This window comes from Varanus komodoensis, unplaced genomic scaffold, assembly GCF_004798865.1.
Source record: "Varanus komodoensis strain SLA01 unplaced genomic scaffold, ASM479886v1 scaffold32, whole genome shotgun sequence".
Classification (NCBI taxonomy): Eukaryota; Metazoa; Chordata; class Lepidosauria; order Squamata; family Varanidae; genus Varanus; species Varanus komodoensis.
In genome coordinates this window covers 427,975-480,760 of record NW_025335798.1, presented here as the reverse complement: position 1 = coordinate 480,760, position 52,786 = coordinate 427,975, and the positions used below count along the sequence as shown (strand labels likewise).

Sequence of the window (52,786 nt, the reverse complement as noted above, 5' to 3'; positions counted from 1 at the left end):
TTCTGACACGTGTTTACTGAGTCGCCTTGGCAAGCGCCTTCTGACTTATGCCTGAGCTCTGAAACAGGAAGTTAGTACAGGAGTCCTGCGAGGACAAATGCCTGGTAAGAACAAGGCAAAATACATGGTCGTGAACTACCATCACAGGTCAGAAAAGTGGCTGAAGAAACCAACGACAATATAAAATATAAGGGCAGTAGGAAGGAACAGAGCGGAGTTCAAAGGGGTACTGTAGGCTGTAGTTTCATCTGGAAGCAGACCTGGGGTTGTTGCAAGATGGCAGCAGGATGCCTGATGGCTGGTTTATGGAACCTCTTCCCAAATTACCACCAAAAGCACTGCTGGCTAAAACTGAAGCCAAAGATCTTAACACTGAAAAAAGCAGTCTTAGAAGGTGTCCTGTCACAGGAATGAGAAAGCACAGACATCCCACACCTTCCAGATGCGGAAAACTTGTACTTTGTGGAACCTGGCAAAAAAGGAAGCTATTGCTGCTTCTCTGACCAATCCCCAGAAAGACCACCATGACTTTCTTCATCAGAAAGGGGATGTTTTGTGGGGTATGCAGGCTGGAACGGGCCACAGCTTGTCTCTATGAGAGACAGAAGCCTGTTTCTTCCTGTTCCTGGTAGCACTCACATGAACATCATGAAAACAGCATTAGGTACTGTTCAGACAGACATGTGTTAATGCCGTACAATTCATATGCATTTTAAGGAACGGATGATATAATGCCCTGGGAGATCCCATTCAGTGATGTCATGTGGAGATATCCCAGAATTCCTTCTAGCTCTACTTCCTAGAATGTAATTAGGCCATAATTCCTGCACTTGTCAGAGGCACCCTGTGAAGGGGGAAATGTAGGTTCTACTTCTCCTTGTTCTACACAGAGGTACAGAATAGGGGTTATGGTACTAAAAAGGCATCACCATATCTACTTCTTCATTTTAACTCCTTTTCAGTATAGGAGTTAGGGAGCACTAAGCACGTAGTTGGCTTATTAACTGAATTGTTAGCATGAATGTGGCCTCAGCAAAGCTGAGGAGACAGAACACTGCCTGAGGGAAAGGAGCCCTGGGAAGCAAACAGAACTGATAGCTGGCTGTGAGGTCCAAGGTGGCAGCAATTCAACAGATTCAAGGAGACATTTAATGCAGATAGGTTACACCTTAAAGCATGCTCAAGCATGTCTTCCAGTTCTGTTATGGGTTTCCACTTTAAGTGATCCTAAGAATGTACTTAATCCCTTGGTGAGTGTGGGAACAGAAAACCAGAGATGGCATTTATTCCAAATTCATTAGTGTTTTGGAATAAACCCCACAGCTCAAGTACAATATACAACAGGAATAGGCACTCGAAGGAGGAGGAGGAGGAGGAGGAGGAGGAGGAGGAGGAGGAGGAAATAATCCCCCACAAGATGAGCTTTCTAACCCACACTGAACTGTAGGACTGCTGGCATCCAAAAGATCTTGAACAATGGAAGTTCCAGCAGGGGGACAAAAATATAGTAGACGGTAAGCAGACCTTCCTTCAACAACCGAACATATGAGGAGTGTTGCAGGTGGAAAAACACTCCTGCAAATGACTCAGGGTATGGTGAGGTTATTTTGTGGAGGAGAGAAAAGAAAACACAGAGAGAAGAAAAAGACTTTGAGCAAGACGGAATTGAATGGTTAGAAGGGGCCAGAAGGCCATCAGATCCAACCCTCTGCTCACTGCAGGACACCAAGTTAAACCATCCCATTCAGATGGTTTCTTAGCATATGATGGCTATGATGGCCTGATTGCTGCAAAACCTACACTTGTTAGGAAGAAACTCTTCATGCAGTTGTCATTGTACGAAGCATGTCCAACCCCATTTTGGATGATGGCAGAGGAGTTTCTATTATTTTAGACCTCCAGAAGAAAGGTACCCATGCAAAAATGAACTATTATCTTGGAGTTGGTCTCTGCAAATGTTGGACCTAATAACTAAAGGTGAATGAGGCAACTTTAAATAATGTAGCCCATTTTGTCTGCTGCAGTTTCCAAATAGGCACAGCTACTCCTCTGGATTTTTAACTTTTTGAAGGCACATGTGCCCTCCGCCCACATCAAGAATTGCTCTGTACCAGGCTGCAAAATGTTGAGAAGTATAGGGTGATTAACTGCAAAATCCATTGTGACCCAAAGGAGACAAATTGTCTGAGGCTCTCAAACAAAGTTGTTTGGCACAGTTACAATGTCTGATTCCCAACTCATGTTCCTCATTCAGCCTTCGGGGCCCAACTCCTTGTCCACAGTTGGTTTCAGAGATGGGCAGTTCATGGACTGAGATCTAGAAACACGCCTCCGTTTCACCACATTCCACAGACTGCCAGCAGGGTATATTCTAAAGGATCATGGATTGAAGGATCATGCCTATAGACTGAAGGGCAACCATCTTATGAACTCTTCCACAAACATTTTTCAAACCTTATGTGAATTTTCCCAAGCTGCCAACATGTCTTGCCACACACATTATGTAATATTGGCTCTAGCTTTGGTAGTCACCCATATCTGCTTTTTGGGATACCCCTTTTTTCAAGAGTTGTCTCTTGCTCTATTAGATTTGTAGTCCTATTAGTAAAACAAAGGTCACACATTTTTTCACAAATCCATGGAATATAATGGATCTTTTATATCCAGAACTTCCCAGGTGTCCTTTGTAAAAATAGAAATAAAAAGGGCAAATAAATAAATAAATCAGACAGCCCTAGCTTCAATGTTTTCTCTGCTGAAAAAGCCAACTGGAAAGTTTTTCAATTAGAAGCATCTCCACTTTAGGTCAAGAAGTAAAAGCTCAGAAGTCAGGATACGCCTTCACTACCCCCACCCTATGCTTCCAAAAGCCCATTTCGGCTAATTTTGCATTCCCTTGCAGCAGGCTCAAAAACACAGCATGAATGAAGGAGTAGGAAGCTGCGTGCCCCAAAAGCTCCATACATTTTATGAACACGTAAATTTGTGTCTAGACAAAAAGAAAAGCAATGCTTTGTGCAGGACTCTGTCTCTTGCAAATATATAAACTGAGCTGCTCCTACTTACCATAGATTTATTTATTCTGTAAACAAATTAAATCTCAGCTCACTTCAGCCAAACCTAAGGGATGTAAATCTTCATTCACACTTACAAATAAATAGGAATGTGAGACAGTTAAAAAGAAATAGTTGTTTTAAATGAACAATAGAAAGTCCATGGTGAATTCATGGGTTTAAACATTTTATAATATTTTAAAGGTTGTGTGGTTTTAATTCAGATTGCATTTGCAATGAATTCTGAATGTTACCTTTTGGAGGCAACAAGGCGCTTTTTGGAAAGAAGAAAAAAAAAGCGCTAAAATTAGTTGTGTCTGTGAGTGCCTTTGTTTTTACACAAAGCATTACGCGAAAGCCTGCAAGGGGAAAAAAGGAATACATTTCCCCCCCTTCCTCCCTAAAGTTCAAAGCCTCATAATAGTTTTTCCATGTAAATAACGAGTCAGGTTTTAACAATGAAAAAACATATATATTCACAAACGCAATTAATTTTGGATGAAGTGATTATATTTCCTTCTACAACACACAACCTTTTTCTTCCTTGCTTTTCTCGTTTGTCAAGTATGTAAATATTTAGCAATGCGAATAAACAGGGTTTGGGTTTTTTTTCCACTTTTACCATATACCTGACATGCCTGCTTTAATAACATTGGATAGTTTATTTTAAATGTGAAGTTTATTTCCAAAGTCCTCATCTAGTTAGAAAGATTCCCATCAGCAAAGTCGGTCCTAATCAAAGAAGAGTAATTGAAAACAAACAATTTCTTAGCTATTGAAATTCAGAGAGAAGTGAGTTTTTTCAGTCAGATAACTTTTTAAACAGCATAGTACAAAAGAAAAAAGAAAAGCCAAATGCATTTTGATGCTGCTCAGAACCCCAGCAAAAAGAAACTTACACAGATCCCAAGGCACAACTCTTCAAAAAAAGGATTTACTGGGAAGAAACACCTAAACTAAAGCAGTTCTTGTTGCAATGAAGGTTGGATGGGTCAAAACCAACTACCCTGCTAATAAGTTAAGTGAAGTGTTACATGTGCCAGGACTGCACAACTGAGGCCTGCCCAAAATGTGATTGCTTGATCACAGGTATACATATCCCAATCCTCTAGAATACAGCAGGTCTTACTTGGGCATAACAATGTATACTGAGGGGACACAAATGTGTACATCCAAGTGGATAATCAGAATTATGGGGGGGGGGTGAGCTATGCCACAATTGCAAGGATTGTGTGAATGATGCAGTAATGATTTTCATAAAGCAGTGTGCATCTGTTAAACTCAGTGGTGAAGTTAGTTCATCTTCCATACAAAATACATTTGCAGAACAGAATGGTGATAGTTCTTTTAAGGAATCCTTCCTGTCCATCAAACCTGATTCTCTTCTGATCCCCGCAAACAACCGCCTGAATGCTTTTCAGCCTTCCATATTTCCTTATCAAAGACCCCTTTCCAGTAAGTTCATCCAGCATCAAGGACCTTGCCCCCAATGGTGGAGAGCAAGCAGAGTGCTGAGTCACAAGCCTCGTGTCAAAATTGGACTGGGAAGCCTTTTGCTGATTAATGGATTCTAAGCAGAACCCATAGATAATATCACACACACAAAGGGCAGAAGGGAAGTCGAAGACCAAGATGAATGAGAGACAAATGTGCATGATCTGGAAGCGGGGAGGAGGAAGAAACAAAGAACCCCCACCCCACCAGTGCCCTTGACTGGCTGCTGACTGAACTATTGGCACTCACTCCCACATCAGCCTTTCATGACATCTGTCGCCTGGCGGGTTAGTCACCTGCCGATGACTAAAGGCCACTCCAATTGTGAGAATGGGACAAGCATCCGACAACAACCCACCAGCGAGCCATTGTGTTTTGTTCCCCGCAAAAGGGCAGCGGGGAGGCAGCGGCGCCCCAAGTGCCTGGCCCTTGGCCTGGGGTGTGATGCAGAAACCCTCCATGGTCCAGTCGGAAAGTCTGGGCCAAGGGAGTCTTAAGCCAGGAAAATGGAACCAGTCCATGATACATGAGGAAAGGCGAAAGGAGTGGAGAAAGAGAATGGGTCAGTTTCTTCTCTCTATCCCCACCCCTTTCTCCCCCCACTTTCCCCCCGCCACCTCCCTTCCCAAATCTGGCATTTCAGCCTGAGACAGGTTGGTTTCACGCACTCACCTCGCCCTGTCTCTTTGCAGGGGAGAGGAGCCAGTCTGCGGGACCTCTCCTCCCACAAGGCCCCCCACACGCGCGCTCCCACCCTCTGGGACTGGGCTCTGCTTTGTGGTTAAAGCTTTACACGTCAGAAAGGAGGAGGGGGGTCAGAGGAGAAGAAGGTTTCACAAATATCTTCACCAAATTAAAACACACACACGCGCACATTAAAGAAAAAAAAAACAAAAACAAAAAACCAAACCCACAACCAAACCCTAGTGAGTGGGATTGGCAAATGGGATTATTAATCCTGGCCCAGAATAAAGGAGGCAGCAGTCTCCATGCAGACCCCTCGGCGAAAGGAAGTATTCAGTCACACACCTACCTTCAAGGGCTGCACCGGACTGGGGCTTGAACCAGATGGAGTTCAGAGCAGGTAGGAGCCCTTGGTCCTTCTCTCCAGCCTTCCCTTTTCCAGAGGGAAGCCGGCCCACCTCTCTCTCTCCTCCTCGCTCAGAACCCCAACCGAGCCCTCGCAAGCACACTTCATTTCTCACTACATTTGCTGGAAGCCCCCCCCCCCCTAAAAATGCCATTAGCAAAACTTGGCAGCATGCGGGCAGCGGGGTGGGGAGGGAGGGTATGGTGGGCTGGCATTTCCTCTGGATCGTTCATCCCCCCCCCCCCAAGTCCTCTTCCCCTTCCTTCTTGACTTTGAGAAAAGCCCTCTTGCCAGATCCTTTACCTTGCTTTCCCCCCTCCCCACCTCAAAGTTTCAAGAGCTGTAGTGGGGTGTGCTGGGGTGGGTGGCAAATGGGGTGGGGGGGTCGGGGCAGCGAAATGAATGGGACTGCGCTTGTATACAATTGCATCAAATACATTCTTGAAAGCAACCTGGTTCTGCTTAACACTTGAATTTAAAAAAAAAAGGCAGCCGCTTCGAGAGAGGGTGTATGCACTTTTTCTTTTCTTTTTTTTATATTCTTACATTCCTGGACACCAATCAAAAGAGCAAATCACGGGAGGTGGAAGAGAGGAGAGAGAGAGAGAGAGAGAGAGAGAGAGAGAGAGAGAGAGAGAGAGAGCGTGGTGAAAACTTTGCGCACATACAAAAAAAAGTACAGACAGCTTTTCCCACCTAACACCCAGCAAACACAAACCAAAACAAATAGAGAAAGGGGGGAAAACGGGGAAAAGGAACAGAACGGAACCCGGGGCAGAGCCAGCCGGGGAGAAAGGCAGTTTTTCGCTCCGCGCCGGGATCTGCAGCGATCATTGGGAACAAAACCGTTTGTCTGCTAACCCGCAGCGTCGCCCCCAGCCCACACTCTGAGTCTACTATGCTATGTGTTGCTGGGGGGGGTTCAGGTAAGGGCTCGCATCTCATTCAGTTTTGCGAGGGGGGATGGGGCAGGGGGTCTTGCCGTGCGCCTCGTCTTTTTTTCCAAACCGCTGCTGATTCTAATTTGATTTGATTAAAACGTCTGTCTGGCTTTGGGACTGATTTAAGACTTTCCCTCTGCCCCCCCACCTCTTTTTCATGCATGTTTGTGATTACGGGAGTTGGGGCGAGGGGGAGAAAGACGCTGCTTAGCGAGGGAACAACATCCAAAACTGACAGAGGAAAATCCAAGTCACCAGCATTTTAGACAAGGGCTAAAAAGGTTTCCCACCCCTCACCCCAGCCCAAGGTTTGAGTTAAGTGCTGTCCCAACATAGAAGGAAAGTTTAGTTACCAAAATTAAAGGACAGTTTGTTTGCTTTAAAACAAAGAACAGGAGAAGGGAAAGAAAAAACCACCCTGAAACAAGGTTTTTTGCCAAAATGAGGAAATGTCCTTCTTTGGGGCGGATGGAAGTACGGGGGAGGAAAAAACCTAGGAAGTGCCTGGACCTTCCTCAATAATCTGAGCATTTGTTTGGCCTTTTGCATTGTTTTGTTAATTCTTTAAAAGTTTTAACATTTGTAGACTATTTAATAAGACTTTTCTTCCTGCTACTTTCAGAAAATGGGGGGGGGGGTGATTACTTGGATTGAGAATGCTTTTTCCTGAAGGGTGTAATTTTTATAAGCAATGGGGGTTTTGTGTTTTGCAGACAACACCCCAGGCTTTCTGGGAGAGGGCTTGTGTTTAAAATAAAATAAAAATGTAAAAACAAGCCTTAAAAGGTCAAAAGTGGTTTGTTTCCTGGACTGGCTCTTTTGACAATCACGCCGTTTGGGAAGAGGGGAGTCTCTTGCTCCCACAGAGTCAGCTATTTAAAAAGACAGAACAAACAAACAAAGGAAAAAACAAAACAAAAACAAAACAAAAATGTTTGGGATCTTTTACTCTGTATACTGGAGAAGGCAGAGCAGGGAAAGTGGAGGGGGATATGCAGGAAAACATGAGGCCAGGGAGACCAACCCTATTCATCCCTTTAGGAGCAGACAGGAATATGCAAAACTTGCTCTTTCATGTCTCAAATGAACAAGAGCCCAAATTTTCCCTGCTGGATCTGGTAGGGAAAGATGCTGTCTATTGGTTTGGGTTTCTTTAGAGCCAACCAGTTCTGCTCCTCCACTCAGGCAGTTGGAGAAAGTGAGAGGAAAAGAAAGAATAGGGACAGAACTGATCAATGCACACAGTTCCATCTCCCCCATCCAGCAGCTGCAGCTAGCAGCTTGCAATGAGGCTTTGTTTGTTTGTTTGTTGGTTGGTTGGTTGGTTTGTTTCCCCTCCAGAACAGCCCACATTAGAAATGCTCCCCAACAACACACCGGGGGTGTTGGCCTCTGGTATGCCACCTGTAGGCTACTTTCACTTTAAAGAAGAAAGCATCTCACTTTGCTGGGTACAATGTAGGGACACAGCAAAGAAGAGATGTTGTGCAGGAAAAGCTGTGTGGAGAGTATCACAGAAGAATATGGGTGAAAAGAGAGAGGGGTATACCAGGAAATGGTGTGCTCTCCATAAACAACATCCTTTCTTTACTTGTGTGCACAAACACAATGTAATTATTAGTGCATGCAAAAACAACCAGGCTACTTTATGCATGTGCGCATGCTTACCTGTGGCTGTGCAGACAAACAAGGGACCCCCTAGATGAGTGACACCGTTGGGCTTTTGCAATTCATTCCACAGTGCCGTGCCACAACACTCAGCCAGTGCTGATGAGCGACACGCAACGTACTGTGTAGAAAGGAGCCCTTCCTCCTGAGACAACTAAGAGTCCCACCTGCAAATGCCCCCATAGTATACTATGGGTCTACTCTTCTATGTGTTGGCTGGAGTTCTGTAAAAGGCCTATTCTAAGATGCTTGGGCTGGAGGCTTCCTGTTAGGGAGAGAATAAAGAGAGAGGGGACTATTGCAGGGAGATGGCCAAGGCATGGTACTGAGCCACATACATATGATCTGGTTCAGAAATACACATGTTCCTTATGTTGAAAAGAGCCACTTGTGTATGCACAGACACACATGCATCTCCTTCCCATACAGATGCTCCTCATTAAGCTTGCTGCTCAGAGGTGTTAGGGTGGGGATCCTTTACTGTTGGCTTATTTTCCATGTCCATCTGTCCACCAATTTGGCAAAAAGGCTGGGAGCCCCAACAAGTTCTGTTTTGGATGGGCCTTGTTCCTGATGCTGATCCAGAAAGGTCATTTCCATGAAGAGGGGATGCCCTTCTCAGAGACCAAAGTGCTTTCTTGTATTGGCTAGTAGTAGCCTGGTGGAATGCCTTGGCGTGCGTGCTTGAAAATGTGACCGTATGGCTGTGCTGATAAGTGGTAGCCTCTGGTTGAGGTCTGACCACGCTCAGAACAAAAGCGCAGAAAGAATGAGTTGTCCTAAGTGAGTAGGACAGAAATCTGCACAAGATCAGACCTTGTTCAGGATGGTGGCATCCTTCTTCTTGTGACCCTATTCGAGTCTCCATGTGGTTATTTATAACATGCAAGGAGGCCAGACCTAAACCATTGGTATTAGGATGGGCAGGTGCATGACAGGATGGGCACTGATTCACACTGTCTGTCCTGTGCTGGCCGGTACACCAGTTCTACAGTTTTGTGAAGAAGCGTATGTTCTAACACACTTCTTGCTTAATGGCTAACAGGAAGGGTGCCGGGACTGCCTGGAAATTAGACCCTGAGCCATCTGAGGGGACTGTGTGTGCCATCAGAGGCATGCTCCTCCTGAGGATTGTTTCACTGGCTTCACAGCAGAGCTGCAGCACTGCCGGGCCAGTTGGAGCCTCAGCTATCCAGCCTGCTGCATGAATGCAAATGTTAATCACAGCAGCCTGGTGTGTGGCTGCTGTGAAAAAGGCACGATCCAGGTGAGGCATAATTGGGGAAGAAACTAAAATAAAATCGCCAAGCTGCCTTTATACAAATATGTGGGGTGACCACTACTCAGAGTAACTGCACCTAAAACAGGATATTGCAGCACTGGTAAAAGTGTAGAAAAGGGCAACTGAAATGATCGTGCAGCTGGAGCAATCCTGCTATGATAAAAGGCTAGCACTTTGGGGGCTTTTTAGCTTAGAGAAAAGGCTAGTTAGGGGGGACATAACAGAGGTGCACAAAATCATGCACAATGTGGAGAAATGCATAGAAAATATTTTTTTCTTTCTCTAATAATATTAGAATCTGGATTCAACCCGTGGAAGGGCAGGATAGATAAAAGGATGTCCTCCTTCACATAGCACATTGTTAAATTATGGAATTGACTTCCATCAGATGTAGCAATAGCTACCAAAAGGGGGATTGGACGATTCATGGAGGCAGGGTTACCAATAGCTACTAGTCCTGATGCTAATATGCTGCTTCCAGTATCAGAGGCAGTATGCCTGTGCACCCCAGTTGCTGGGGAACAGGGATGGGATGGTGCTGTTGCACTCACACCTAGCTTTTGGTTGCCCTGCGAGCAGCTGATTGGCCACTATATGAACACAATGCCAGGCTAGATGAACTGTGCTCCAGTGTGGCGCATCTGGTCCAGTGTGGCGCATCTTGTGCTTTATGCCACTAGGGATGCCCCACATCTAGGACCTATCTAGGGGACCTGGATCCTTGAGAGAAACAAAACCCTGGTTGGGGAAGCAGCTGGACCTATCCAGTAAACTCCCTACCCCCTGCTTTCTTTTTTCACTGGCTTCCCACCCATGATAAGATGTGTTCAAGGCAGTTCCTCAGTCTGACAGGTAGACCGCCTGCTGCCCAACCCCTTGTGCTCGCACACATCTGTGCACGCACAAACACACACACACACAGACTCTTTTCCACGTGCATGCCCTTTCCCTACAGATGCTCCTCATTAAGCTTGCTGCTGGTTTAGGTTTGCTGATCCTAAGCCTGCAGCCAGGAAATTAAAGAGGGGAACAGGAAAAGTTACAGGAATGGTTTGAAGGTGCCGCACTGTTGCAACAAGACAGCCATGCACTGGTGTAGAAGGGGAGTGACACAAATGAGGCTCAAACAGGACATTTTGAGAGAGACTTCAGTTCCAGGGGCACACGTACCAACATCCATTTCCCACATGCCTGGTCCAGCACTACAGCTCAGGAATGGTCAGTTTTTGTCTTCCTGGGGACCATTCTTCTCTCTGGGTGGTGGTCTGGAAACCCATCAAAGTACATTTTGATGCACAACCCATCCTCCCCACAGGTGGCCAGGCTTCAGACTAGTCTCTGTGCAACTATCAGCCAGGGCACTGCACACAAAACCCAAAAGGAAGAAAGAACATTTAACGTATGGAATAGCTCATGTATCTTGCAACGTTTGAAAACAAATTTCCTCTGCTTACATATGATGCTCTGGGCAAAATGTGTACCACATGGTTAACATTTGGTACGGCTGCCAGGGGCCCGATAAAACTGTTTCATGGGCCAGGTCTGAAACACAAGTGGGAGCACCCTGGAAAGGAGCAAGCACCTCCTCCCTTTCCCCCCACCCTCCACCCCAGGCCACCCACATGCTTTCTGGGAGAAGCCAGCATAGAAACTGCATTGATCCCATGCATGTTGCTGGCAGTTGCTTAGAAAAGCAGGTGACCAATACAACTGAAAAGCTCCCATGGGCTTTGCATGCAGGGGAATGGTGCATCCAGCCCCTGAAATGACAACCATCTACACACTCCCTTATAGGCTATGTGAACCGAAGACTTTCTAGACAATGGGAAAATAGGGCAAATTCAACATTCATCTTAGAGAAACTGCAGCCTCCCCCTCCTAGACTCCTCCAGCCAGAAACTCTGCCCTCAGTATTATTTCCACCAGTAAGGTCAAAAGCAGGCTGAGGTGTTGTTGCTGTTGAAATAACCTCCCCTGCCCTGCTACTACCTATTGCAAAAAACTTTGCACAGAAGCACACTCCCGTGACTTATGTTCAAATCGTGAGGACCAGCTGAATTTGCCTGTGGAGTTCTCCTCCAGCTGTCCTGCATATGGCAAGATCACAGAAGTAAGGAAACAGGCAGGTGTTATGCTGCTACTTTTTCCTAGGCCATCTATACCTTCTTTGGATACCTTTCTTTGAAACTGTGCATGCTGTAGCTGTAGTCTGGGTGTTGAAAGCACAGAAGTGCATAATCAGAGCAGCCACAGGTAGCTGAGGACAAGGGCTGCTGCCAGCTGAGGGGTGTAGTTGGTCAACAGGCTTCCTCAGAAAGTTACACAACTTGGGTGCGAACCCAAGGGGCCAAGCATGGTGCTGCTCAGGTCCCTCCAGAGTTCTTTAGAAGGCTCCACCTCCCTTTCCCTGACCACTGATCTTTTGATTTATTTATTTATTTATTTATCGATTTATATCCTGCCTTTTTCCTGCAAAGGACTCAAGGCAGCTTACATCATTCTCCTCCTCCATCTTATCCCCACAACAACAACCCTGTGAGGTAGGTTGGGCTGAGAGTCTGTGACTGGCCCAAAGTCACCCAGTTGGCTCCATGGCTGAGCGGGGACTAGAACCCAGATCGTCTGAGTCCCAGTCCCATGCTCTTAACCACTACACCACCCTGGCTCTCTACACCACACTGGCTCTCAATTTTTCAGCTTTCATGCTATTTTCCCTGAATCTAAAAAACTGAATTGCCTCTACCGAGGCTTTGTGACTGGCCATGAGAAATTGAAATTAAACACATTGGAAATTTGGCCCCATTCCCTTGGTCCCACCGCATTTTGCTTTGAGTCCCACTCACCCTGTGGGAAGGTGGTCCCCTGAAAACATCTCTAAAATGGAATTTAGCCTTTAGCCGAAGAGGTTCTGCATCCCTGGTATAAAATCTTGCATTTTCAAAAGAACCAAAGGGCTAGGGGAGCTAAGGTGCAATCTAGGAAGGAACAGGGGGATGTCTGGTATGGGTGACTTCAGGGTGAAGCTAAACGGATCCTGTAAAGGTTTCTAAGTGGGAGTGAAGCAGATCCACCAAAATAAGGGAAAGGAATTGGAATGATGGGCACTGAGTTGCTAAGCAAGAATGAGCACAACAGGAGGGGAATGCACAGGCCACAGGTAGAGGAGGCAAGGCTGTAATAATCTGGGCCATGGGAAGAGCACTGGATGCCAGCCCAGATGCTGCATAGGACTTAGTCACTAGAACTTAGTCACATAGGGATGCTTGAGGTCTTGTAAGAAGGTCAAGCAAAGGGCTATTGTGGTACCCTGACTATATATGGGAATATCAAAGTCTGTTCCAGCTACACTAAATTTCAGGCTGCTCAGGAGGACAGGCTCATGATGCATGGGTGTATGGCTAACAGCAAAACAAACAGCTCTGCTATGAGATTGGCAGGTTCTCTCAGTGCCAGGAGCCTAACATTCCTTGTACAGAATGCAGGAGGGACTAAAAATTGTGGTCCTGAAGGAGAGATCAGGCAGATGGGAGGGAAACAGCAATTCTTCAAGGAAAGGAGGCCTATGGGAAAATCTGAGGGAGATGAAGAGGTTTAGCTTAGAAAAAAGGCAAGGAAAAACATGATAGAGGTGTCTAAAATAATGCATGGTGTGGAGAAAGTGGAGAGGGAGAAAAATCTTGACACTTGAAACTGGGGTCATTCCATGAAGTTGACTGGTAGGAGGTTTAGGATAGATAAAAGGAAGTACTTCTTCACACAATATATAGTCAAACTATGGCATTTGCTGCCACGAGACGTGGCGATGGCCACCAACCTGGATGACTCTAAAAGGGGATTGGACAGATTAATGAGGGAGGAGGCTATCAGTGGTTACTAGCCCTGCTGGCCACGTGCTGCCACAGGTGGCCTGCCTGCATCCATCAGCAGCTGAAGAGCTTGGGTTGGTGGAACTCTTGTACACGTCCTGCTTGAGGGATCCTGTGGGCGGCTGGTTTGCCACCATGTGTATGGAGTGCTGGACTAGGCAGACCTTTGGTCTGATCTGACATGGCTTTTCTTACATTCTTATGTTCTTATGAGTGCTGGTGCTGAGGAAGAGGTGACTGGGGGGAGGGGTCATATCTGCTGGCTTGGGAGTGCTTCAGATAGGGTCTGTAATCTGTGTTGATAATGAGCAGAGAAAGAAAGTGATGCTGAAGCACTTTCCGAAGAGGAGCAGGGTTGGGGTAGAAGGAGAACATGAAGCCAGGGTCTGTGAGACAGGCAGGGACATGAAAACAGGGTGTGCTTCTGCGCCTGCATTTTCTCATGGAAGCACCCAGACCCAGCCAACAAGGACTGATTGCTGCCCACACCGATGGGACCCCCATGCTTCTCCCACCCGACCCCATTTCTCACAGCTATTCCACAGCAATGGTCATTCTCTTGGTACAAACAGTTCCTCTGGTGAGTTCTCACTGAACTTCCGGCATACTCTGTGAGAATGCTCTTTACAACAACCCCACGTGCACGGTTGTTCTTGCATACAGCTTCTCGGGCTAAAGATCTTGGGCTGAATGCTTTTGCATAAGGCTGGACCTTCAACCTTCTGCTCATGAGGGCCCTTGGGGTTATCTCACAAATCAATTTCTGCCTCCCCAATAAGGCCAAAGTATACCAGTTTGTCTGCCAACTGCTGTACTATGGTTTCAGATAGGAAGGATTCAAATTAAGAATGCTCAGAAATGAAAGGAAGCACTCACAGCCCAAAAGGCCATTCTCTGTTTCAAGTACTTCCAGATTCCATGGGAAGCCACCTGCCATTTACTCCCACCAACAGCTCTGTTCCCCTAGAGGAGCCTGCTGCCCTGAGAAAAGCTTCCCAGCTGCAAACCAACCTGCCCTTAGACCTTGCGGACCGGGGCTGGCCGGCAACAGTGGAGAGATTTTTGCTGTTGTGGGATGCTGCCAAGAGCCTCCTGAGTGGCAGTGACAAAAGAAAGTGCCACATTTCTCAGGTAAATCATTTGAAGGCTTTTGCCGTCTGTTCTTGCAAAATTCACAGTTGGATACTTGAGCCTGGCTAAGCGCTGCTCATGCCTGGTCAGGATAGGACTTTGCAGGCTCTGTTCTTACATGTCTCAATCACCAGATGGGCATTAGGAATTACTTTTGCTAATACCCATTCTACGTCACATTAATACACGATGGCTTGTGTATAGAAACCCATTGTATGCTGCAATTTCCTCCCAATATGACTTCTCCCTTCCTCCTCATGTAAGGAGTTCGGGCTTCTCCTATTGCCCCACCTTCCAGCCTTGACACTTTTGTAAGCTCACATCACCCTGCGGTTTCAAACTAAGCTGGTCGGATTCAGTTTCAGTAGCGCTCAGTTCAGTGTTTACTTCTGCTCTGCTTGCTCCTGTGTTTAACTGTAGGGAACACACCTAAAGAATTTGTCTGCAAGAAAGTATCTACTGTCAACCATCTGCAGCCACCAGTATATTCCTGGTTCAGGGCACAGCTCTGAGATTGAGTGGGGCTATCCCATTGCGTGCTTAGTCAATGCAGCTTACTCCCAAGGAAGCATACCTCAAAGCGACTTCTAAAGGAACCCAGAGCTGCATTCTCAGAATGCTTCAAGGAAAAATCCACAAAAGCTTCCTGTTACCAATTCAGTTGCAGAAATGGCCTAACTGCTGCTATCAGTCAGTTCTCCAATCAATACTTCACTCCGAAGAATGTCCTGCTATAAAATCTGGTGCCAACTAACACCTCACCACATGCAGCAATTGAAGGAAAGCATTTCCTTGCAGCATTTCAACACTTCCCTTGTTCTCGGCATGCCTGAAGCCTTTCCACTGATACAATTGCTTTCCCTCCATGGATATCTATCACATGTCACACTGCAGGAAGCCTCTTATTATACTAAGACAGCAGCTCTCAGCTTGCAGAGTGGAAGTGAAGCTGCGGTTCTAGGCACACTTCCCCAGAGCCAGTGTGGGATCTCATGGAAATTGCCCCTGAGTAAACATGCAAAGGCTTGCAGGGTGCGTTCCACTGCACTCAGTAGGCCTTACTTTGGAGCAAGCAGGCCACAGTCTTGGCCTGCTAATCGTATTTCCATTCTGCATCCTAGAAAATGCACCTAGGCTACCGCCTCCTGTGTTCTGCAAAGGCAGGCGGTGATGTTCTTATAATCTCAGGTATTTACTATCCCAAACAGAACTCCTCTTAGCACAGATCTAGGAGAGGAGTGAAAGGTGCAGAGTTTGGCACTTTCGCTGTTGCATTGGAACTGCCGAAACCCTTGGCTTGCACCCAAATCTGAAATTATTTTTGCATTGCGCAGTCTAGACATGATCTCCTCAACTGTCCTCCAGGGGCACTACGCACACTCGGTGGCCCGGCTCACAACTTTCGGGCCTAGGCAAACACTCAACTTGTTTGGTTTTTATTATAGAGACCAGGCTCCTAGCCCAATAGCAGTTCATTTAACCATCTGGTCTGGTGCCACTTCTCTCTCTCTCTCTCTCTCTCTCTCTCTCTCTCTCTCTATCTATCTATCTCTCTATCTCACTGTCAAGGAAGCTTTATGTAGTGTCCACAGTTTCTGTGGCACACTGGGAACAATATTAAGAACCTGCTTTTACAGCCTCGGTGCATCCCAGTTCACTAAACAGCCCATCAAATTTTCTGCCAATGTCTTTTGCATACTGCTTTGTAGGCAAATCGGTGCAAGCAAAGCACACAGCGAAGTGATTTCAAATGGAGCTTGTGCACCTCAGCTCTGTATTACACCCTTCGTGTCCGATTCCTCAGCCCCTGCTGCCAGTCACCCCGCCCCCACCACCACACCAGAGCTGCCAACCGTAGGCTTTCAGCTGTTTCTTCTTCACTCTGACCTCATCTGTCCCCACATACTTTGCTGTTGTTCCTCCATTTGTACTTGTTCACTATTCGCTTCTGTTGCCTGTAAACTTAGGGAGTCACGGACGGTCCTCCGTTTGCTTTAGGAAAGATCACATTCTGAAATGCGTGTTGCAATCCTATGTATACTTACCTGAAAGCAAGCCTCCCTGAAATCATCAGGGCTTAATCCCAAGCAAGTGCAATTAAAATCAGGCTCTAGTGATGACAAGGAATGGTTAAAAAATGTGTTGGAAGAACCAATGAAGAGTTTCTTATCAACAGCAGCCTTTTCGCACATGTTCCGTCGTGTCTCCACTTGTAAACAGCTGGACGTTCCTCCGTGGGCCATATAACCTACAGAGAATCTTCCATCCATCTAGGAATCTCCTTCTGTGCCTCGTTCAATTTCACACTTTCCTGTTCCCTGTCACTCCCTACTTCACCCTACACTCTGCTCTCCCGGAGAGATGCAGCTTACCTCAGAATGGAAAAATCCTTACAAAGCACAGCCATTGTCTGGTTAATTTCATTGTCCGTTTTTTTGAGCAGCCTTGACTCTGTCATTGTTGATGCAAACAAGTCTGCCTGCTCCTCTGGGCTCCCCAGTGTCATCAGCAAACTCCTCCATTTGCTTAGCCAGGAGTATGCCTAAGGGAACAAACAGACGCAAGGACAAGCAGGGTATGCAGCCCACGTCACTCCAGCCCACCCAACCCCTATTTACAAAAGACATGGGAGGCCTGGATTCAAATCCCAGGTTAGTCAAAGGCTCACCAGATCATTCTGAACAAGATATTCTCTTTTTCTGTCTTAGTTCTGTAAAATGGGAATAACAATGGTCCAATTCATAGGGAAAAGAATTAAGAAGGCATTCTGCTCCCAGAAGTAGTGCTGGCTTGCTGGGTCTCTTCATGCACTGGAAAGAAATGCTCCATCAGCTATCCATGGTGTGTTATTCAGAAAGAAGACATAACATGCTTCCCTAATGTTGATCTTCCATGCTATGCAACACAGACCGGGCACACTGGCTGTTGGTTTTACCACAGTGTAATGATGCTCAGAGACACGTTGAGCCTTTTCACAGCAGACAGCAGAAAGTGAACAACGTTGGCATCTACATTTTTGATGTGTTAGATGGATCCATTCACCACTGGCTAAGCTAGATGGGATAGTTCACGCTTCTGGGTTCACGGCAGGCTCATGGAAATATGTTTGCTCTACATTTTGCACAATATGTACTTAAAAGTTTACTTTCAACTGAGCAGAGAAAATAAGGGCAGACGCCACAGATCAACTATTTTTTGAGGCTAAGTTTTTGTAAATTGGGAGCATGATATTCACCCAAGATCAAGACCAAAGTGAAAAGGCACTTTCTCTTTCATCTAAGAATAGCATGGCTGGTGGGAGCAAGCTACGAGTGGTAGGACTTTTTCCCATTTAAGCATGCATAGGAATGCACCTTAAAAGTGTTTGTGAAGCTATCCAGAGTTATCTATTGCACCCTAGTTCTGAAATCATATTTATTAAGAGATCAGACTCTTCCTTAGGCATGTGCACACTGAAAATGGAAGTTGGAATACTTTTACTATTCCTAAAATACTTGGATTTAGCAAAGGAGGAAACTTAGAAGGTCTCTTGGATCTATATTACATAATTTTGAGAACGTGCTTCAAGTGGATTCTCAGAATGTACATCCTTCTACAACTTTCTACTGCTCCACCAGCAAAACCATAATTTATTTCCCATGCATTAAATGCTTCTACTTTACCTTAACTTTGCCTTTACCTTTTCCTTTCCTACCCTCACTTGTGCAGTAATTTTGCTGACTTCCACTTCGATTATTTCCCCACAATTCTGTCTCCTTCCATGCTTCCTCTACATTAAACTTGTGCTGAAACCAGAAGAGGAGGAGGTGAGCACCCTGATGATCTAAAGATTTTGTAGATCAGCAGCTCTCAAACAGTTCCCCCCCCAGACCACTTGAAAATTGTCAAGGGTCTCAGTTTCTACAAATCAAAGCACATAGTCACTCATATTGTTTATAACTGACATCTTGCTTTTCTAATGCAGTGGATGTGTTTGCTATATAACTGAGCCTCAGGCATGGTTAAGCAAAGTTATCTTTGACTATTACATTTTAAAGGAACAATCAGACGCCTAGACTAGTGCCTATGAAAATCATAGACCCTAGGCCAGGGCTTTGCTAGCTACTAATCTAGTCTTGGTTCAGACAACCTAGATCTCTTTTGTCCGGGGGGGGGGGGGAGTGCAGCGTGGAGCCAAGTCCAAAACTTCCTAATAATTCTGCATCCTGTTCGCAGAACACATAAATACAGTTTGCATACCACTTTAAAAACAGCACTATGTATGCATTTATAACATTGAAAGCATGGTGGGGATACAGGGATACATGTACCACCGCTGCCCTCTCCATTCCCAGGTTGACTGAAAAGGTTTGAAGAGAAGCTGTAATTACATTTGGCTGGAAACAGCCACAGTCTTCCACACAATTCGAGCTCTAATGAGAGTTCCTGATTGGATGCAGGACACTTGAGCATGTTTATTCAAATATAGTTACTGCATCGTTTTAGACCTTTGCATTCACATTTGTAACATAGGAACTAGCCTGTGTTCTCCATGTTATATGGAAAGTGTTCATTTGTTTCCTTAATTGCTAGGGAAGGAGACTGTCCAATGAGCTCTTGCCCTAGTGCTTAGACAGGATGCCTCCTGACAGTTAGGACCCCTAAGGTATGGGATGGGCTTCCACGGGAGGTGGTTGAAGCCCCATCAGTAAGGGTGTTTAAGGAAAGGCTGGGCATGAATGTGGTAGGCATATCATGAACGGAGCCAGCTGGAGCCGGAGGTCAGACTAGATGGCCCGGGAACCCCTTTCTGACTTGCTCTGTTTCTATGTCACTCTGGGGAAACCCACTCCACATGGTTTGTTTTCCTTCATAGCTTCTAGTCAATAAAGTTTGGTGAAGGGAAAATGACACTTCCCTGTCATGTGGCCCTGGATTTCAAAACAAAAAGGCCTAGTTATTATCTGTAAAGAAATGGAGAGAGAAGCCCATCTTAGGGTCAGAGGTAGGCAATATGATAGCCTCCAAAAATCGGACCATGACATCCGTCAGCTCCAAGCAACATAACCTATGCTCAGGAATTGTGGGAATGGCAGTCTGATGCCTCTAGAGAGCCACCAAGGTTGTCTGTCCCCACACTAGGCCCTTCCGTGGTAGCTTTCTGCTATCATTGCATGAGACTCTCTCTCCCCGCCCCCCACACAAAAGCCTGATCCTGTGCTTTGTTAGGCTTGCGCTCTTCCACAGAATGGATTTTATGGATGTTCTTAGAGTTTTATTAATACAGTTTTGTGAGTCGCTTCCAGGGGTCTGGGGATAAAGCGGAACAGAAATCAAATAGATAAAACATAACCTATTCTGCTGAAGTTCAGGGATGAGCAATTCAATATCTCTTTCCATCGAATGCCCCTCTCTCACCATGCTGAAAGGTACTATTGTCACTATATTATGGTCGATCTCTACCTGGGCCAACTTACCTGTATGTGTGAGGGCAAGAGAATTTAACTCTTTACCTACCCACAACAGGCTCCTTTCTATGGATGGCATACAGAAAGGTTGCAGAAATGTGGGCGAGCCCCTTCCCACCAAGTTTCCATTTTTCTTTCCAGTTCCACTGCCTGATTTGAGAGCAGGCCAGGCCAGGCTTGGCTGAGGGGCCCCAGTTCCACCTGGATCTGCCCAGACAAGGTCCAACCTTTTGGGTCAAATCCTGCCCTAGTCCTCTGTCCTTGGCCTCATCTGCTTCCCCTCACATCTTACAAAGTATCACCCCACTGATTTCTGATTTGTTAGTAGCATTATTTGCCATTCTGGAAGCTCAACCATTCTTTTCCATGCACCCCCCCAACCCCCGTCACCAAGTGCCGGCTCCCACACCAAAGCTAAAATATAAAAGATTGTGGGGGGGGGGGGGGGCGGTGTTACTGCTTCGTAGGGCTCAGCCAACCCAAACAGAGGGGGCACAGAAGTGAATGATCCCTTCCGGGTGCTGCTCAACCATTTTCCGTTCACACAGCGGGGCCTCACTGTCTGGCCAGGCAGTGTATACTGACAACTTTTTTGCCTCAGGTCCTCTCTCCTCTCCTCTCCTCTCCTCTCCTCTCCTCTCCTCTCCTGGTGACTAAATTTTCTGCAATGGCTCTTTTGGATATCACACTTTAAAATAATAACTAAATAAATAAGAAATAGGGAATACCTCAACTTCATCTTGGGCTCAGTGAAAACTGGAGAACAAAGTTGTTCTCTTTTTTATCTTCCTACTTTTCCAGGAAATACAGGATTTGTGAACTTCCTTGGAATCATATAATAGTAGAGTTGGAAGGGGCAAGAAGGCCATCTGGTTCAACCCGCTGCTCAGTGCAGGACACCAATTTGCACCATCCCACTCAGATGACTGTCCAGTTTCTTTTTGAAAGACTCTCGTGTGGGAGAGCCCACGACCTCTCTAAGCAACTGGTTCCACTTTCATATTGCTCTGACAGTGAGGAAACTTTTCCTGGTATCTAGCCTGAATCTGGTATGTTGCAGCTTGAGTTGATTATTCCATGTCCTACACTGGTATGATCAAGAGGAGATCTTGTCCTTACTCCTTGTGACAGCATTTCAGGTGTTTATAAAGTGATGTCATGTCCCCCTCAGTCTTCTTTTCTTAAGGCTGAACATGCCCAGTTCTCTCAGTCTTGCCTCATAGGGCAATGTTTCCAAACCCTGGATCATTTTTGTTGCCCTCCTCTGGACCCTATCTAATTTTTCTGCATCTTTCTTAAATATTGGTGCCCTGAACTGGACACAGTATCCTTGGTTCCCATTTTTCAGTGCACTCTTATACCCACTTATGTGGGAGTAAGATCTAGTGAACACAGTGGAACTTACCTTTGAGAAGAGATGTATAGGCTTGAGCTCTTAGCCTGTGTCCCCAAACACTTTCACAATGAAATGGGCCCCAATGAACTCAGGAACTTATTTCCAGGTGAATATGTACATTATCGCACCTTAAAATTAATTGTTATATTTCCTTGTATTTGTAGTGCAAAAGTTTAAAAAATTCATCGGCTAACTTTCACATTTATTTAAAGATACTTTTTTGTCTTCTTGCGTACATTAGCAGCATTCATGTACCCAGAGAGACACATTATTTGTTTATGTAAATAAATATTTACATAATTAAGCCCCATAATCTGAAATTAAGCCCCATCCAATAAAGCTTACTCCTGGTAACTTTAGTGTCATATTGTCAGTGTTTCTGTATTTATGGTAGAAAAAGGTGGTGCTGGGGAGCTAAATAGAATGGCTAACGGGATAATCTCGAAGTACCCAAATGCACAGATCCAACAAAATTAAAACATTTCTGCCTTCGAGGATTAGCTTAGTTTTATGCTGTGTCAGAAGATAGTAAAAGATCCCAAAACCACCGAAGGTGCAATCCTATGCATGTTTGGACTGGAAAAAGGCCTATAATACCCAGCAAGCCCCCAACCAGCCACACTGTGAAAATTAATTCAGCCTTGCTAAATTAATTGAGGGAACTATCCTATGCATGTTTCGACAGAAGAAGTCCTACAGTTCCCTGTGTATTCCAGCCAGCATGTTTTAGAGAATGGTAGGGGATTTTTTCTTTCTTAGGATCCATAGGATTGCACCCTAAGTGGGCATTGTATTTAAGGCTATTTACGCAGAAGTGGGTGTATTCAACTCTATGGGCCTTCTTTCTTACTCTAGTTCGTTTCTGCATGTGAAATAGGAATGAAACACCATTTTATCCTTCGCCTCAGGCAGTGTAAGATCTTCCGCCAGCACTGGGACATGGCATGCATTGGCAAAGCATATCGAATAGGGGATGGATTAACTCCATAAAAGAAACCACAGCCTTAAGTTTACAGGAGCAGAGCAGGGCTGTCACAGATAGGGCTTTCATTCATAGGGTCATGGTAAGTTAGAGACAACTTGACAGCACATAACAACAACATAAAGAAAGGACAGAGCCAGAAAACAAGAACTTGTGTACCTCCTCGTTCCATATCTGTGACATAATACCCCTTTATTCATCTGTTCTCATTGCCCATTGCTGATCCAGCAATGCATTACTGCGTAGTCCGATGCTGCTTCTCCAGTCTGTGCTTTCTCATTCAAGATCAGAGTTTCCTCATTATGTTCAAGGGTAATTCATATATAGTATCTCATAAGTATGAGTGGTTTTCTCACAGTTTCCTCAATTTTGGCTCAGCCGAGGCAGAAATGTCCTTCACTATTACTTCTCCTTTGGCATAATGGTTTTGCACTCATTTCACCAGTCACACAACCGGCAATATGGAGGGGGCCTTGAAAGTGCTCAGTGCAGGAATTCTGGAGTTGCAGCAGTCCCTAGTAGGTGACTGTCCAGCTTCTGCTTGAAGACCCCCAGAGAAGGAGAGTCCACCCACATTTGTGCAGTTGGTTTCATTGTCAAACTGCTCTTACTGTTAAGAAGCAACCTGTAATGTTCATGCAATATCTACATTCCTGTCCTGACTCATGAAGTAGTAGAGAACAAGTCTTTGACTTTTTCCATGTGACTGCCCCTCCATCATTTGAGGAACGCTGCTATTGTGTCTTCCCTTCTCCAGGCCACACATTCCTAGCTGCTCATTAAACTTGTTTTCCATACCTCTGACAATCTTTGTTGCTGTCCTCTGGCCTTGTTCCAAATTGTCAACATCCTTCTTAAGGTGTAACACCCAGAACTAGATATAGGATTGCAGATTACTAGACAAGAATGTATGAATTAAGGTTTAAGGATATCGTCAAATGAAAGAGTATGCTTTGCTGGATCATACAATAAACATTATTGTCTTTTATGGTTGCATATATCATGCACTGCCCACAGAACACTAGTTTTTGGACAGTATAGCAATGTAATTAAAATAAATGTGAAAGATCTATGTAGACAAGCAACTGATTCCCAATGGCAGCTAGCAAGATGCTTTTGGGAAACCCACAATGCAACCGCCTTTCCCCTTTGTGGGTTCCTAGCAACTGGCAGTGGGAGATTGCATCAAAGGAAAGGAATTCTGGGAGCTGTTTTTTATGAGGGAGAATTTGCAAACTTCTGTCAACACATGTTGAGGGCCCATGGAGAGCCAAAATGGTGATAGGGATTAATAAATGTAAAAATTAATATAAATGTGATGGGTACAAGGTGTCCTTCCAAATGAACAAATACATCTTTGCCTGCAAAAACAGAAGTGAACAGGGGTTTGTCTTGTTGGGGGTGGGGGGAATTGGCATATTTATTTGCGTTGAGGGAAGTGCATGTGCGTTCCTGTAAGGGTGAACTAAGACTGCAGGCGAAGAACATCACTGGACCTGAGGACTGAAATTCTCTCAACAGTTCTGGAATAACAAATCAGGGTGATGGACAGTTTTGGCAGAAGAACCAGGATGGGAGCTCTCAGTTCTGGGAAGTGATGGTATTTCCTCCACTCCCACTCTGTCCCATTACCCACACACACAAATGGAAACACGCAGACACATGCATCTAGACCACTACACGGAAAGAGAGATGTCATTTGGATGGAAAAGTGTTGGAATCCGTCGTGACCTTTCCCTGTGTTGGGAACAGACACTTTTGAAACAGACTCTGACGTCAGGAGTCTCCGTGGTTTCTTGCTGGGCCAGAAAGGTCGCTGCATTGTTCTGGCCTGGCTCCCTTTCTCCCCCACAAGGAATTCCCTCCAACGACCAGCTTCTCTCTCCCCGACTCACTGCTGCCTCCTTGCATACCCGTTTGGACATCCCCTCCTGCCCTCCCCCTTAATCACCCTGCATCTCAACCCCACTGCTTACTTCTTTAGGAGTCGCCTGAACCTAGATGCAGTCTGAGGCAAAAGTCAGTGGCAAAGAAGGCAGGATCCTTTTGCCACAAGCTCCCCATCTCTTAGGTTGCTTCCCCCGTGGGACCCCATCTTGAAACCAGCCCCTCTTTTAGCATGGAGATTTGGTGGGGCTGGGGCAGTGCTATCGGCCCCTCCCTGCATCAAGGTCTGTTTAGTCTGCGGCTCTATAATAACCCCCCTTCCTCAGCACCACTGTAAACATCTGTCAGGGTCAATCTATCCCAGGGCCTTGCCAGGCACAGAGTCCTTTGCCCCATCCCCCTCATCCTCTCCTGTTCCCTCCCTCCTTCTCCTCCTGCCTCCTTCAAGCTTGTATAAGAAGTAACTGGGACCCATTCACTCAGGAGCCCCTGTGAGGAAATGGGGTACAAACTTCTTCCCTCAGTGCCTTTCCAAGTTATGGGAAAAGACATCAACAACAAATGACAAATTAACATAAGGATACTCTTGTTATGTGAGCCAGTGACTCATGGTTCAGTAATGAGCAGTCAAAGGCATTGAGTGAATGAGGCATGCCCCCCTCTTGAAGGGTTTTGAAATGCTGGCTGCAGAATATGTTGGCATGGGCAGTACCTTTCCATTCTGCCTAATGGCAAGTTCTGTGTAACTCAAAAGCTTGCAAACTCCTCCACTGGTAGAAAAGGATATCACCTTACCTAGTTTGTAACAACAAAATATGCAATTTCCTGCAACCTACAAAGCAGATGTTTACATTTAGATACCACAAATTGCAGGCACATTCTTCACTACCTCTCATCAATTTCCTCTCCCAAATACAAATTTTAAAAAATGGATACGCATTAGTAAGCTTGTCTGAGAGGCTCTTGAAAATAGCAGGCGCTGTTAGCAATCAGAGGCAGTGCATGTGTGATCTGTTTTGCAACACTGAACAGGCGGCTTGGCTTCCCCCGTAGCCTGTTTGCAATGGCATAACGGAGGGGAGAAAAGAAATTGGAACACATACAGAGTATGCATTCTCTGACCTTCCCTTTGCTTGCAGTGACTTGATTGCAACCTGTGTATTAACACATGACTTATTTGGGTTTATGGGGTTGGTTTCAAATAAGAAGGTGGGATTTTTCAAGCAGGCCTGGACTCCTACCCCTTTCGTTTTAGAAATAACAAAACACCAAGTCCAGGCTGCAAAGGATCATATGATTATTTTAACTTTTTAAGTGTTTTTGTTTCTGACCACTCACAGTAATTAAATAAAAAAGAAAGAGTAGGCTGTGCATCATATTGGAAGGTAAATTGGCAGAACTCTAGAAGCTGAAGATAGCGTGTTTTGTAGTTAAAACTCTGGAATGGTGGACAGCACACTTTCTGGGAACGTTAGAGCTGACACTGTTGGGAGCTGGCCTGGAGACTAGAATTGGTGGTAGTGGTGTGTCTGTGCAGGGTTAAGTAGAGTTATTTGCATCTGTAATCCCAGAGACAGGTTTGCAGGAATCATGGGGCATAAATGGAGCTATTTACAGGGAGCTGAGGATTAGAATAGCAGGATGAGGGTGGAATCACAGAATGGAGTCAGAACTATTTTTATGGGGGGCCCTGAGCTGGAATAGAAGCTGGTCCGCAAGTTGGGGTTGTGACTCCTTTGTAGGGAAGGGGAGGGGAGTGTGGGCAGAGGCAGCCGCACATAATGCTGGGGGAAGGAGGCAGCCCATTTTCCTCACCAGAACATTAATAGTCAATGACTTCAAACAGCCAGATATCCTTGTGGATGTCCAGTGAGCCAACAGCTTGCAGACCATATAAAGCATTGTTTCCCAACTTGCTACAGAGTAAGGGAAAACTGTTCTGGACGGAGCATCGAGTCACCCAGCAGGGTCAGGTCACAGTGCCTGCTGTGCTGAGGAACAAAGCCCAACACAGTACAGGTCTGACAAACACAGCAGAGGGAGGTGTAGCAGCCCAAAATATGGGATACCAGCCAGGAATCCAGGAATGCCATTTATTCACCTCCCAGCAGCTCTGAACACTCAGTAAAGCTTGAATGCCCAGTCATTTCCTTTGCCGGGATCCCAAACAAAGATATCCCCAATTCACACTAAGGACATCTATCATGCAAAGGGGAAACCTGTAGTTTTCTCCCTTCTTCATCAAAACAAGAGCAACAAGAACTGGGTCTCTATCACAGCCAGCTGGATTGCTTGTTCTTGCAATGTGTTCATGATAGGATTCCCAGCTTTTGCTATACATCCCTTAGGGCTGCAGTGCCAAGTAGTTCGCCACCTTTATCTTGAATTCCATTTTGGAATGGAGGCCTTACAACACAGAGATGCTGTGCACTGAGAACAGAATCACAGTATGGACATTTTATGGAAGTTCTCTTTGACTTGGACTTGATTCAGTTTCATCCAGATCAATAAAGGAGGTAAAACGTCCATCTTATTCTGATCATCGTATTACATTTATACCCTACCTTTTCTTCCTCTTGCAAGGAATTTGAGGCAGCTTACGAAGTTTTCCTTATCTCCATTTATCCACACAGCAACAAACCTGTGAGTGAGCTGAGACTCTGTGACTGGTTTAAAGTATCTCCTGAGTCCCAAGCCTGCACTCTAACCTCTATACGACGCTGGCTTTTAAAGCCGAGAGGCAAAGGTATTAATGGTGCATATAGCTACCCTTCAACTAATTCCAAACCACTCTTTACTGAATTCAGCTTACAAACATAATGTCTCTCCAGCTCATCTCTCTCACAGTTCTAATCACTTCCCCCTTCTGAAACCCCTTCAGGCTGCTATACCTGACTTGCAATGCCTAAATTCCTTCTTTAGACCTAATCAACTGATGGATCCATCAACCTTGCACCCTAGCTAGTCAGTAGTATTGTCCTGTCTCCATGGCCTTCCTTTATATAAACACCTCATCTCAGTTTTTCCTGCCTACCTGCCTGTGTGTCTTGCTGTGCTTTAATGAAGGAGGGCAGGACCATGTTGCTCTCAAAGAACAAGAATTAGAAAATCTGTCTAAGAAAAGGCATATCTTTAGTTAATTCACTTAAGGCATGATCGTTTGTGAGTTTAGACAGAAACAAGACCTTACTTTTAAAAAAATGACACTAACGAAAAAGAGAGAGCTGGTTGGAGTGTTTGACTGGGGAACTGGGAGATTCGGGTTGTAGTCCCCATTCATAAAGCTCACTGAGTGACTTTTGGCCAGTCACTCATGCTTAACCTAAACCTACCTCACAGGTTTGTTGTTATGCAGATAAAATGGAGAAGATTTGTGTAAGCTACCTTAGGTTACAATTAAATATTCAACAATATATAAAACAGTAAAATCACTAGGAACAGCATAAAATTATATTGTTTTTATATTGTTATTACGTTGTTATTTATTGTTGTGAGCCGCCCCGAGGCTTCAGCGAATGGGGCAGCATAGAAGCTTCATAAACAAACAAATAAATAAATAAATACCAGCCAACACCACCAAGAAAAAAATAGATCAAATTACATTGAAAACTTGAGAAAATAAAAAGATACTCATTTAGCACCAAAACAACATAGATGTGAAGTAAGTCTGTGTAATGAGAGCACTCCACAGGTGAGGTGCCACCTGTGAGTAGACCTTTTCCTAGCAGCCATATACTGTATCTCTCATACAGTAGGGGAACTCAGATAAGGGCCTCTGTATAAGATGTTAGATCTGGTTCAAAAAAATTGACAATGTATACTATGGGTTGTTGAATTGTGAGTTGTTACATGTTAACTAAGAAATGTGAGTTAATTATGACAATAAGTGACATGACAGTCAGATAACAAACAATGAGAACCCATGGATTGTTGTTGGGTTGTAAATTCTGAGTAGTTTAAACCATAGGGTTTCATTATTTGTGAACTCAGAACTGTCAGCTGTTGATAGGTTGTTTTGCTATGACAGAGATAACAAGTAAAAGCAGTCAAAAACCCACCCACTCTAAATGCCAGTATTATAGTGGTACAAAGGTATTTGGGATACAGGGAAGGAGTGGGTAAGGGGAGCAGGAACCAAATAACCCAGGAATTGACCAAGCAATCATTCGTTTGCTTGATTGTCTGGCAGCCAAAACATCAGTTTGGGTTAATGAAACCATGGGTTGTCATTATGTGTGAACCAGGTCTATGTGTAAAGACCAGCACATGTGGAGACAGGTGATCCTTCAGGTACTCTGTCCCCAGGATTGGAAGAACTTTAAAAACCAGTATTTTGAATTGAATCTAAAATTGTACTGGAAGCCAATGTAGTATATTGTGTGTGTAGAGGAGACAGATAGGTTGCAATATTATAAAAGGTATAGTTGAGAGAGCATAGTACTTAAGCCTGCATTTCCAGTTTGAATTGTGTTCCTGAGTTATACAGTTCATGTGTCGTGGCTAAAAACTGGGTAGTCATGGACAACTGAGGGTGAATGTGCAGGCTCTTGATCACCCAGCCACTTAGCTAAACAAATGTGATGTTCAAACCTAGAACTGTAGATTGTTGGGACAGAGACAACCCAGAGTCAGAACTCAAGAACTCATGGGTTCTAACTCTGGATTATCTCCCCTCCAACAGTCCATGATTCCAGCTTCAGCCACCATAAATAATCCAGGAACACAGCTAAGCATCCTTGAGTTGTTTAGCTCTGCCTAGCTGCACTGGGAGAGACTGATGGCAGGAACTAACACATTATCTTGTTCTTTCTTCATTCACAACAGGTTACTGTGACATGTGAACCAGGTCTTGTAATGTGACATCCCTCTATGATTTGATCTATTCAGTCACTTTACTCTAACTGCTAGGAGTGCTTATTTGTAGATATCTGCCCACAGATATCCTTCTAATACCAGTGGTTTTTATTTCTTGCTTCTTTATACCTCAGCTTTGAAGGCTGGTGATTCTCTGTCACAATGGCAGCAACAGAACTTTCACAAGTGGTATTAGATGAGGTGACATTTCTTAGTACTGTAACTTGCCATAACAGGGCAAAACACTTCTTTCAACATCAAAGTATCAAGTATAGATTCCTTTTATTGTTTGGAGGAAAATATTTCCTGAGCTTAAGAGTGCAAGTGGTGGCGGCAGGAAAATCTTAACTCCAAATTTATTATTTATTTCTCACTTGTATATCCCGCCATCCTGCCTGAAATGGCACTTTATGGTGGGTAACAATAGTTTGATCAAGATTGATTTTATCTGAATCTTACCTAAAGAAATCACACAGAAACACAACAAGAAAAGAAGTCAATAGCACCCAGTGAAAATCCCCTTCAGCGACATACTAGCTTACATGCCAAGGGCTCGCCTGAATAAAAACATCTTTGTCTGGTACTGAGGGTGAGGAAGAAACAACCAAGAGGCCACAAGCCTCGCCACTGCAGAGCCTGGGAGCAGCCAGCCGGGGTGATGGCAGAGAGCATCCTCCAAATTTGGCCCAAGGGAGGAAAATTATGCTTGGGTTCCAAAAGCAGCAGAGGTCCTTTCTGATACAAGGTACCACCCAGAGGTGGTTCTGATGAGTCCCATTCTTGATACTTATGCACACCACCTTGGGGCACAAGAGACTGAACATCTCCACAGTTTTAGAATATTTTCACAAGTGATAGTGTAGAAGTCTTCCATTTTAGAATTTGTTTCTTTTGAATATTGTTTTCACTCTTGCATTCTAGCCGATTTTGATAATGGCCTGTCTGCTGTGACTACAGTCTTCTTCCAAGAAACAGACAATTTTATGATGCACTGTTCCCACTTCTAGTTTATGGCTACTGCTTCTCTACATTCTGCTTGTCAGCTTGCAGCGAAATGTCCACAATGGGACCTGCTCCCTATCTTGTGCACTCTGGATTGCAGCCTCAGTTTCCCCAGTTTCCTTGAAGTGAAGTCAGGCACCCTGTTGCTTCCCAAACGTTTCACACCAACAAAATCTGGTCTTCATTTGCAATTCCTATGCTTGCTCCAACTCTTTATGTTCTGGCAGCTTGATGACCTCCTAGAAAATCCCCCCCCACCCCATCTTCCAGTGCACCATGTGGGAATCACCATAACTTAAAACAATAATTATATGTAGGGTTCCATTAAAAGCAGCTCATCTCAGCTGGGGAGTTCATTCACGTATTCCAGTGAAGAAGAAGATGATTCTTCTTCTCACCTTTTAGTTTTCCTGATTTGCAGGTCAAGAGGTGTGTGTTTTGGGGAACAGTAGTTGGAGGCGCTATATATATGATTTTGACATATATTTTAATGTTCACAATTGCAGTAGGCCATTGTAGTGTTCCATGATGGGAGAAAATAAGTGGGTGGGATTGTAATGGCTCTCACAGCTTCAGTCCCCACATATGATGTGTGTGTGTCAGCGTGTGTGTGGGAAATAGTGGGTCCGGGACAGCAGTGGGAACTATGGCTCTTTACTCCTTGGATCCTGCCCCCTGGGTCCCCCTCGCCTCTCCAGGCTGGGCTCTTAAAGGGAAATCGTGGCGCCTGCACATGCCAAGTGACCCAGGTGAAGGAACATGTGACACCTGCTTTAATGGGCTGCCGGCTTCCTCCGCTGAATTAGGGCCAGCTCCACTCCGGCCCCCGGCCAAGCCGGCAGGGAGGGGTCACCAGAAGGCTCGCCGCGGGGGGAAGGCAGAGGAGCGGAGGCAAGGGAGCCACTGAGGTGGAGGGGATGGATAGAGAGAGGGCCGTGGGGAAGCGCATGAAATGGGCCGAGCCGAGAGGGCGGAAGGGGCCAAAGCGAAGCCGGCAGTCCCGATCCTTCTCCCCCTCACTCTCCCAGTGCAGCCCTGCCAGCTGGACACGCTCTTTCCATTAGGAGCTGGCAAGGCTAGCGAGCTGCGCAGAGCGAACGGGGAAATCGCGCCCTTCTCCTCTTCGCCTCTTTCCACTCCTGCCGCTTGTTGCTTCAGCACATTCAAGCGCTTCCCCTGCGCCGCCGCCGCCGCCGGCGCCACACCCGCCGCTCTACGTTGATTTCGGCACGAGTTGTGTGACCTCCGAGGATTCGGAGGATTTTTTTTTTTTAATTTTAGCCAATCCACCCTCGGAGTCCGACGTGTTGCATCTTGCCATGTGTGGCAAAAGTGGGCAAGATCGGTGGGCGAAGTAGTACCCTTTCGAGCACGATCTAGGTTAAGGCACAAGGAGAAAAACCGTAAGATCAGTAGAGTGCCTGGCATATTGCGTGGGGACCAGCACTGATTTACTACATAGCTGCAATCAGTATTTTTAAAGGCTGTTTTGACTGTCGGGAGCCCTGAGCAGTGTAATTTTCATGCAGCCTGATCTGTAGTCACTTGGAATTCTCACTGAATGCAAAAGCTCCTACTCCCAGGTAAATGCGCATATGATTGTGGGCCAGCAAGACTGCAGACCCTGTGAATATGCCCATCCACGTGCACATGACTTCAGCATTGTGAGTTAATGGGATTTTCTTAACTTCCCTACACTGGCAAGGAGGATAGCATTGCATCATACCTGCTGATATGGACTAGATCCAAGTCACCTGCTTCTATATGCCTTGGCATAGGTAGGCCTCTCGATGCAAACAGCACCCCTGTGCTTATTTAGGGCAGTCAGGCTGAAATAGGGCTGCCAGTTTGTTTGTTTTTTAATAACCTTGTGCCTTTAGCATGCAGCCTAACATGCATTAAGCTGGTGACAATATCCTGGCAGGACCAAGTGACAGGAAAACTTTCCCTAAATTTCTATAGGTCAAAAAAATCTTAAATACTTTTAAAAGCAGGGTCAGTTAAAAATATTGGTGACCCTCTCTGGAACCAATACGCTCTTTATGTGGAAGCACATATTAAGCTTCCCTTTACAATTATTTCTCAATAACTTGTATCACAATCAGGCTTTCTACATAGCATAAATATCTAAATATTCCTTGCAGTGCATAAAATTGGTGGAAGTGCACTTCACTGAACATTAGATCAAATTTAAACACTGTCAAGAGATTTTCTAGATTGTAAGCTCCTTGGGACTATGACTTGTCCTCTCTGTAAAGTGCCATGTGGATGAATGCAGCTAGGTAACAAATGAGGCTGTTGCTGATGACAGATTATCTTATTTATATCAGTGAGGTTTCTTGTCCTTAACAGCATGAGTCATTGCTCTATTCTGCCTTGAGATTGCTTGCATTGATGCCTTCTTGCTCAGCATTAGTTGTCCTGCAAACAACATTGCACACATAGCCACTTTTAACCATGAGGAAAATACATCCTGAAGTACGAGTACAGGAACATCTCCGTTGCGAATGACTAAAACTTCCCAAAGTAAGTAAGTAACTTCCCAAAGCAAGTTCTTGAGTTTACCAGAACTCGTTTTGGAGGCTGAGTCTTAAGCAGTCCAAGGGGAAGGGGGAAGGAGGAGAGAGAAAGATGCTGCTGGACCTCATGGAAAAGACCCCTTCTGCAGTTTCTAATAATTGTAGGATGCAATCCAGTGCATGTTCAGAGAATAAAAATGTTGTGCAACTCCCAGCATGCTACATGCAGGGAACTGTAGACTCCTAAGCTTTGCCCCTTAGGATTTGGCTTGGGGGTATTATGAAGATCTGGTTAGGTTAAGGTGTCCACATGAGATTTCAAGTTGCACCAAAGGCTACTGGGACAAAGAAATGATGGCTGACCTAATCAAGATTATATCAATTTCTGGAGGGGATATGGATATAATTGAAGTATAATATATATTACTAATTGTTATATGAATTAAAGTGGCGGTATTATTGGTCTCCGGGGTGGGGAGGCACTGTATTATTCACTTTTTTAATTATTAGTTGAGCTTTTGTATATTATTGATGTTGTGATGTGTTGTAGTTATGTTTTTTTTCTGTATTTAAAAAAAAATTAAAAGGGGGGGGGGAGAAACGATGGCTGCTTTCTCCCTTAAAAAAAGATAACCGCCACATAAAAACTAGGCAGTGAAGTGTGCGGTGAACCCTTAGTGAGAAGTGATAGGGAAGCCCTCTTATTTCCCCACAACTTTTTATCCAATCTTGAAGCACACCTGATGTTATACCTCCCACAGGCTGAAGTGGGTGATCTATGTTAGCTCCATAAAAGAATTGAGGCAGATGAGGAAGACCGAGACTATGCAGTAGCATCCTTTAAGCTCTGATTCTGAGAGAGAAAGAAGGTCCAGATTCAAGCTTCCTACGGCTCAATAGTTTCATCTCTGGAGCAGGAAAAGGCAAGCCCATTCTCGTTTGCCTGTGTCAGTTTATTTGCCTGTGTCAAGCAAGCCGTTAGCATTCTCCAAAGCCAGAGAGTGAAGTGGGAACAAGTGCAGTGATATTGTGCAGGTTGGTCATGCGGCATCCCAGGGCTTCCATAATGTTACACTTCGCTCTAAACTCAGCGATAAGGGTGGAAAAGGTTCTTCTGGAAGTTCATGACTCCCTGTTCACTTTTTGTACGTGTGTGTTCCTGCCCACTTCCATAGTGAAAGTGGGAAGGGGAATGAAGATGGAAGGCGGAGAAGGAGCCAAGTTAAAATTGCAGTAATTTGTGGATTTGGACTGAACAAGTGGAGAAAGGTGTCTAGGACAATTTTTCAGACCTGATCACTGTTTAATCTCTCACTCGCAAAAACAGCCTTATCAACTTGGTGCTCTCCAACTGACATCATCCCCAGCCAGTATGCCATGCTGACCGGGAATGCTGGGAGCTGTGGTCATATCTGGAGAGCACCAGGTTAGGGAAGGCCAGGCAAAAACATGTTCTTGCAGCAATGAGCAGAGCTGCATATCTGTTTATATGGCTGTGATTGCTGCCCTAGATCTACACGCTGCTCACTTCTAACCACTACTAAGGTTTTTTTCTGCAGCTCAGTGGCAGGGGACTGAGTTTTAGAAGCAAGAGAGATTGAGTTTGATTACGACTGCTACCATGATGGGTTCCAGATGTTCATGATTTCATTAACATATACATAGGAGTCACTTCCCATACCAACACAGTTCAAGCACACCTTTCGGAGCAGAACAACTAGTCAATCAGACTATGATACTTCCCCCGTTTGCCTCTGAGTAGTGGAAGAGATACTTTTGTTATATAATAGCCTGGTTCACACAGAACACTGTCCTATGATTTGTTGCTGTACTCAGGGTTTGTCTGACAGATGATTGAACAAACCGTGGTTGATTTTTCCATTCTTTGGGTTGCTTGCTTTCCCCCTTCTTTTCCCAGTCATTCTGTCCCAAATACCTTTACAGTGCTGTAGTACTGGTGTATAAAGCAGATTTTTTAAAAAAAATCACTCTTGCCTACACCCTGGTAAAAGAACCAAAGGTTCAGGGGTTGCACATAATGACAAACTGTGGTTCAAATAACTTACAACCAAACAATGCTTCATGGGTTCTCTTTCTGGTTGTTTGTGGTTAATAATCAGTTTGTTCGCATGCTGCCATTCACACATCACAATAGTTCTGAATTCAGTAAATTAGATTAAGGGGTAGGATTGTGTGTAAACCAGGACATCAGGTTCTTATAACAGTACCTTTTTATTTTTATTTTTGCAGGCCCCTATTAGTTGAAAGAATAGAAGGAATTTCACTCAATCTAATAGTCACAATTAATGTCAGAACTTTCTAATATGCTATGACACATGATAGAATCTTTAATCAGTTGCATTTTATGCTGTGTCAGCCCCTTGATTCTTTGAACCATTTACATTCTTTTATTATTGAAAATTTGTTCAGTTTTCTGAATATCATATTCCTCTTTTTGTACAGATTCTGAGAAACTTAAAATGGGGACCATATAAAGACAGATCTTTTTCAAATAATTTAATTCACAATAAGGAACATAAAAAACAAAAAATCTCTACTTAGGAGCTGTGTCCCATTCTGTAGCTGGGGTGAGCTTGTCAGATCTTACACATTTTCACTAGAATCCTGAAATCCACTGGCCCAAGTCTGAAGCAAATGGCATACTTAGAATTAAAGAATTCTGAGCCCAGGAATTTAATTTTATTTCCCTGAATATCAGAACTGAATGATGATAACAGTCCTTCTTCCACAGAAAAATTCACTCCTGGTTACCCAAAATTGTCTTCCTTTCATCAGCATAATTGGTGTGCTGCAGAACATGAAGGCTGTTGGACCCATTGTGTTTCTCTCCCTATGCACACCACCCTTGAGAAATTCCAAATACCCATGGCTTGTGCCCCCTTCCCTCTTCTTGTACGAATTTCTGAGAGCCATCTGTTTAAACACAGACATGCCCCACAGAAAGAGAAGTGTGTGGCTGCTTATTTTTAACAGCAAAAGAGAGCGTCTCTCCACTCCTTGCCTATCCCCACCCCAGGTGCTGTTGCCTGTAGCTGAGCTCTGAGACTGATCCCATGTTTAGCTCTAGGAGTTGCAAGCCACTGGCAGCAGGAGCAGGTTCTGTTGTCCTTAAAAGTGGATCAGCCAACCCACACCTGAAGCAAGACCCTTTTTTAAATTACCCAACTGGATGCAGTGCTGCTCTCACTTAGAGCAGGGACCTTAAACATCTTTCTACCCAAGGGCCAAATTCAAATGTTGAAGAAGCTCTCTGGGGCCACATTCCAAGCACAGGTGAGGCCAAAGGCAAACACCAAAGGTGCTCGGTGCAAGGACAGGGCCAAAGCACCAAAAAAGCCAGCCATTTTTTTATTTTAAAAAATTTAGTAGTGCAGCAGCAGGACCAATGAAGGCCATCTACTGCCCATGAGCTGATGTGTTGCCACTCCTGCTCTAAGTGATTTATACTAAAATGCATGCATACATAAGTCACCTTTTTAAAAAGCAAAATATACACATCTAGCAATTTACAGGTAGTAAGAGTGCAGTCTTATGCATGGTTAGATAGAAAAAAGTCCTAAAACTCCCAGCATGCCCAAGCCAGCCATGCTTGCTTTGGAATGTTGGGAGTTGTAGGACCTTTTCTGCTGCCTACATATGGATAAAGATTGCAATTTAGGAAAATATTCTATTGGCTCTTCAGGGGAGTTAGGCTTCCTTAATTCTTAATCCTGTGATTTTAATCCTTACTGACATTCACATATCTTGCAAGCTGTATGCAGCCCATTGTCTCTGGGTTGCATGGATGCCCAGGAGTAGAGGCATGGAAAGAATTCTCTGTGCTGGTGAACTTTGGCTGCAAGTTTTCCTAAACTCACAAATGTCACTTGCATTCCTAGATCAGGGAGAAGCAATATGTAACAAAGCAGATAATACAGTGCAAAGTCCTTCTCAGTGCTGTAATAATGGATTATTCTTTGGAAGACGCATAGGCTACAAATACGATATGTAAAACTAATGGACTAATCCCATAAATAGCTAGAAGGCTTCCAAACACCCTTTAATCTTCCTTAAGGTAAAAGCTGTCTGGCAATGTTTTGGTAGTAAACATTACTAACTTCTTCTTGTGCTGGTGGTGATTTAATAATTTATTAATGTGTTATTAAAATACCTGTTTTTGCTTTAGATAGCTAATATCAGTAAAATCCGCATTACAAAGTCCTATTCAACTTTCAAATGGCATATTAGATTATGTTTCTCGGAATGCTATAATGAACTGTTTCCAACAGCACCTGTGACATACGAGTTATACAGTTCTGTGGATATTACTTTGATTAAAAGTGGTTGCAGAGTCAGTTCAATTTTTCTTTGTGCTATCAAGTCCTCTGGGGATTTGCATGGACTTCCCTGACACATCCCACTGAAAGCTGCATGGAGGCGGCTGCATAAACACCAGCAAGCCCCAACTGCATGGTCATTCGAACTCTAGCTTGCTAAGAGAAGCACACCTTTTCTGTGTTGGCACTGACACAGTGGTATTTTTCGGCAATGGCTTTCCTCCACCGAGTGTCAGCATATTTCATGAAACGCTTTCCCCTCTATCACTCATTTGCAAAAGGATGTGATGCTTTTGAAAAGCCACATGCAGTATCCTTTGTCAGCAACCTGAAAATGCCCTGGGGTGGGATGGGAGGACAAATGCATGTCCATCCTGCAAAATACACAGAGTATGAATTATGATTTCTGTCTTCTGCATCTGTCCTTTGTCGATGTAGAACAAGACAGGAAATCTGCGGTTGAGGTTCACACTGATGTTGTCTTACATCTGGCACACAGTTATGTGGTATTCTGAACTGAGACCTACTACCCTTTATCGCTAATCATTCCCACCTCCACCGTCAAGATGCATTCTGAAATCCAAGAAGACACAAAGGGAAACCGTGGTGAAGGAAGGGGAAAAGACGAAGCAGATTTAACTCAGTCTAGGGGTTTGGCATTCATGTACTGATTTCATCTCATTCCAACTGCTTTCTATTAGCCCGTCTTTTTGCTACAATGCCACATGTGGGCTGTGCGTATTCTGTCTTTCTTTCCCCCATTTTTGGAATCTGTTTATCTAGAATAGAGCTGGACTAACTAATGAATACAGGTAGCAGTGTAGCATACCACATAAGTTTGCCAAATGTATGACAACATCAGCATGGAGTCTGACCTCTCTACTTCCTGGCTTGTTAGAGCTTGGGAAAGGGAAAAAAGTTTAGCGTGCTTAAGACTCATATTAAATTTTCCTCTGCGCTGAAATCTATATTAGATCTTATTTGCATGGCTAAAGATGAAGATGATCATGGAACTAAATATTGATGGTTGCCTAGGTGCAAGTGTTCCAAACTTATAGTGACTGTCATGCAAAAAGAGGTTAGTACATATCACTAGGACACGTACTTCATCATCCAAAGGGGCATTTTCCTAAATTTGCAAAGAAGAAAGGAAACAAATGCATTTTAAAATGTGATTTGCATCTGTGTATTTAGCCATTTCTATATATATGGAATAGCAACAGTCATTTGCATGTTAAATACTAGCAAAGGGATGTGATAAAAAGGAAAAAAGTGGAAGGCAAAGCAAAGTATTAGAAAAGGAGAAAGTTCATACAATGCATATTATTATAAATATGCTAATAAATATCAGTGAGATATCCTGGAATGTACACATGTGCATTGTTTAACTGAACCATGAAAAGATATAAATGTAACAATGTTATACTTTCCTTACCAGGTAATGATGAGGAACCTATCAGTTATAATATAGCAAAAAGTTATATTCCAGGAATATTTGTGGTACAATGCCCTTACATTGCATAGCAGAAATAGTACAATTACTAAATATAACCAGGGGAAAATATCTGTGGAGTTTTTTAAGTTACAAAAATTAATAACAAATACATAAATTAGGGCCTCAGTATGTCTAACTCTATTTATATTTTTTGTCCCTTGTTCTTGAATAATCTGTATGTGGGTCTGTGTAGATTTGTTAGGTGCATGTAGAGATAGACTGTGTTTCTAGAGCCTCTAGGAGAAGAAAAACTCTATGATTTAAATGGCTGCTAGCCTGTTTCCATCTGAACATCCAGGCTGTTTGGTTATGTTGTATGGATGGCCATCGTTCCAAAGCTATGGTTCCTAAACTCGGAACAGCCTGTAAAAGACATCCCATTCTTTGACCCTTTTTCTTGTGCTTTGATTAGGCCATGAGATTATAGAGATGGATGTAATATTACAAGATAATTTATACTGCATCTCTCAGCTTCAGGCATGGTGTCTGCCATTTAAGTATTTTCTAAAGCACTACATGAATGCTCATTCATTGATCATTGCCAATCGTTACTTTAAAAGGAAGATTTTAAAAAGTGCAAAACAGCTCCAGGCATGGGCAGCAGGCAAGATTTGTGGTGACATCATGTGCGCCAGCCAATCAGCTCCAAGCACAGCCACATCTCTTCCAAAGCTGTCATTCAAGAAGAAAGAAAACATTTAGAACTTAATGCTATGAAGACACAGCCGTAGTAGCTCACTGCTTTAAAAAAAATGGTGTGTCTTTACGCATAGTATGTTTTCTGTAAGTTCTGGCACTGCAGGATTGGTGCTGAGGACTGGAGGAACAAGCCTCCTGTTTTTCACAGGCTATTTGCTTCCCTGTGTCCTTCCCTTGTGGATCTTAAGGCACTCTGTAAAATCTTGGATCTGCTTTTATGGAGTAAATGCATTTTTCTTTCTTTCTCTGAGACCGATTTAAATACATTGAGAGTAGTGAGCTGCTCTTTTCTGGTCAGATTCTCGTTTAAAACCAATTTGCTATCTCTTCACACATCTAATAAGACCTTGACCCTTACCATGGATTAACCTTACAGAGTATTTGATTTGTATCTTCTTTTTGGTCAAATGTGAACAAAATCAAGTATCTGTGAATTAAAATGTCCTCCTAACGCCGACGTTTTGAAAAATACAGAGAGGTCCATGGATAGTAAAATAGACTTCATTCATTGTGTCAAGAGTTTTGATAGGTAAGTGTGTCCTTCAACAGATCTGTGAAGTGGACTAAGAATGTGATAGGAAGATATAAACCTGAGTTAAGATACAACAGAATAAAAATCCAAACCAAAATTCAAAGAACATTTATTGTTGACTGAGACGTGTAATGAGAGCGTCATAATGCACAATTTAAACATAGGCCCTATTTTGGTGGAGCACTAAAGGGGCTGGGGGACTAATCCCTTAAGAACACAGTGGGCCAAATATCAGGCTAAGCCGTTGCCTCACTCACCTCGGTATTGTCTATTCTGACTGGCAGAATCTGGAGTCTCAGGGACGGGTCTTGTTGTGAGAGGGCTTTAACTGAAATTGCCAGAGGTTTTGTGGGAACTTGAGGGTATGTGTTTAGCTATGGAGATCACTTTGTGGAAAGGATGGAGTGCACCAAACCACCTTGCAGTGGACTGCCGAAGAAGCTCTTGCTTCCACAGCCACCACTCCCACTGTGTCGGTGGTGTGTGTGAGAGAGAGAGAGAGAGAGAGAGGAAGCGGGTGGTACTCAGGGAGCTAAATCTAAGCCTGGGGCCTTCCAGAAAGCTACATTAGACCGAGTCAGGGCCCATGTGGGCAGCAGCTCTCCAGCATTTCCAGCAGGAGTATTTCCGAACCTGACCTGGAGAAGCCCCTGCATGCGGAGCAATGGCCCCTCCTTCCACTGTTGAGCTCTATACTTGATTATTGCTATAACTGCAAATGGGGACACAATTCCTTTTTGTAGTGAGAGAGCCACCCATGATCTTTATTTAAAGAATGAGATACAGTGTCAATTTGCTAATGAATTCTGTTTTGGGGGAAAAATAGCTTCTCCATTATATTTTTAGGAATTTGGAGCTGGAATCTGATGGTGTATGCGAAAAGCTTCAGAATGTGACCTTGCATTGCAGAAATGCCATTTCACAGTGGTCTATATTCAGTTCATACATTAGAACATACAGAATATCTCATGCTTGTTGCAATTTCATACCCACACTAGTAATGAGGTCAGTAATCTTGGCTCTGTGCCATGGGGAGCCCATATGGGTCCTGAATATTCTGTGATTTAAAGGCGATCACCAGCCGTTATGCTAGTTCAAATGGTATGGAAAATAACATCAGAAATAGAGGTGGGGGATCTTTGCATAAGCAAATAAAAGTAGTGATGAACAACAAGCACCAGTTATATATGGTAATCAGTCATTGTAATGGATCCATTTGAACAAGGAGATCTGATGAAAAATTGTGGTTTTTCTAAGTGAAGATGCCAGGTCACATTCTGAGGCTGTGCCTAGATGCCATCTTTAAGCACAGTTGATTTACTGCTGTAACCACACTAAACCAGAAGTGGGGAAACCCTATCTCAGTGCAGATGTAGCCACTAGTGTGGAAATTTTGTGCTGTATGTGGGTTCTGTCACCCACCCTGGTCCTGATAATTTCTGGTCTGGTGTGGACTAGCAGCAAACAACATGGAGTGTGGCCTAGACTCCATATGGCTTGCAAGTTCCAAGGGCTCTGATTCAGTGTGGCTGACACTTGCCTGTTCTTAGCTCTGGAAGTGACTTTAGCGGACAGGAAGCAGTGGACCTAAATGTTTTTAGAAGTCAGGGTACCTCCATTTCATGGGGGCCTTCAGGTAACATGCCGTGTATTCTAAGGTTCATGTGATTTCTGTCTGTGGGCATAAGAAGATACCAAGCAGCAAGCACAACTTTCTCTTTGCTAGCAGGGTCCATTCCTAGAGTGCCTTGACATGTGGAAATTCCCCCTTTCAAAGCAGAAACTGGGAGAAACTAGAGATGTGCATTAGAAAAGCTGAAAGAACGATCCAAAATGCTATGACAAGTCTCACAGTGAGAATTTAAGATGATGCACTTCTGTGTTTAGATTACACAAGGGAAGCTTAAAAAAATAACTTGGTGGTCTGCCAGAGGAAACAAACGAAGGAGGATTTTAAACAAATAACCTATTTATTAGCAGTTTCAGTCTGCTAGATCAGAACACTGAGAAACACATCCAACTCACTCTTGTAATATATAAACAAGGCACAGAACAAACTGGATGTATTTTTCAGTTCAGATAGTCAAAAAGGATTTCACATCTTTCTGGCTTAGTGGAAAAAGCCAAGATACTCACCAGACTGCAGACATCCCCACCATAACTCTTAAGTAGGAGGTGTTTGTTCATTGGAGCTTTCTACGCAATTGGTCATCTTTTCCATTTCTAAGAAACATTTAGGACCATTCAGCAGTTGTACGGATGTCACTTTTTTCCCATTAGATTGCAACTGAAATGCCCAGTTATTTCCATGTTCTTGCTCAATGCAAAGTTTTCAGGCAGACTGAAAAAGACCAAATGATTTTCTGATGATTTGGTATGATCATGGTCCAGTCTTTTCCCATCCAGAAATATATTTTAAGGACAACTGCAATACATAAAACATCTGACAGAAGAATTGTTCGGATGGTTATATAATTTAGCAGAGATACAAAGCAGAATTATTAAAGTCTTAGAACCAGTGCTTTTTTTTGTCATAGAACACACCAGAACAGAGTTCTGGCACCGTTTTTTGACAGATTTTCCAAGTTTTAAAAGTAACTTTTGAAAATTTGATGTTTGGTCCACGTGGGTTTGAATCGCCCTGTTGAGTATAGCAGGTCAGCAGCAAAATCATTAAAACGGTGCACGCGGGCTGCTTGTGTGTCGAATCCAATGCATGCGTACTTCATCCACGCTGGTTGTGATGGCGCTGCTCATCTTGTGGTGCTGTTCAGCTTGTGATTGGTCGTGTGGTTGCACGCTGAGTGCTTACTGCGGCAGCGACTGTTATGTTTCGTTACACAACTGATGTGTGAGGGTGTATGTACAGTGATTGACTACATGTGAAAGGTAAATAATTTCATGAGTTCCAGCACCATTTTTCTTACAAAAAAAGCACTGCTTAGAACTAAACAAGACTATTTAGTTTAGGGTAGAAGTAAGCATACATCCTTCATAGTGAGGATATGTGACTTAGGCACAGTCTGCACTCGGTTCTGATAGTTGAATAGTTTGTTGAAACAATGAATGGGTAATTCATTGAAAAATGAACAATTCCAATAGTTTGAATTGTTCATTGAAAGAAGGTTGCTTAGCTCTCTATTTAATCTATTTCTCTGATTAATCTGGTGGTTCTCCTGCCTTGATTTATGCAGAGCCTCTGATAGGATCGTTATAAACTATTCTTTTGGGTTTAATGGGGCCAGATTAATCACTATTTTGGTCCCAGAGAAAACAAACACTGGGGCTCTCCATAGGAACCACTGCTCATACATACTGTACACCGTCTAGAGTAGCCTAACAATGCAACTATATATGAAAAATAAAAAGGCAGGCATCATGTTGTTATACCCCTATTTTGTTCCAATACTCACCTTGCAAATACGATGCAGAAATGTTACTAGACAGGGCCAACTTTACCATTGGGCAGAATGAGGCAGCCATGTCAAGCAGTGGATACTGAGAGATGGGGAATGGCAGCAACATGTGGCCTGTAGGTCACAGTGGTTTATGATGCGTGGCCCATGCTCTCAGCTAATTCCTTAAAGCATCATCCCTGAATGCAGCGGAAGACGGTGTCCCATCGCTGGCCTTGAACTCTGAGTCAGTTGCCAGTTGACTGCCGTATGTGGTATGGAGGGGGCATTAGGCCTTAGCCACAGGCAGAAAAACATTTTGGGCTGGACCTGTGATTAGGCCCCAGTACAGGAGGACCGGAAATTAGTTGGGTACTATCGTTGTACTATAGAATAGGTGGTTGCATTGTAGCTCAACGGGGCAAGGCCTTCCCTCCGAGTACTGTAAGAGTCGGTGAAAGGTTTTTCTCACACAGCAGTCCTCCCTCACTCCTCCTGAAAATAATGGCCATGACTAGGGTGAAGACATGGGCTTTCCTCCTCCTCCCAGACACCCCTCAGGAAGCAAAAGCGCCCACTGGGGTGGTTAAATACACATCCCGTTTAGGCCCCTGTTGTTGATTTCTCTGCCCCCACTTAAAATCTGGAAAGGAATCTGTCCAAAAGAAAAACATGGGATTGTGTAAAATGTGTAGGAGAGGGAATGGGTGGGCCCTGTCCCCGATGGGGAGAACGGCGGAAGCACTGAGGCAGGATAGACTCATCCAGGCTAGGCTGGGCCTGGGCGTGGTGCAAAGAGGAAAATGCCGCGGGAAAGTCTTTAATGAAGCGCGAGCGGCCAGGGCCGGGCTGCCTGTTTCATGGGTGAATCATCAAAGTGGGAGGCACTGGCATGAATAACGGGGTAGGCTTCCGTGGTGACTATGCAGGCATGACCACCTTCCTAGTCTTGTCCTAGAATGAGAGGATGCACAGAGATGCTTCAGCATCAGACAGAAGCAAAAATATACAGTTCAGCAAGCCAAATGAAGCCACATTTGTGGCATGCCCACCAAAGAAATGTGGATGTGTGTAGGCAATGAACATCCTTTCCACACATGCCACTTCTAGCAACCCAGAATGCATGTAGCTGTGTACTTATGAATTCATGGCTATCTACTCCTTTTCTATTATAATTCTATTATAATCTCACTCTTGAAATACTAACATATTCATAATTAGAAATTTCAAGACACATTAATAAGCTTATGAAAGCCAGTTCCTCTGTCAGAGTGATAAAGCTATATCACCATAAAACTTCCCAGAAAAGCTCCGGCTTTAGGTACACAAGAAATAAATGCCAAGTTTCTCCTTTGTGAAATAATATGCAGATAGCTAACATATCTATTGAACAGATAGTCAGAAATGAAGTGTACAGCAATGAGCCCAAACCATTAATCCAACTCTCTTACCAACCCATTCCATCCACATGTAACAAATGTTTGAACTGACTAGAGGATGGGAGGTGGAATCCAGCACATTTGCAGGACCCCATTTGGGGGAAGGCTGATGTAAAATGCTAAACTACTTAAAACTTAGCTTTGACTAAAAGAAGAAAAAAACCTCTAGTTCTGAATTCTGGCAGGCCAATGTGGATTAATTTTCTCTCAAAGAGGTACATTATGTGCTGTCCATTATTATGACTATGCAACCCTAACTGGGAGTTTGCTATGGCTTTTCATGCTGTGTGAACCAGCTGGGGAGGGACATTCTAGGGATAAGCAATCCTTGTGTGACCCTAGAACAGACCGTGGGTTATAAAAGGCTAGTTTAACCTAGGATAACCCTCCCAGGCTTGCCTCACACATGACAAGCCACAGCAACCTTTGGTTGGTGGTTTAATATTCCTCATGGTGGACAGATGTGCTGCAGCTCTTCAAAGGCAAATTAACCCAAAATGAGCTGCTATATCATGTGAACAAACTCCCAATGGACTGCCATGTCCAAACCTCTGTGAATTTGGTTGGAATCCTTAGAGAAATGCCGCCACCCCACTCCCCATACACACACACACACTTTCCTCCCAGGAACTTAATACAATCTACCGGTAGTATGGCAGATCGTAGGGGAAGGAGAAACTGAGGAAAAGACGTCATGATGTCAAAGCCATTATTCCTGAGATCAACCTGGCTGATGGTCTCCGTTTCCACTTTCTGTTGCACTAAACTGTTCTGTTGCACTTTCTGTTGGGACTAAACTAGATACGATATTGTGTGAATACAATTAACAGGTATGTTTTTTTACAATGTCAAAAGCAGCTGCACGAGGGAGCGGTTCAGGGCTGTGAGAGAGGAGGGGACACTTAACCCTTTCGCCTCTGCTGAGCTCCTAACGAAAACATGCACACATCCTGAAATGGATGTTTATATTGGGCGGGAAGTCTCCATTGGTCCTGGTTGTTTCTAATTGCAAGCAGACAGTGGGGACCATTGGATAAGAGAAAACTTTCTGATGGGGTGACAGTGGTCAGAGGGCAGTGAAATACTTCTGCTTGCCTGAAGAGAACAAAGCTGTGCTGCCCTGGTGGGGCAAGTGGTGGTGGCAGATGGGATAGAAAGGCTGTTTGGTAATGCGTTTTTGCAGCTGTACCCTTCCCTTCACCTGAGGGGTTAACTGAGGGAGGACCAAGTATCAGAAGACCACCCCAGACCATTGCCACTTAAGTCACACATTCTCTTCCTGAAAATCTAAACTGCATAGTCCCAGGATCAAGATTATCATCGGTGTGGGGGATATAAGCATACATGCAGATGCATCTGGTTCCTGCAACTTCTCCCGGGAATGGTGGGATGGGGCGGGGGGGGGATGGGCAATGCAGGCTTTGCTCCCCCTGTCACAATGCTCCCTTCGCCCACAGCTCCTTACAAGTGTGCTCCCTGCAGGAGATTCGTGGGGGATCCTTGCCTTCCTGTGTGCCACGCTCTGGAACCTGCCTGTGGTGCCCGCACTGAACAGCACGGACCAAGTGACTACCAGACAGTCCATCCAGCAGATGTACGACCTCACTCGCTATCTGGAACACCAGCTGCACACGCTTGCGGCCACTTATGTGAGTGCAGTGGGTTACTGAGTTGAGAGAGTGGGTTACCGCGTTGAGTAACCTAGTAGAAATGTCTTTCCCTTCCACTTGCTCCCCACCCACCCCATGACTTCCCATCTGCCCTCTCCTCACCCTGTTCCTGCCCAGCCTTTAATTCCCACAGCTCCGTAAATGGTGCCTCCCTGTCTCTCCTGACTTTGATGCTGATGTTGTAAAGTGAGGTGAGGTTGGCTTTCCCTCTGGGTCAAAAGCTCAATGGATCACAGGCACACATGCACAGACATCCTGCATTCTGAAAGGGAAGATGAGGGCATCAAAAGGTGACAGAGCTTGCCTCTGCTCTGAATTTGGGGAAGGCATTTAGAGGCAGACACAGTAAGACCTTCTGCAACACCTCTGACAACGCAAACTTCACTGCGGAAACCGAACATCTGCAATCTCCTTATGCATGGCGAATAACTAAACTTCTGCTCTCACACAGCACAGCAGTGGCTCTTGCTTGGCAGAGTATCTGACACACTTCCCCCTCCCTGCCTTCAGGCACCGGTGGAGTCTCCCTGTTTACAATCTGTTGTGCATCTTCTGCTGCTGGGGTGAGGTGAGGCCTCGTCTGTCAGAACTCGCCAGGGAACCGCCCGGCTGCGTGGAGGGCGGGGGCTGGGGGCAGCCCCTCTTCCACCGGCGTGGTATCCCTGCTCCTTGGCCTACCTGGCATTCCGAGCCCTACCCCTTGGCACTGCTTCCTGGCACTGAGCACCAAGGATGTGAAAATAAGGGATTTGTTTGATTCTGGCCCTGGAAAATATGGGGCCTCATTGTCTCTCGCTAGCTTATATCCTGGTTCTCGAAATGCGCTTTTAAAAATGCAGACCACAAGGTCTATTGCTTTAGTTTGGACAGCAGAGAAGTGGCCTGCTACACAGCAACCTGCGAGTTGGCTGTATGTATGAACAAATTATAAACTTTGCTACAGAACTGCACGGCATTCCCAAATGACACTGAGCCATCAGTGGTAATAAATAGTTCACATCATGAACTACTGGCTGGGGACCAAATGCACATCTAACATGAAACCAACCATCGTGGGCCATGCTCTGCCCATGTTCAGCCTATTCCAGTTCCCCACTGGCAATCGCACACATGTGTTTGTGTGTGTGTATATTGAAAGAGAGAGAGAAAGATCCCAGGGCCAGGACTGTGTCACTGCCTCTTTTTCTTCCTTTTTTCTTCTTTTCCTGTCTGAAGGGGTTGAAAAGCTACAGTTCAATAGATTAGTAACTGGGATGACATTGTCTGGATTGTGCCAAATGAAACATTGATACCCTTGATAATTCATATTAACTGTCCGGTTACTGATCATTGTAGCAAATAGAATGGGAAAATATATGATAGAGACTCCTCCTAGAATATAATTCCAATTGGACACATGTCCCCATTGTGTTGTGCAGGTGCATATTCATACTGCACTGTAGGTATTTACTGCACTAATTCCATTAGGGTTTCTATGGCATGCCCATGGGGATTAACCCATATGAGTGCATGTAGGACATAATGTTATGCAAGGTAATATGAATGTATTACTTGTGATGCACTCCTCAGAATGGCATGTCTTGGTTAGTTTAGTTTTTTGCAGGTGAAATAACATTCTTGGCAATGCTAACAGTGGATTCTTTCCAGCTTGTCTTACACATATATTCATATTCAGTTTGAACACTGGATCAGCTCTGCCTTGCCCTACCCTGATGCTTCTACTTGGCTGTCCACTTTTTAAAAATTAATTAGAAGTATTTTGGTATTTATATCATACAGTCATAGGATTATGAAGTTGGAAGGGGCCTTAGGGAACATTTTGTCCAATCCATTGCTTAGTGCAGGATGAACGCATACCAATTCATCCTTCAATTTTCCTTTAAGTTACAAAAATGTTATGAGGATTTAGGTGGAAGATATATGCTAGTGAGGCTATTAAAGTTAGCCAATAGATGCTTATTACTGATTATCCCCAACAGGCTGCTAGAAAATTGCAGAACAATAGTTTTTCCACAGATGGCCTGAAAAAAATGTATATTTTTAAGGGTAGAACAGATACTTTCTCTGTCACATCTATCTTCACCCTCAGATAAGACAATGCAGGGTGAGGTCTGTGGAGGTAACCTCACTTTATGTGCTTGAAGACAGAGAGCTCTTTAGCATTCCAGCCGGAAGACATCGTGTGGCAATTCCATCTTTCCTTCCTTAACTAGAGTGGCAACTTACACATTGCCAAACAAACTCAATGCATAGAACAGATGTGTGTGAGAGAGAATGAAAAGTTAATAACCATAACCAATTTAAATATGAATACTATATCTCTTATTATAATGGAGAAGATTAACTGGTATCCTCTCCTTGGTGCCTGTTCAGTCAGCTGCCCATATGCTAACTGTGGATTTGCAACTCTTTTATCCCTTCCTCCTGACTTTTCCCCTTTAAACTAGACTTGAACTAGATGGCCCTTCAAGTCATGTACACCTTCAAAAAGAGGACTGTTTGTAGACATCTCTCCAAAGTAAAGGACGCCTGGCTACCCTACCTTAACTGATCATTTGTGAAAAGGAAAGAGATGGCAGACACAGTCGGAAAATACAGGAAGGTTCCACATTGGATGTGACATTGATCCAGTTTGCATTGGCTCTTTAAATATGTAACTTCTAATTGGTGTGATTGGAGGTTACTGTGTGACATCCAAATCCAGGCATTGTAGGTTAAATTGTGTGTTAAACAACCCAAAGTTAACCTGCATTTAATTTGGTTTCATCAATAATTAGACTGGAAACCTCAAAGACTGCATATTCAAAATGGTGGTGTCATGTACTACAGCAAATTGTGGGTTAATTAACCCAATATTTCCTGCTGCGATATCTGAACAGGCTCACTGTCTGGAGCCTATGTAAAAGTGCAATAAAGGCTTCATCCGGAGGCACCACAGCTGCATTATCTTGCCACCGTGCAAGATTTGAGTGCATTTCAGTGCAATCTCACTCCTTACAGGGTTGCTCTTTAGGAACCTATGCTATTCCCTTTTGACTGTCAGAATATTAGGGAACTCAGGCCTGAAGGCCTAAGGATAAAGGACTGCTATCAAAAGAAGGAGAATCATGGCAAGCCAAAGGAAAGTGAGGAAGAGAATAGTAATTGCCTGTGAATGGAGCATGTGAGAAACAATACCTGGAAGACCAGAGCTTATACTGTCCCCAAACACTCGACATTCATAGAAAAGTTCACAATGTTGTACTGAACATCTCTTTGCATTTTCTGGGGACAGAGTATGATGGCGGTGGTGGTGGGATTCCGTCAGTTCCCCTACTGGAATAAGAAGTTAACATACTGCCTCTCTTTAGAAGGAGTCAGAAGTTGCCTGAGAGAAAGCTCAAACCTGATGGGAATATTAGAAAAATGTGACCCGTGAAAAAGGGATGCCCCGGTGGCTCAAGGTGCAGCTGTTAAGCATCAGGAAGACGGCATAGTCTAGTGATGGGGGCAGTGCTGCTGGTTCCAGGCCTTTGGCAAGACATTCTTAATTGCCTCCCTCCTTCAGCAACTGTTTGCTTCTCCTTCTCTGTCATCGCTACTCCTTATTTGCTTGGCACCTCCACAGAGGCAGTAAGCAAGTCGGCAGGGGCATCTGCCACTGCTCCTTCTCCTCACCACTGTTCTCTGGCCAGAGTGGGGAGTGAGTAAACAAGCAAGTAGCAAGAAGAAGGGAAAGAGTTCAGGGCACTCTTGTCAGGGGTCTCCTGATGGAGCGTGGGCCTTGCCAGGTGCCCAGCCATGCTTCTCCTTGATGCAGACCCTGACTGCAGGCTCTGTGGAGAGTCTCTTACTGCCAGTAAGAGGCCCAGTACTTGTACCTTGTGTCCCCACCATAACAACACAGGCAGACTTTGCGTTTTGTTTAAAGAGACCCTCAGTCTCTGCATCTCCAGGTGCTTGTCTCCTTCCCTCCTGCTTCCCCGCAAGCAGGTTAGCCTTCAGTGATGCGTAATGATTGGCGACTGAGTGTTCAGCAGGAGGGAAGATACACATACGCTTGTGTATGCTTGCATGCTGCCACATAGCCACAGGGTCTCCGTCTTACAGGGATGGGAACCAGTTGATTCCGCTGCCTTCTTGGCTGCTCTGTGAGGGATGTTGTGAAATTTCTGCCAAGGGATTTTTATTGAAGCAGAGCTGCTCCCATATCTGGCCATGTAAGTTGTAGATAGAGAGGGCTACTCAAAATGCCAGGAAAAATTACGTAAACTATCTTGACAGCTGAAGGACACAAGGGTCACATACATATACATGGTTCTTACTCACCATGAGAAGGTGAGTTGCTTAAGTGCATTGAATCACCATAGTATACAGACATACAGTGCTTTGATCTTTCCTTGCTACTGCAAGATCTGGAACTGTAGACGTAGGGCAAATACACCCCATCTGCAGTTGCAGTTCAGCCCACCAGAATTACCCAGATGTCCTCTGCTTCTTTCCCCAACCATCACTGATTGGGTGGCTTCCCACATTTGTACAGTCCCCCACTGCAAATTCTAAGAGATGTGCCTTTCCTAAAACTACTGACGATAAGAGCCTGAAATTAAAATATGTTGGTTTTGGGGGCTCGCAACTTTTGCCTTTGGCCCTGTCTCCCCATAAGGGCTTCTCACGAATTCTGCTTAACACTGTAGCATTGGGCTAACCATCCTTTCCTTCCTTGTTCTGGCAAACCCGTGATCCTGCCCCCCCTCCCCGCCGCCTGCTACTGGTCTCATGGTGTTGGCCACGTCCCAGCATGCCCTGGTAGTTGGTTTCTGCTGGCGTGTTGTTGTGTTTGGGGAGAACCGTCTCCACGGGCCTCCGGGCGACACAGAGGAAATGAATTTGTCTCTCGAGCTTGTCAGATTGTTCACACGCCCGTAGGGGATGACACACCTCCCTTCCGCTCCGTGCTTCACCCCACCCACGCACCCGCTGCCTGGGCAATCCCATGGTCCCGCAGGGCACCAGTGCTGGCAGGGGGGTGGGGAATCCCAGGAACGCAGCTCAGCAGGGCAGGCGGCTGTGCTTTGTGCTTGGGTGCCTGCGTTCAAGGAGGTGTGGAGGGGAGAAAGCGGGGACCTTTCAATAAGCACCTGTCTGAATGTATTGGGGAGCTGCAGTTGCAGCGTATGAGTGCAAAGGATGTCTCCTGGCGAAAAGCAGATTGTGAGCACCTGGGGAGATACTTGTGTCCAGAGATGATTTGCGTGCCTGCATGCGCCTTGCATGGCTGTGCCAGCCTCCATGCATGGCCTCTGTGCCTCAGCACATAGACCCCTTGCAATGCCCTGTATTGAGAAGGCTAAAACAGGTGAGGTGCTCCGTGTACACACTGTGCTGTGCGCTTGTGGGGCATTCCAGTGGCTTGTTCCCCCGCTGCCGTATTGCAGTGCAGGCATCGGAGGAGGAGCTTGGCGAGAGGCTGGGAGGAACCGTATGTGGCAATGCACTGCTGAGTTTAACAACCTCTTGTCTCTCCCCACAGCTCAACTACTTGGGGCCACCATTCAATGAGCCAGACTTTGACCCTCCCCGGATCATCGGGGTGGAGGCTGTGCCGAGTGCCACCGTGGACATTCAGGAATGGCACAGCCTGAACGACAACGCCCGACTCGCAGCCAATTACCAGGCGTACAGCCACCTGTTGAGCTACCTGAGGACCATGGATGGAGCAGCCCCGGCTGCTGTGCCAACATTGCGCCACAGCCTCGCCCATTTCCGTGCCAGCCTGCAAGGGCTGCTGGGCTCCATCGGTGGCATCATGGCTTCCCTGGGCTACTCACTTCCGACAGCACAGCCTCCTGCGACACCTGCCCCTCGAGGCAACTTCCTGCGCAAGATGGACGACTTTTGGCTCCTCAAAGAGCTGCAGACCTGGCTGTGGCGCTCGGCCAAGGACTTCAACAGGCTGCGCAAGCGGGTGCCACCTTCAGCCATTGTGCTGCACCTTGACACCAGGGGCTTCTGACCCCTGCTCAAAACTGGTCTTTCCCTGTCTTCGCCTCATCCACTGATGCCATCCTTGTCCTCTTGAGGCTTTGGGCTTCCCAGTGCTTTCCAATCCCCAACCCCTTCCCAGCCCACCTCAGAAATATTCCCACTGTTCCTACACCTTCCTGGTGCAGCTCCACTGCTCTCTGTTACGAAGCAGTGCTTCTGAGCAAAACCCACACTGGTTATTCCATCTCCCTCTCCCTCCCTCCCTCCCTCCCTCCCTCCCTCCCTCCCTCCTTGTGTCCTATATTTCCCTTATTCTTTCCAGAGGGGTCCATTAATTTTCCAGAAGGAGAGGAGAAACCTGTTCCCTCCCACCCCAGTGATGATCAATAAAGCACTGACTGCAGGGCAGCAAACATCTGGCAGCCACCCCCTCTGGCACTCTGCTTCCCTTCCATTGTGCTCCCCCAGAGCCTGGGTTCCTGCGTTTTCTCTCCCACTCCCTCTCTTTCTCCTATTGAGGAACTTCACTGATCAGGCGGTGCTATGGCCAATCAGCCAGCTTGTTCAAGAGGAAGCCCAGGCAGGCCATCTAGTTGGGCCATAAATATGAGGGACAGTCCTGAGCAAAGAGGGCAGATGG

The 52,786-nt window shown here is 44.9% G+C and overlaps 1 protein-coding gene across 1 annotated transcript; it reads left to right on the top strand.

Annotated features, from left to right (window-relative positions):
- The first annotated feature begins 5,490 nt into the window (after positions 1 to 5,490).
- CLCF1 (cardiotrophin like cytokine factor 1) lies at positions 5,491 to 52,277 on the top strand. Its single transcript, XM_044438392.1, is given in 3 exon segments — positions 5,491 to 5,631; positions 45,967 to 46,158; positions 51,692 to 52,277. Coding segments are annotated over 3 exon segments (816 nt in total). The 3' UTR covers positions 52,175 to 52,277.
- The last annotated feature ends 509 nt before the right edge of the window (positions 52,278 to 52,786 follow it).